General features: G+C 35.0%; 4 protein-coding genes across 4 annotated transcripts; 1 reads left to right on the top strand and 3 right to left on the bottom strand.

The window, feature by feature from the left end:
• Positions 1–6,567: 6,567 nt before the first annotated feature.
• LOC145047321 (wax ester synthase/diacylglycerol acyltransferase 11-like) lies at positions 6,568–14,353 on the bottom strand. The gene is made up of 6 exons (XM_078995574.1): positions 13,565–14,353; positions 8,089–8,161; positions 7,937–8,004; positions 7,554–7,763; positions 7,177–7,314; positions 6,568–6,948 (listed from the first exon to the last, which is right to left on the bottom strand). The coding sequence occupies exons 1-6, from the start codon at positions 14,294–14,296 to the stop codon at positions 6,751–6,753; spliced, it is 1,419 nt and encodes a 472-aa protein (XP_078851700.1). The 5' UTR covers positions 14,297–14,353; the 3' UTR covers positions 6,568–6,750.
• Positions 14,354–38,318: 23,965 nt separating this feature from the next.
• LOC145046494 (uncharacterized) lies at positions 38,319–39,284 on the bottom strand. Its single transcript, XM_078994779.1, has 3 exons — positions 39,197–39,284; positions 38,871–39,127; positions 38,319–38,825 (listed from the first exon to the last, which is right to left on the bottom strand). The coding sequence occupies exons 1-3, from the start codon at positions 39,282–39,284 to the stop codon at positions 38,319–38,321; spliced, it is 852 nt and encodes a 283-aa protein (XP_078850905.1).
• Positions 39,285–61,891: 22,607 nt separating this feature from the next.
• On the top strand, positions 61,892–63,339 carry LOC145046493 (uncharacterized). Its single transcript, XM_078994778.1, has 6 exons — positions 61,892–61,895; positions 61,977–62,281; positions 62,327–62,331; positions 62,409–62,808; positions 62,891–63,200; positions 63,284–63,339. The coding sequence occupies exons 1-6, from the start codon at positions 61,892–61,894 to the stop codon at positions 63,337–63,339; spliced, it is 1,080 nt and encodes a 359-aa protein (XP_078850904.1).
• A 6,076-nt stretch (positions 63,340–69,415) lies between these two features.
• On the bottom strand, positions 69,416–70,095 carry LOC145047319 (small ribosomal subunit protein uS9). The gene has a single exon (XM_078995573.1). It carries the CDS (start codon positions 69,998–70,000, stop codon positions 69,563–69,565), a length of 438 nt encoding a protein of 145 aa, XP_078851699.1. The 5' UTR covers positions 70,001–70,095; the 3' UTR covers positions 69,416–69,562.
• Between the last annotated feature and the right edge of the window lie 1,994 nt (positions 70,096–72,089).

Genomic DNA, 72,089 nt, shown 5'->3' with positions numbered 1-72,089 from the left:
GAGTTATAACAAAAAAGTTATGATCCGGCGAAGTTTTGCGATGGAACCGGCACGGTACCAGGAAGCGTAAAAAGTGAATTTACGATAGAAGACTTTTTAGCCTTAGTAATCTAAAATAAAGTCATAGAGTATATTAAACCAGGAAAATCCATAACAAGAATGCCCAAATCTGACTTCGTATGAGGAAGTTGTGATTTTTCAAAGTTTCGGCTTAACAGTGTACAACCCGAAACTCAAATTTTAGTTTGAGCGGGTTTTGGCTTACGCAACCTAAATGAGAGTTGAAGATCTCATTAATAGGAACTCAACGGTAAAAAGACAGACGAAAACAGAGTCCGTATGAAGGAGTTACGAATTCTTCGCGGTCATTTAGCAGTCTAATCTCATCCTACTGTTAAATTTAATATCCGTCGAGAATTAGCTGACAGAGTCTAAATGAAAGTTTAGATCTTGTTCTTACCTACGTGTGGAAAAAAGAACGTCGAAAACAGATCTTGTATGCAAAAGTTACGGGGTTTAGAAGTTAGCAGGGTGCTGCTGCAAAAGGGGTGACGTGGCACAATGTAGGCCACACACGTTACGCCACTAGAAAGCTGACACCTGGCTTGGAACTCGAGGAGTTGGAGGCTAACTCGATGAGGTTTTGGGATTTCCAGCCTATAAATAGCGATGCTGGGTTCCTTCATTCTTCACACCTTCCCAACTTCACTTTCTCTCTCTAGTTTCTCTCTCTATAGCCCCAACCCCCCCCCCCCCCTAAAGTCTAGTTGTCTAGGTAAACCCCCTAGAACCCGAAGGAAGCCCCGAGGCTCCCGAAGCCCTGAGAAAAGAACCTTTCAGTTCGGAAACGTTGCTCCAGCGAAGCCCGATTTTGAGAAAAACCCGTTGTAAATGAGCTACGCTTAACCTATCTTTAGTTTAGATTATGTTTAATATAGTAATGTTATTAGGACCTTATAATAAGTACTTGGGCTATTATTATGGGCTATATAAGTATATTTTAACGCTTATATAATAGTAATAATATCTAGACTATCAATTACTCTCGATGAATATTAGACTAAACCCTAGTGGTAATGATACTAGGTTTTAACAAAGGAAAATTGTGTTAAGAGTAACGAAGTGTTGTCCAAGCGTCGAGTCACCACCTTCTCAGGTGGGTGCATAGTTACTTTCATCTTACACATAGATATGAAGTATTATATATAAATTACATGCTAAGTGTGCATATTATCTAAATACTTGTTGTCTATGCTGGATGAACGATTTTATACATTTTTTAAATGATTTAAACTATATAAGTATTTTATATCTACAAAAATGTTGGGGTAAAACATGGGTAGATGTACTAAGACGGTGTATGATAAAATGACGAGAGTCCTCGATGTTGTTGTTGTTGATTCTGTTATCTAGCAGAGTATGGATGACGACCACGGACTCTTCTAGACGGTCCAGTGGAACGCTAGCAGTATCGCAACCTGTAGGTGTTTGTGAACGATGTGTTCACGGGTGTACTCCATCCCCCACATGGTTTCCTTTTGGACATTTATTGCTAAGGAACCCCCTTAGCAGTAGTGTCCATCCCGATGATGATCCTTATGATAGGTCCTTTACGATAGGTGTTTAGGGCCATAATGTGAGGATAACGGGAACGGGTAATCGGGTTATTGTTGGTTGATGAAATTAATAAACTTATTTATTGTGGGTTGAAAACCATATGTGCTCACCAGGCTCCCAAGCCTAACCCACTCAGTTTCATGTATTATAGGTAGTGGCGCTCGAGCATAGATGTGATGTTTTGGATGAGGGATTACGGATATAGGCATGTAGATATGAAATAATGTAGTAAGGCTTATATTGTAATGTTTATACTTTTGATCTGCATCGAACATGATATCCCGAGTCTTTTAATGAAATACATTTCTACAGAAATGCTTTGATAAATCTTTATCATATTTTGTCTTGGGGATGAATTTTGCAACTCTTTTATTTAAAATATTACTCTGATTTTTAAACAAAGTATAAACAAAAACCGGTCTTTTCTGGCCGTGATTTTGGGGATGTCACAAGATAGAATGTAGGCCCTATCAAGGCGGTTCAGTCATGCCGAAGGCCCGACGAGAGGTCCAGATAGGTTGTAGGCCCTATGAGGTGTTCCAGTCATGCTGAAGGCTCATTATACATGCTATTATTATTATTTTATTGGATGTTATATGTTTGTATTTTGGGGGTAACTCACTAAGCCTTCGAGCTTACATTTATCGATTTTTGGTTTCAGGTACTTCCGGTGACCATGGCAAGGCGAAGGCGTGACATACACATCCTCATATTTTATGACTTTCAAATGAATTTCAAAAGAAATAAAGGGGGTGTGATGTGTATCGTCAGCTGGAGCCAGTAAGTAGACCCCAAAATACCATTCAGTTATTTGATTATGTGATATGTTAGAACAACATGCTAGTACTAGACTAGAGAGCTTAAGGAAATTGCATGATATAATTTCCTGACCATGTGATACCTACTAGCCTAGGGTCCTTTATATGAGATTGACATCATTACTATAGTTGATTAGTGTATGCATCACGGTTATACGTAATTAAGATCTTATAGCCTGAGAATGTTTGATTTGGCCTTATGTTCCGTTCTTGTCTAATTGGGGACTTAGGGTAGGATCGGATATTCAAAAGTCTATAGGGTACAGCGTTATGTATGGCTAGCATACACTAGTGTTGCAAGGGTTGGTGGAAGTTTCATGGGTAGGTTTTATGAGGTCGGTAGGCTGGTTATGGGGTAGTTAGCCATTCCCAATAGAAAGGGTTGAGTGATCACCAAGCATGTGTATAATAGCGCGTTATGATGTTACTTGAGACAAATATGGGTAGGTGTGGAAGGTAGTATGGGCCCGTACTACTGAAAGCACAGGGCCTATACGCGTGTCAAGGAAGTCATAATCCCACAGGTTAGTTGGGAGTTGATTTCCAATTCTTATGTGGATTATCTAATATTTTCTTGGTATATTTTCAGTATGGTGGTTACGAGATGCTTTGGGGCTGGATCCGAATCCGGATCAAGGTCAGGAGCTAGCGATCAGGATGGATAGGTACTGCCCGAGGTCATCGGTCAGATGGGGACAGATGAGTTGGATGCCAGGATTCGTGAGATCCTGCATGATAAAGTTGCTACTTTGTTATGGGCGCAGTTACCGGAGATGTGTGGGTCTATTAAGACTGCCATGGTTGAGTACTTTGACGAGCGTTATGCAGCTCTAGCTGAGACGACTGCCGCTGCAGCTACATCGGCTGTAATAGCGACAGGGGGAGGAGTTGTTCGGGCATTTCAGTATCAGGACTTCGACAACATGAAGCCCCCAACTTTTGATGGGGTTTAGGATCCGATCATCGCTATGAGATGGTTGTCTGATGTGGAGGGATGTTTCTTCACGTGTTCATGCCCTGCTGATCAAAGGGTAGGTGTGCTCTGAACCTGTTGTGGTCCGAGGCAAAGGATTGGTGGAGATTGGTTACCGGATCATACACTAAGGAGCGACGAGTTGTGATTTCTTGGGATTAGTTCAGATACATGTTTAATGCCAGTTATGTTCCATCGGTGGAGAAGGAGATATTAGCACAGGAGTTCTTAGACCTACATCAGGGCACGGAGTCAGTGACGGAGATCACCAGGTTGTTTATGAGAGGGTGATGTTCTGCTTGGAGTTTGCTTTTGAGCAGGCACAGATGACTCGTTATCTGGGTAAGCTCAAGACTGGTATCAGGAAGTTTGTTGCAACACAGAGATGTGATACCTTGTTGGAGCTTCAGGAGGCCGCGAGGCGGCGTGAGCTGGAGATTGAGTTACAGTTGAGAGAGTTGAGACAGGCCCCAGGGCAGGCACAGCCGGTGCCGAAACGGTTCAAGACTGCTGATTCTAGGACGGGAGGGCAACGTGCCCGCATTTGTGGGAAGTACGGGAAGGTTCATATCGGAACATGTCGACTGAGTACTGGATGCCACAATTATGGCAAGGAGGGACACTACGCGTGAGAGTGCCACCAGCCCTTACCTCAGATATGAGGATTTGCTTTCACTATCATCAGGTTGGTTAGGTGAAGACCAACTGTCTGCAGCTAGCTGTCAGGCCGACGCAGGCTCCAACGCCGGCTACATTGAGGATCACTAATGGGAGGCAGGATGGAGAAGAGCCCCCGAAGGCTCAGGGACACGCTTTCCAGCTCACAGTCGAGGAGGCCAGAGCAACACCAGATGTGGTGGCTAGTATGTTTCTATCCTTTTCTCGTTGATTATATCTGTTTTATTCTTATTTATGTGTGTACCTGTATTAGGTACGTTTTTAGTGAATTCCTTACATGCTTTGGTATTATTTGACTCGGGTGCTAGTCGGCCATTCGTCTCTCAGACTTTTAGTAGAGAGTTCGGTCTGTCGGTCGAGGAGCTTGAGTGTTCATTTCTAGTTTCCATCGCCAGCGAACTTGGGGTTTCTGCTTCTTCAGTCTATTGAGGTTTCACATTAAAGATATTTGGGGTACCTTTCCCGATTGACCTGATTCCTATCCCCATGAGGGATGTCGGCGTGATAGTGGGTATAGATTGGCTGAGTCGGTGCAGTGCCATGATCGACCGCGAGAGTCAACGAGTTGTAGTTAGAACCCCAAGTGGGGGAGAACTGGTGATTTATGGTGAGGGAACCATATCAGGTTCCGGGTTTTGTTCAGCCGCCAGGGCTAGACAGTACATTCAGCACGGGTGTGCGGGATATCTAGCATATGTGGTGGATATGCGGGTCAGCGATCACCCTTTAGTTTTAGAGATCCTATTAGTCAGGGAGTTCGCTGATGTGTTTCTGGAGGAATTGCCCAGAGTACCTCCGGAGAGACAGGTTGAGTTTAGGATCGACCTAGTGCCTGGTGCGGTCCCTATCGCCAAGGCGTCGTACCAGCTGGTACCACCAGAAATCCAGGACTTATCATCACAACTATAGGAACTGCTGGGCAAGCAGTTCATCCGTCCAAGCAGGTCTCCGTGGGGAGCACCGATACTCTTCGTAAAGAAGAATGATGGATCGTATCGGATGTGCATAGACTACAGGGAGTTGAACAAGTTAACAGTGAAGAACCGTTACCCACTCCCAAGGATATACAACCTATTTGATCAGTTGCAGGGGGCATCATGGTTCTCCAAAATTGATTTGAGTTTCGGGTACCATCAGGTCAGGGTGAGGGAGGAGTACGTGGAGAAGACCACGTTCAGGACTCGGTATGGACATTACGAGTTTGTGGTGATGCCATTATGGCTCACCAATGCGCCAACAATATTTATGGACCTGATGAATCGGGTTTGCAGACTGATGCTCGATCGCTCGGTCATAATGTTCATTGACGATATCTTGGTGTATTCCAAGACCTGGGAGCAGCACGAGGAGCATCTTCGGGAGTTATTGGGGGTTTTGAGGCGAGAACGACTTTATGCCAAGTTCTCGAAGTGCGAGTTTTGGTTACGAGAGGTCCAGTTCCTAGGGCATATCGTTAACCAGGATGAGATTTTGGTCGATCCGACCAAAATCGAGGCAGTTATGCGGTGGGAGATTCCGAGATCTCCCTCAGACATCAAGAGCTTTTTGGGTTTGACAGGGTACTACCAGAGGTTCATACATGATTTCTACAAGATTACAGTACCCTTCACTCGTTTGACGGAATTTTAAGGTTGATATTTGTAGAATGTGAATATATTATTAGTGTATTATATTTTATTGTATTTGTTTAGCTTTCTTAGCCCATGAATTACAATAGGTACGGCCCATTTATACTTGTATGTATTCCTAATGTATTCTTCTTTGTAAGGCAATGGGGATGTGTTGATTTCATTCCATAAGCTATATAAACACTTCCTTTTTGGAGTGTTTACCCCTAAATGATCACCCCTAGCGAACCTTGGTGTTGCTTAAATGATGTTGGTGATTTGTTGATTTACCTCCCATACTAGATCTAAGGCATACTAGATTTAGGAGGTGTTTGGGGTTCCTTTTTAAATAAATTTTGGACTTCTAGTTTTTTTAAAAAGTCAAAAAATCTCAAAAATTGTTTGGTAAATGGAAAAGTTCTTCTGCAAACAACTTTTACATAAAAAGAAAAAGAAGATCGGACAAAAGACACGTTTTTGTAATTTTTCATGACTTTTGGACCTGAAAATAAATAAATTATATTAATGTCCTTACAACTAACCTAATCTATTTACACCCACCTCTCCTATCTTCCTTTTTAAGTCATTTTACTGGTAAAAATTAAACCAAATACATTTCAAAAATAACTTTTTACTTTTGCGCTTCAAAAACTAATACAATCACATTTTAAAACATATTACAAAAAGTTTTTCTACAAAAAGTTCTTTTATGAAAAAGACTTTTGAAATCAAAAAGTAATCCCAAACATCCTTTTAACATTTGCAATAAATAATAATTAGTTGTTTTTGTATGTATTATGGAATTCATCCGATTTTTATGATCACCAAACAGCTTCCTTATCATACCGTGTAACCCATATAAATAAACTAAAGACAACAATAAATCACCAATTTATATGGAAAAATAGAGGAAAACTTCGAATTAGTTCTTATAAGACTTCATATATATGTTGAAGACTATCCCTCCCAAAATAACTTCACACAAAACCAAACCAAAGAAAAAGAAGTTTAAAATGACAAATGAATAATTCCAAACTCAAAATGGCTTTTGTGATTATTATCTTTTATATTTTATCAATTTGTTCCTCTTTACTTGGTTCTTATTTTTAATCGTGGCCACCGCAGCTTCTTTCATTTCAAGCAATGCATCTTCCAAGCATTTGGCTAATACTTCAGGGTCAGGTACAAGATCTTTTGCCACTAGAAGCTGCATGTAAGCCATTCCTGCGTAGCTCACCATGTGCATTGTAATACCCTATCAACATAATATTAATGAAGAAAATGGGTCAAACTTTCAGGCCTATGAATAAATGTAGTGTAGTTAAGTGGGGTCTATCGTGTAGGACAAAGCATACATTTTTTATAAAAGAATTTCTTTTTTACTAGAATATCGCGTGGGGTCCATACATGGTACACCCCACTTTTTAAATAGTAAATCCGCCATGGAAGCACATATGGATAAAGTAAAGTTGAAGAAGTATACATGTGGTAAACTTGTTGAAGTCGTTTTCATGTAGTCCACTGGATGGTCGGCAAACATAACTTTCTCTTTTGGACCAACCATGTTCGAAATTGTGAACGTCGTGTTACATAGAATTTTGTAATTTAGTAGACTTGCATACTGAAAAAATAAAGTACAAACACATAAATGTTATAAGAAAAATGTTAAGCAAAATAGTTTGGCATAGGTACATGTCTTAGAGCAAATATATTACTACATATTCTATATAAAAGAATATTTGGATTTATATCTATCATATTACCTGATCCAAAAGTGAAAAAGTGTCTATCTTTTATATATAAGTTAAATTGAAGATAAAAATTTATGTAATATTAATACAAAATCTGAAAAGAAATCACCTTTGCACCCATGATGGACATGATCAAGTAGCCAAATTTGTACGAAAAGAAACTCTCTAAAGAAGACTTTTTCTGGTCAATCATGGTTTTTGCCCTCCTCAAATACTCCAATGGATCCGATCTGCTACTATAGTAGTATGCGGGTAACAACAACATTCCGAATTTGTTCCCCCATCCCATCGATTTATCTTGCATCATTTTAATCAGATCCTATAGAAAAATACTTTTCAATATAAAATTAAAATGTTATACTCATGTTAATTTTAAGTAATGTATATATATCCATATTATATTTCATTCGTGATGGATCTAACAAGTAAATTAAAGTTTAAAAATATTAGCTGAAATGAAATAATCCAATAAACAAAGTTAAGATGATTAACCTGATGTCCTGCTTGAGGTCGTAAATTGACCATGGCTAATCCGGTCATTCGCAAACCTTCATGTAAAGCTATAATATATATGGTTTAAATTATGATCATCTTTACATCTTCTTTAAAGCATGATTAAAGATATGCAAGCCAAAGATACTTACGTTTTGGGGATCGCGTGTCTAGGTATTTTGATAGCCCAAATGATATTACCCCGAACAAAACGTCGTTTATTGTCTGCGTGATTGAATTATGTGTATAAAAACATTATAAAAATTGTTAACATGTTTAGAATTGATATACTAAAGATATGTTTTAGACTATGTTTATGTTAAAAAAATTACATGATATGTTCTAATGGTTGGAAAAAATACCACAAATAGTCCTTATCACTTATGAATGTTTTTTTTACACAAATACTCACTGTGGTTTAAAAAATATGCACAGTTGGTCCTTTTGAGTTTTGATTAACACCAATATAATGAGGGGTTAAGTTTTTGTGAATTGGCCTAACTACCTTTCTTTTAGTTTATTTTATTTATTGGTTTTGTTTAACCAACAAATTTAATCTAATTCTAACTCGACATATGTTACAGACGAGATCTGAACCTTAGTTATAAATAGGAAGGGCAACAACTTCTTTTTTTAATACATATTTTCTAGGTCGAGTTAAATATATGATCCTCCTATACTTTATATACATTATTTATATAGTCTTTTAAGTCTAATAATAATTAGGACAACCGTATTAACAATCATATAATCACACTCACTTACACACACACACACACTCTCTCTCTCTCTCTCTCTCTTTATATATATATATATATATATATATATATATATATATATATATATATATATATATATATATATATATATATATATATATATATATATATATATATAGGGATGAGATTTTGGTCCGAAAACCCGAACCGAACCGAATTAGGCCGAATAAATAATTCGATTTGGGTTTTGGGTATCTATATTATGTTTATTCGGTTCTCGGGTTATTCGGTTTGGGTTACCAAAATAAGAACTTGCTCGGTTCTAAATACACGACCCGAATAAGCATTCATCCTCCCCTTTCTCTGACTGACAAAAATCAAAATTACGATTCACACTTCTATCTTCGTCGTTCATAACCAAAAAAAAAAATTATCCTCGTTCTTGTCGTTTCAAAATCGACCAATCTTCTCATCTATTCCAAACTCAAAATCACTTCTGTCGATCATTTCTTTTGTTTCAAACTTTAAAAAATCAATTATTCTTATTGTCTCTAAGTATTCATTAATTCCTATTTTGTCTAGACATGAAAAATTGGGTTCTAACTGAAGAAACTCAAGTAAAGAATTAATTCTCCTTATATTAATCTACTATGTAAATGTTATTTTTTCAATATGTTATTGTGTTATGTTAGTTTTTGAATGTTTTATATTGATGTATAAAAGTACATTCTTATTATGTTATTCGGGTAATAGAATCCTAATACGGTTTATTTAATTTTTTCAGTTATAATAAGTCTTTAATTATCTTGTACATGTTATTCGGGTAACAACTGAATCGAACTGCTTAATACCTAAACCGAATCGAACCTGTATTGGTTAATCGGTTCGGTTTTTGGTTCATGTAATTACCCTTATTTGGTTTTCGAACTATTCGGGTTCGGGTCGGTTCGGCTCGATTCTTACCAGAAAAATATCCGTGTGTGTGTCTATATATATATATATATATATATATATATATATATATATATATATATATATATATATATATATATATATAGAGAGAGAGAGAGAGAGGAGGGGGGTGGTAGGGGTATAGAAATACATATGAAGGGTATGAAATGAATCACCCTAATTTTAGGGCTAAATTTTATTACTAACTTACTCACCCATACAACACATTGATGAACCTTAAAACATCCACTGCTACCCTTAGAACTCCATGTATTGTAACCCTTCATCTCTGACCCACTTTACTCATCGGAAAACCTAACTAACTCCTTTAGAACTATCAATGACTTGTAATACCAAATAAACATAAAGAAATTAAGATATAGTTCCTTGGGTGTCTTTTACATTGTTTACTAGATGGATTTGATGGATGTGGTCCGACCCAAAATAACTTAATCTCCTTTGCAGATCACGGACCATTCATAACTTAGGTGCGTATCAACCCATTGTCACAATGATGAAGACTTATACACCCTCATCGTAAATTATATCCAGAGCCTCACAAAACATCACACCTCCGATTTTCTTTTGGTTCTCAATAATGGAAGCATCAAACTCTTCTCTGAAGTGTAGCATTAGAGCCCTATAAAGACCATCTAGTAGTCACCAAACTAAGGGTGTGGTGATGACATGGCACGCACAAAAGATTTTAACACCGGGTGTAGAAGGTTATTGGCATAGTGTGGCCTAGGTAGAGCTACGACTAACCACAACTCTCTCTTTTTCTCTTGCTCATCGCCTCCTTCCCTCTATTGCTCATTTTCTCTCCACTCCCCTTCCAAGGGAACCACCCCTCCAAGGTCATGGTGGAGTTGAGATAACGATCATAAATATCTACTTTATGTCAAATGTTGGAAAAATGAAGACTAATATATGCTTTCAAAAATTAGAGATCGGTTTCAAACTCTTTAAACTACATTCTAACTAGATCATCATTCAAGATCATTTTCAAAATATTTTATATGCTTTGCCTCCCCTACCATCTTTTTATTTACTTATCCCATACCTCACCATCTCGTTTATCGTGATCTCGCCTTTAAAATTGGGTGTAAGTTCGAGACATAGAGTTCAACTATTGACATCACCAAACATAGAGTTTAACTGTTGACCTCACCAAAACCTTCCATGGGAACCTATTAAAAGATTTTATAATTGGTAGAATATTTTAATTGGTTTTTGAAGAGTATCATCTTCGTTGGGTAGAGTAACCGAAAAAAGGAAGTTGCAGAGTAGAGTTTCATCTTCGTTGGGTAGAGTAACCGAAATAGGGAAGCTGTGGGGTAGGATTGTTTATTTTTTTGGATAAAATCAAATTGAACAATATTTGGTCCAAATATTAGGATTAGTTTTTTTTTTTTTTAAATGAACTATTATTTTGGATTAAGTATTGGTATTGGATTATAAATTAAGAATCGAATAGTTCAAAAAAACCTAATAATAATTAATTATGTGTTTGTTTATATTATTTATTTTTAATATACATCTTAAATCAATTAAATAATCACTCACATATTATTTTTTAATATATTATTAAGTTCCGATAAATTCAATACATCCATATATACTTCTTATAAAAGTTTTTTATCTATGAAATATTGAACTATACTAATTTTTAGTAGTTATCTAAAAAATTTAATTCACAACTAAACAATTTTTTAAGGTTTTTTTATAGATTTAACTAATATAATAATAATAATCAAGTTACGAAAAAAACTTTTGGCCTAACGGTATCAAGAGTTGACGGATATATGTCTATCATCTAAATGTAAATGATTTTAGTCCCGTCTTTGACAAAAGTTGTAGAATTAGGAGTGGCGTAGTGTGTAAGATTTTTAAAAAATAATAATTATATATATATATATATATATATATATATATATATATATATATATATATATATATATATATATATATATATATATATATATATATCAAATGTCTTACCTTTTGAAAATTGAGTTGTAAAAACCAATACAACTGATTTGTAATGTAGTTGGATCATATCTGAATTTAATTTAGACTATTTCGATTTATGTATTAAAAAACCAAAATCAATATACATTTAATAATTTGATTGAAAAATATCTTGCTTTTTGAAACCGATCAGTTTGATCGAATCTGAATTTAAAAAAAATCAAAATCAATTTAAATTTAATTCCTTGGATCGGATCGAACCGATCCGTCTAAACTTTTTGAGTTATCGGAGTAGAGATTTGTGTGGATGCCTATTTGGGGATGGGCTAGCTACCTTTTGATCAAATGAATAACAACTAAAAAATTACAAGAAATATATAAAATAAAAGCATCAAAAAAGATTAAACAAAAATCTTTTTGTTTATTTTTCTAATAAAGTTAGTCCTAACAAGAATTGAAACTATAGAGGTTGTTTGTATCAAAAATATTATAATGAGGAGTTGAGGACCTTTCGTTGTACTTTTGAAAATGACAATTTATCTAATTTTGTCTTTGTTATATTTATCGTTTTGTATTTCTAAAATTACACAAGCACATGAATAGCAAATTTTTGGAATATTAATAGGAAAACCATAACTTTGAAAAGTGCCAAACTTTTGTCAACCTTAAACTATTGCCTTGCCTTCTTATGTAGAAAAAGAAGTTCTACTGATATATAATTTATCAACATTTTTATTATATATTAATAGTTAAGTATTTTACATACTATTTAATGAGATAGAATATGAACTTTTCAGACTTCGACTATGTACCTTATAGTTTGTAATGCTCAGTATCTCATAAATATATAAAGTTGTAACAATTATTTCCTTATAAATAATTAACTTTCTAAAAGATAAGATATGTAATGTACTTTTATGAGATTATTTTAACATTTTTTGGTAACGTATCAAATATATATATATATATATATATATATATATATATATATATATATATATATATATATATATATATATATATATATATATATATATATATATAAAAATCAGTCTCTTGTTATGTATTATAGTTAGAACATTTTTTATATCAATATAATTATAAATTATAAGCTATATTTTTATCAAATATTACTATATATACAATTTTAGAAATCTTAACAATATTCTATTTAAAATACAACACAAAATAATATAATTACAAGTAATACCTTTTTTTAAGAATATTACTATATTCATATATTCAAAATGTCAATAATATTTTTAATCAAGATTTCAATTTAAACATTTTTCTTAATTGGATCCTAAAATTCACAAAAACAATTCCGTTTATTTTTCCTTTTTTCAAAAAAAAAAAAAATCAAATTGATTTTTTATATGCTTATAATGTATGTTTTAGGGGTGTTTGGAATTGCTTCTTTAAAATAACTTATATTTATTTGTAAAAATGTTTATTAGTTATCGGGGGCGGATTTAGGGGGTTCCGGGGTGGCACCGGCAACTTTTAAATTTTCCGGTCGCAGTGGAAAAATTTTCGAAATTTTTTAAAATTTTTATTTTTTCTACTATCGTGCAACCCCCAATCTTCCCGTGCAACGCCTAATATGAAATCTTGCGTCCGCCCCTGTTAGTTATTTAGTGTTAAATTGAAAGTTTTAAAAAATGTTAGAAATAATTTATCGGGCTTCAAAATGAAATAAATGTTTATAAAAGCTTCTTATCCAAACACTAAAAACGTGTTTTCGTATCAGTGATATTGTGAAATAAATCAATAAACACTTAAAATAAGCAATATCAAACACTTTTAAATGGTTTCAACCTTCATGAATAAAAGTGTTTATATATATATATATATATATATATATATATATATATATATATATATATATATATATATATATATATATATATATATATATATATATATATATATATATATATATATAAAAAGAAAAAATACACTAAAAACTTCTATGTAGCCAACTTACTGTTTTAGGTATGGATTTCTTGACGACTTTCATATCGTCAATCAAAAATCTTGCAGTCACCAATTTTCTTGGCCATAGCTCCACCCCAGCTCCACCACTGATCACCGTTGTCTCATCTCGAACCCACAAAACTCTTGCTATGAAATCAAAAACAAACACCACCGTGAACCATACCACCTTCATCAACCTCCACAATATCCATCCAATGCCTTCTTCCCCGTTACGGTTGTTTCTTGGGTCAACCACATAATTCATATTAGGCATTGTCTCTGGATCATCTGCTTTCCGACACATTGCCATAAAAAACGATAACATGGAGATCCCATCTCCGAGCGCGTGATGCGCACGAACCACAGCGCATTTATGAGAAGTCAATAGATGGAGTTCCCATAAAGGCTTGTCAGTGGCAAGTGGGGTTGACACAGCAAGATCAGCCATGTACAGATTTGCTGCATCCTCGTCGTCAGTGGCTTCTTCAACGGGGTCATGACGGACTACGACGTGACGATCCAAGTCGATCTCTGTTTTTCTCCAGTACTCTCGGCCATTTTTGTCGACGATCAACACACTAGATAACCTTGGGTGTTTTACTAACATTGAATCTGCTATAACGGATTTTATGGCCTCTATTCGAAGTGGTTGTTTAGTTCCTAAGCAGCATAGGACGACTATGTTCGTTTCCGGCTGGATAAACAACCGGCCGGCCGGCGTCAATGGCTCCTCTGTCTCCATGGTTTTTTTTTAGCTTGGCTTTCTTTACTGCTTCAGCTTTGTATCCTTTATAAATTTAGGTTTTAAATGTGAATGAGCATATTAGTTACAACCACCCACCTTCTTGTTTGAATTAATTGCAGTCAATACCTTCAAGTTCAGAACATTTCATCTTTTTGATACCTGTTCATCGTTTATAGTTATTCACTTAACTATTAATATTTCAAAGAAAAAAAGAACATACGTACGATCAATCATCAATGCACACACCAACTTTGTATCTTTTAAAGTATAGATTAAATTATATTTTTAGTATAGTTGATTGTGTAATTTATTTTTGAAAACTTAACTTTGTCATTTAGGTTAGCAAATAACAACCCAAGTGCTTTGTAAAATAACCTTTATACATTGACCGAAACTATAAAGCTTTTTTGTATAATAAATAATATAATAAGGACCTTTCATTGTACTTTTTGAAAATGACAATTTATCTAATTTTGTCTTTATTATATTTATCGTTTTGTATTTCTAAAGTTACATAAGCATATTAAGAGCAAATATTTCGAATATTAATGTGAAAACCCAAAATCGATTCATGTTATACATTTGAAAGGTGACAAACCTGACAACCTTAAACAAATGCCTTGCCTTCTTATGTATAAAAAAAAAAGTTTTAGGTGTTGTTTGTTTTTTCGAAGCGAAAATTCATGAAGTCTGCAGACCACCTCTGCAATCCTCTGTAGCAGAAGAGGTGGAACAAACGGCTGCAGCCTATAATAAGAAGCATGTTTGTTTTTTAACATCTGCAGACTGCTACGGTAAATTAAAATTTAAATAATCTAATTTTATAAGCTGAAATAATTCTCAACATTGAAATTTAATAATTCTAATCTTAAAACATTGAAATAATAATAACAATAACATGTAAAAAAAAATATATAAAACTTTTTTTTTAATAAAACGGTAAAAAAAAATTTAAAAAAAAAACAAATTAAAAAAATCGTGTAAATTATAAAAATAAATTGTATCACATCCATAAATAAAAATTTAAGAAAATCAAAGTTAAAAAAAAAAAGAAATTAAAAAAAAAAAGTTATACAAAAATTCTTAAAAAAACACTTAGAAAAAATGAAAGTTGAAGAGGTTAGAAGAGGCAAGTCAAGTGCTGCGTCACGCAGCACACGTGCAGAGATTTTGTAGTCTGAAGTCTTCCAAAAAACAAACTGCTGCGAGAGGGAAAGTGTTGCGCGTGTGCTGCGCCGTGCAGCAATAAGTGGTTTGAAGAAGTTTTTATAGAAAAACAAACAGCACCTTACTGATATAATTTAAAAGTATTTTTATTAAGTGTTAATTGTGAAGTATTTCAATCCTTTTTTATGTCACATGTCAATTTTTAATAAGTTTTGATACTTATTATTTTGTGATATTTTTTAAATAAATAATATCGATATTTCAATTTATAGTTTTTTTCAATTTTTAAAATTAAAATTCATATATATATATATATATATATATATATATATATATATATATATATATATATATATATATATAAGTATCAAATTTAATAAATATTATAATAAATTGCAATTAATATGTTTCTTCATTTCTTATTTCGTAATTTATTTTAAAAAAATATTTATTATTTATATTTTAATATTTTATTTTTTTAATCAATCCGTATAATACACGCATTTTATACTTAGTTACTATTTAATATTTTCGTACACTTAAACTCTTTGCTTTATAGTTTGTAATGCTCACTATATCATAAATATATAAATTAGTAACTATTATTTTCTTATAAATATTTAGCTATCTAAAAGATAAGATATATAATACTTTTATGAGATTATTTTAACATTTTTGGTAAAGTATCATATATATATATATATATATATATATATATATATATATATATATATATATATATATATATATATATATATATATATATATATATATATATATACAGAGAGAGAGAGAGAACAAACTACTAAAATGGTTGTGAGGTGTCGTTGGTTTTAAAAACTTTGTCCGGAAAAAAAATCTCAATTTCTGAGCTATATATACACACACATACTAATCGTTTACATGCGTTAAGTGATGGATACGAATAGTATTTTTCATAATTAATTTGTAGAGGCGATTAATTGATTACAAGCCCAATTAAATGTACATTATTGATTACAACCCCGATCAAATATTCGTTTTTTTCATTATAATTATGATTTATATTGGTTATTCACTTTATTATTATGTTGTCATTTATTTTTTATTTTGCTGCTATGTTTTTATTTTATGACAAAATTTTAGGTGATATTTTGAATTGTATAATTTATTGATTTGATTACGATTTATTTCAAAGATATTATACATCCCCATAAGTCATCAAATTATATAATTTCTAAAAAAAACTCGATGTATTTCCAAGATATTATACATCCCCATAAGTAATCAAATTATGTCATTTCTAAAAAAATTGCTTACACGAAATAAACATTAAAATCCAAACAATAAATTTATGTCCGAAAAAATATGTCAAAGTTAAATTAGGTTCATCATACAAATTGACATGTATTAAATCACGTCAACCAAGCTCAATGTTATATATATCATTCTGATGCCAACCTTTGTCGTTGTTCCTATTAGTCATTTACAAAAATTAATGTCAAAATACGTCAAAACTAATGCAATCATATCATTGTGATCCAGAACATATGGTTTTTTTAGGGATGTTAACGGGACCAAACGGTAGCGGGAATAGCTGCCCACGCTCTCACCCCCGAAATGAATTGTTGCCCCCGCTCCTGTTCCCGCCCCTGGCTCCCCTGTTTACATAGCCCCAGGTCCCGCCCCCGGTTACCTCCATCACACCCAGTGCTGCCCCCGGTTCCCCCGTTTAAAATTCGTTTTTTTGCTAAACAAATACTTTGTTTTAGGCTAAAAAGCTTCTTTTTAATAACTTTAAAAGTTTAAAACATAATCTTTTGGAAACTAAAAAATTAAAAATCCAATATTACGAATTCAACATTACAAAACGACAATTCCATCAATCTTAAAAATATAAAATATGACAAATCCAATATTACAAATATAAAATACTTACATATCCAAAAATATATGATCAATTCACTATCTCTTCAATATCTATTAATTGTAAACGGGAAAGTGAAACATAACCTACACTTAAAATTAGAAAATCTATTTTGTATATGTATTTTATATTAAATATATATTTTTTTACATAAATGTACAACCGGGGCCCCGCAGCAGTACGGGACGGAAATACCAACTCCTGACCTCGATCCCGAAAATAAGCGGGGTTTAATTTTGCCCCCGCTCCCGATTTTTTTATAAATTTAATCTCGTACGGGATCGGGGTCCCACGGGAGCGGAGTCCCACAGGGGTTTTTGACATCCCTATATGTCAGATTCTAACATTTTATGCAATGATCCTTTGGTGAAGTCACGACACAAAAGTCACAAAGACTCGGCCAATGAAATCACAAGGTACTCTATCAGAAATTGTTACAAAATAATTCTATAGATGTGATGTTTTTCACTCAAAGTACATTTATTTGAATATCCTTTTTGAGTAAAATTTTCTAATCTAGACATAAATTCTTAAATTCCAACTCCCAATTATGGAAACATTTCCATATTTTCCATATGACAACTCATTCTAAACAGAATCTTATCTATTCATGATAATGTCAATATGGTCCATCCAATATTATACCTCCAACTACTCACAAGCGACCAATCCTCAGTGAACTTTGGATTTCCTTTGATAGGTGTTTATTTATTTTAATCAAAACTGGTTCTAGTCCTTTTTCCCTCTTAATGCCCTAGACATTTGGAAAATTTTAGAACGGTCAAATATTACAACATATGCAAGTGATCCTATACCTGAAGCGTATGGGACACACTACATAATGTCTCACATAATGATATGATACTTTATCAGTCTTCTGCCATAATATTTTGTTAGTCATGTTCTCACAATTCGAACTATGAAGAGTGATGCCGTAATCATAATCGAATTTGACTAAATTTTATTAACATTTCTCGATCTAAGCTTTTAGATTATGAAACAAAGTATAATATTCTCTCCCTTAATTATAGCAAAACAACTTTTCAACCCATGCAACTTTGCAAAGTGAATATTTGTTTTCTATAATTAATATTGCTAACTTGCAATACTTAAAATAATAATCATGCTCCCACTAACACAATGATTATTTCCATACAAGCATAACACTTATGCTCCCACTAGTTGTGGCATGTATTCAGAAAACACTCGAACTTCTAGAAAAAAAAATACTTATTGAATTCCAAAATCCATATTTCTAATACTAGATGCTTCGATAAGCCTTTATCTTAGCTTCTCAGCCTCATACACCTCACCTTACATAGCTCACATGTGTGTCTAAACTAATTCAAAACTTATATTACTAAGTCCCCAACGTTCAGACTAATCGCCAAATCCCACAATTCGATCTATGAAGAGGGATGTCGTAATCATAACCAAATTTGAGAATACAATTTTCACAACTGTTATCTCCTTAAAATCTCTCTTAGTGAAAATATTTCCTCACAATCATTTTCATGAAGGAGAGAAACCTTATGACACATAGATTTTAAAGTGTATGTGTTCCTATCCGTGTGAATCTGCCATAACCATTATGGTAAGACAAGGTTTGTGATAAATCCAAACTTATATGGACTGAACTTGTTTAATTTTGATTTCTTGCCTCATGGTAGCACGAATGCCCACCATGTCTTCCAAGTTGTTCAAAAACTCACCCCTACATATCAATGTTCTTTCCATTGATCAAGGTTCTTTGCCTTTATGCATTCAAATGAGAACTCATAGAACTCACATGCACAATTGACCAAACCGAAATGGCACAGAAATAAGATTATGTCAACACGATAGGTTGTAAACCTCAAGTCGTGTACTAGTGATGATCGATAAGGTTTATTCTTAATTAATTCTTGAAACTTTTTCAAGATCATTAAAACTCCCACTGACCTCTTGACATTTATGATTCTCTAGTCAGGAAACTTTTCTAAACAACACAAATATTCAAGAGTTAGTGTATTTCTTATCAAGACAAAAACACTTCACATAATTGGTTCTGGTTGGTCTTTGTCTTATCCAAGACAGCACAACTTACCAATTTCAAATGTGCAAGAATAAGAAAACTTTTCCAAATCCCACATTTGTTGAGTGTTATAAACCTACTAAAGACGTGTCACTCAATGTCACAATCTTGGAGTATGACTCTAAGACTTGATATTGGAATGAAGTATGATTGGCTTCTTGATTTAACCATTTCCACAATTCTCGATTCCTCTTCTTAGCCATACAAATGCACTAAGACTCACTTAAAGGATCAATTGAGATATGGTTCTTAATCAGTAAGACTTATCATAAAACACAATTAAAGGTACTCTCCCTTCTTCTTAGAATGGAGAAACTTTTATTTTCTACTTATTTGATTCTTCTTATTCGTTCTGCCATTTATTGAAACCTTTTCAACCAACTCAGACACTTAATCTTATAAGCATAATCATATTTACTAAACTTTAGAAAATCATGACGAATACTTTATCTCTCTTTGTGGTGGACTTGTCTAGCACACAACCAAGTGTACCTGATCCCTAGCCCTTCAATAGACTCTTTGTCAAGGAATTAGTCTAATTTCCAAATATGAAAGATTTTCATTCATCACACAATGAAGGTTGCATGATTCCAAGTTTCCGCCCAATTGAAACTTGGGCGATGAGAAACTCTCCTTATTTGGTAAATTCTCGACATTTCAACAAATAACATAATTAAGAATCAAATCCATTAATGCTAATAGTAGAAACATTAAAACATCAATTTTTCACACATGCCATTGCAAGGATAAATAAATAAGACAAAATCAAATTTTATTTTATGGCGGAAAAACTTTGTCCTTACAATGCAATTCAACTGAAAAACTATGTTATTACATATTTCTTAGCAATCTACCCTAACTCTAAGGTAGCAGCTCAAAAATTTGATACTCAAATCCATGCGATTGAAATCCATTTCTTCATGATCAGGTTCAACACGCTTCTTCCTTAAGCTTCCTTTCTTTTCTTTGATTCTTCAAAACATCAAAATGTAATCTTATCACATTATGTATCAATAATCAAAATAGGAACTTATAGAGTTAGTTAATGGATTTTACCTGAAGTAGAGACATACGTCTTGACTCTCCCATCTCTTAGATCTCTCAGGTAAATAGGGAAGCTTCGTCTCCAAGGTCCCTTCTCTTGGCAATAAAAGCAAATTGATTCTTTTGGAACAGCACATGATACTACTTCTAACCTTGCCTTTCTCTTATGGTCAAACCTTTCGACCATGGCATTCCTTTCGTTGCCATTGCCTATTTCCATGGAGGTTTGGAAGGTAGATCTACCAATCGGCTTTGCTTTTCCAATGCGCCAAATCATTTGTTGATTCAGCAACAACAAGCAAATAGGTCAGATCGATGAGTGACACGTCATGCTTCCATCATATAGTACTCTCTTACGAACTTACTATATGATTCAGGAAGCGACTTAAGAACCCGGTCTGTCAATGTGTGACTTCATTTCTAAGACGTGTCAATGTGTGACTTCATTTCTAAGACGTGTCAATGTGTGACTTCATTTCTAAGACGTGTCAATGTGTGACTTCAGTTCCTTGGAGATGACAACACCTAACATACCCGACCTGTCAATGTGTGACTTCATTTCTAAGACGTGTGCACACACAGACTTTCCATCTTTGTGCTTACTTGCCAATAGGGCTTGAGTGAGCTTGAACTTTTCAAGCCCTCAATCACGTGGGTTAGGGAGAACAATAGGAGTAGGTGGAGGAAGTGAAGCATGACCTTGGGTACCTCGATCGTATCATGGAATGTCATCTTCATTTAGAAAGCTTGTTCCACAGAATTTGGGAAGACCATTGTAAGATTCAGACATCTACAAAACGGGAGAAAATTCAAGATAGTTGATAAGAATCCTTGATGTAACACCGAAATGAAACATCAAGGCTAGGATCTAACACAATACTTTACAACCTAGAAGAGGGATGCCATAATCTAGTTGCAGAGTATTTGAAGGTAGGTAAATGACGATTTACCAGTTTGCAACATGAAAAAATGAAAATGAAGTTTAAGTTTTAAATGAATTAAAACTGCTAGATCTTTTTGAGATTCATTGAACTTTTCAATGGCGTGTTTAATCTCGATTATGCCCTTCAAGTTTGCGATTGGGATGTTAAGGATCGCAAACAAGGTGTGAAAAACCATGCGAATCAACATGGTGCACTCAATGTTATTATCACCTAATCAATGTGTCGGTTAGCCACGCACGCTCCATTGATCTATGATAAACATCGAGTCACCCTTCACTACCAATGTCAACCCCAAATTAGTGTGCCGGTTAACCACGCACGCTCCTCTAATGTTTGACAAGGGTACGAAGTGTAATTCCATAGATTAGCTTACAATTTCACATTTCGCCTAAAGTAACTATGATTTCGGAATTTGTAAAATCATTTAGTTACATTGTACTTCATTATACTTATAATGGAAGTTTTCGTCCTATCCTACCCGTTCGGCTAACGACCCTCCACCAGTCAAGAGTGCGGTGGGTAAGAGTGAATACCCATTCAATCGCCATTTTATAGGCAATTTCCTTAAACACCTCTTATAGACAAGTTTCGTGAATGAGGCCTACTAATGGTAAGACTGACTCTTTACTCATACATATATATAATATTAGACTTTTAATGTTACATATAGTATAAGGGTGTATTTTATACTTTTAAAATACTAGGGTTTTAATTATATTTAACTTTTTCGAAAATTAAAACTTTTAAATTTTAAACTCTTAAATTTTAAAATATTGATTTAATAATTATCCAAAATTAAACAATTAATTTAAAATTATTAAATCTTGTGGGATTATCTATTAAATTAAACAATTAATTTAATCTAATCCCATAACCCCTAAGATTTGAAAATTTATGGAATGGGATAATTCATAAGATCTTTAATTATCTATTTAAGGAATCAATGATAATTACAAGATATGGCATTATCCAAATCACTGAAATTTGGGAATCCTATCTAGGGGACAAAGCAGATTTCGAAATTCTAGGGTTAGGCAACCCTAAAATCGAAATCTTGGGGCCAAAGGAAAGGGTTTAGGAAACCCTACCAAAATTTTGAAATCTAGGGTCTAGAAACCCTAATTTCGAAAATCAAGCCTTCAGGGTTTATTAGCCATATACCTTAATTGTCATATTGATACATTTGTATCAAATCTAATTTAAAACAAAAACCTAAGGCTCTGATACCACTGATATGTTTTATACAAACAATCCTATGTGTGTATGCAACCCTAATTGAATCTATGTTCTCACTATTAGACATACAACATTATGAACACAAAAGGAAACCTTGGATACTCCTATGATTTTCGAAATACACAAAGGAGAATAGAATACATACCATTTTTGTTGTTATATAGCAATAATAACTAGTTCCTTGAATTTCCTTAGCTCTTGAAAGCAAGTACGACAAGTGTAGTACCTCTAATGGCTCACAAACACACTTTGGGTGAGAGGATGAGTATAAGAGAGAGGAAGGGAGGAAAGAGGCTCCAAAATTCTACCTTAGTGGGGTTTCTCCAAGGGTTAGCCAAATTTTAGTGCCTTAGGGTGCTATTTATACTTAAGGTTAACTAGGGTTTCAAGGTGGAAACCTTAATCCCTTAGCTTAGGGCCTAAGCAAATCCATGGACTCCTTTCGTTAAGCCCTTGGATGAAAAATCCTAGATCCTTCTAGGATTTTCGGCCAAGCCTTAATAAAGGTGATCCAATGGCCCAAAGCCTCAACTATTGAATAATTACAAAATAGCCCCTATACTTTTAATCAGTTCCTTTAATCCCAAAAATTAATTCTAACTTAATTGCTGATTAAACACTAATTAATAATATTATTCCAAATTATTATATTAACCATATAATATAATAATTTAATCATATTTATGCCCTAATCAACCTCTCTCCTCAACTGTCATCATGTCTAGTCACCCATGTGAAGGCAAACCAAAAGGACCATGCACAACTGGGACAAGTACTTACCAAATATAGTTATGGGATTAGACACTAATCCAACAGGAGGTTCCTGTGGTGAGGAGACGAGCAGTACAGTCCCATGCAGAGGGGATCCGAGTTCCATTAGTTGACATCGCAGGTGTGTGTTGCAATCTCTTCCCTCACGTTCTTATGAGATGTGTTGATGATTATATGTTTGTGTATGAGATGCTATGTTTGATCTATCTAATTGTCCACTTAGAAATTGATTTTTCTTCATGATGATCTTGAGAATCTTCATATGCCATTTTGCATACCGTGGGTCGAGTTTAGAAGAGGCTTAAGTATTCCGCTTAGGACATCAGCAGCTGGTCAGATAGTATCACCAATAATTCATGGAATCCACAAGGTAGGCATGTCAGGTTGAATGCAGGATGTGTAGGGTGTTTGTGGTTTTGAGGTAGTAAGTAATTGGTTCAGACATGAGTGTAATATCAGTAGTTTCAATTTCACACCTTCAAAGAAAGGTCAGTTTCAAACTGCATGGGAATTGCACTAAGTGTAAGTAAGTCGTTGAGCGGGTTGGGTACTTGTTCGATATTGATATGTTGTTCCTCATCAACCAATCAGTCACCAAGGACATGTAGTGGATTCAGTAGAAAGTCTTTAAGGATTTTGAGATTCGTTGAGGCATTGGGAATGATCACCCGATCTTGGAATGTATAATCGATAGGCTTGGCTAGTCAAGGAAGGCTAACTGTAGTAAAGCTCGGGTTGTCGAATGCTACTCTCAGTAGAGCATGAGTAGTGGTAACGTATCACTCGTAAGTAATGGGAAAGTGTTGTTTGCATAGTTTATTTCAGCCATTAGGATTGTCATTAGAAATCAAATGGTATCTATTAGTGAACTTTGAGTGCATCGATCCTTATGCAGGTGGGTTGTTGAATTGATGATCCGCCCATTCTGGTTGAGGGTTATAGTTCTATACCACGAGCTAAAGTGGGTTAAGGAATTGGAGTTGTATTATGGAAAGTGTTTGGGATTATTGATCTTGTTAAGAATTCATCTAGTTTTAGAGTGTGTGTGTGTGTGTGTGATCGCTAAGGTTGGCTAGTAATAAAATAGTAGTTCTTACGATCTCAGTTTGTTGACAAGTTTGAATTGTAAGTTTGAGAGATGGATTGGGAATCCATCAATTTTTGGTGGATTGGAAGAGTGTAGTCAAACCCAAGTAGGGGATAATCGTTGGTTAAAAGGCCGCATAAGGTTTAATATCCAGGTTTCATTGCATATCAGTAAGGACACATGGTGGGTATGTGGATGGATCTAGGTTGAGGGTTTTGTTTGAGCCTCTCTGCCCGTTCTTGTCTGATGAAGGCTTGAGGGTTCGAAGCATAGCCCAAACACCTGATTAGGTTATATTCAGATGTAGGTTCGACTCATGATGGTTATGATTGGTATATTAAATAGATAATAAGACCATGGGTGGGCCCATGTCAGTATGGAAGTGTTGTAAGACTATGAGGTGGCTATAGCATTCACCAGATTGATAGGCAGTTATGGAAGTGTTGTAAGTCTGCAACGGGATAGTAACATGCACTATCATGAGACAAGCCATGGTTCGAGTGGTTAGATGGACTAAGGAAATATCAGCACATGCTTGGGTCGAGGTGAACAATATTGATGGAGGACCACTCCTTAACTATTATAAGGATTGATGGATCTGAGGCAATGAGGGGTCCACTCGAGTGTGTAGTGTATGTGAGATATGATAGTATCGACTTGAGCAAGGTATCAGGTTGCGATTAGATTGAGATGAATCTGGAGCCATTCTTTGGCATCCATGTGGTAGTTAGGCTTGAGTATCCATTATTAGTTGGACTCTTAGTTGGAGTCTTGTGGAGGGACCAAGTGTGAGTCTGTCACCCTCTGCGGTGGGTGGAGGATTCTATATTTTAGTTCAGTGAAAGGTCGCCCTAGAATCGGAGGATTTCGGATAGAATGCAAGTGTAAATATTTAGATTTCGGGATGGTATTTATGTCCCCGGTTGATGCAAGGGGGGTGAGACTTGCGTTAGGAGTCACAATTGATCTCAATTAAAGAATTCAACAATAATGAATGGTTGGTGATGTTATCTTTGGTTGGATTAGGAGGGCTATTGAAGCCATTATGGTACGCGAGCTAGGGCATTTTTTGCCAGATAAACAATCGTTCAAGAGTTTTATGGTGCGACTGTGTGAATCTATCATCCTCAGAAACCAGTAAGAATTTTGGTATATCGATTAATTGGTAGGTAAGTACAATACTCGGGAGGTCTCGGTTGCATCAAAATTATAAATGTGGGACAACAAAGTGAGCCCATGATGGTACTAACGTTAGAGACTCATGCAGGGAGTTGCCTAGTTATCGAGCGATGGATTTTCGGTGGAAATGAGTGGTCAAGAATTCCATTTCCTAGTGGAAACAACCAGCTAATCGAAGGTTGAAAGGGTTTATGCATAGTTGGATTGTGTAGTGGAGCTGAATTGGCAGTGAGTCAGAATGGTCTGTTTTTCGGGGAGTCAAACAAGGTGTTAGGATTTCGGTTTTTGCATAGAGTAGTGATGATTATTCTTAAATAATTAATGTTAGTGGGGCAAGGATCTGTTCATCATTAGGATATGAGAGCCATGCTAAGGCTGGGTTCATTTATATTTGTGAAAGGTTATTGTACCTACGAGGCGACTTCTCTATCGGTAACAAGGTTGTGGAAGAATTCTCCGAGTTGTATGGTGTATCTATAGGGAGGTAAGAGGTGATTTCGAGACAAAAATATAATTTAAGTGGGGGAGATTTGTAACACACGTTTTCCTAGAAGAATCGACTTAGGTTTTCAAGGGGGTCAAAAGGTTGGATTTTGGTGAAAAGGTTGCCTTATGACATGAGGTATGAGAGGCTCATGATGTGAGGTGGGTTAAGATGAATTGTCATGCGGGACTAGTCTCACGACGTGAGACATAGAGCTCACAACGTGAGAGCTGATGTAGACAAAGCCCATGATCATTTTAGGGTTTCCTTCGTATTTAAGCGTCTCTAAACTCATTTTAGGGTTTCTTATCAACCCTAAACCCTATTTCACCTAGAAAAACCCTAATCTTCATCCTTGCTTGATCTTTGGTCATTTCGGAGCTTTTCTGGGCTTGGTAGAAGGAGAAAAGAAGAAGAAGAAGAAGGTGATCTTGTGTTGAGACTTTTTAGGAATCTTCATCATCATCATCTTACATTGTTTCTAGACCATTGTAAGTATCAAAGATTCCTCCTTTATTGCTTCACGAGGGTAGATATAGGTTTTGTCCCATTTTTCCTCTTAGTTGTGCAAGTTACTGGATGGAAACCATAAAGTTGGCAAATTTATGAGTGATTAGCATCTTAAGAGTAATACGGAGTTCAGATCTAGTGAATGGTTGAGTTTTTGGAACCTTGCATGAAAGATGGATGTCTTTTTTTCAACATTTGACCCAAATGAAATCTATACCTGTATTAGATATATATGTCTTGAAAGCATCGATTTTCCAATGTAGAATGGAGTTATAAGACCCTCTGGAAAGTTAGGGTTCAAGGCTTAATGGATTAGGACTAAAAAGTTGGACTTTTGGCTTCAGACTGTTCTTACGACGTAAGACACGGGGTCTCACAACATAAGGGTTGAATGACCTTGTTTATGGTTAGCCTCTTGGGGCTCACAACATGGGAAGAGGCTTTCACAACATGAGGTTAGCTTCAGTGACTTTTCATGTCTGAGTTGACTGAATTGAGTCGGGATGAAGTGGAAATCGGACCGAGCGGGATCTCACGACATGACCTAGGACTAGTGACAACGTGAGGATGGATAGTTGACAGTTTTGGCTTTGGTTGGGCCTTTATGTAATTGGGCTTGTATTAAGCCTTCGATGTCTTTTGGATTTGGGTTGGTTATTAGGATTTTTGTCCTATTGAGTAGGGCCTTAGTCTTTGGTCCAGTTGAGTGGAAGGGTAAAATAGTCTTTTAGACTAGGAGCCAGTATTAGTGAATTAAGTCTCTCTTATGGTTATAGACTGATTTTTGTATCAAGATTGTATTTTATTGGTTTGCGCGGGGATTATCCGGTCTAGTAGCTCGAGTATCTGTTGGATTGTAAGCGGACTAAGATGAGTTTGCTCACTATAATGTACGACACTATGATATGTTATGTGCTCGCAGTCTTTGTGACTCCGACTGTATATGTTATATGCATGTGTGAATGTTTGCTATATGTATGTGGGGTGAAATAGACCCCGGGGGGGGGGGGGGGGGGGGAGGGGGAATAGACCTAGTACAGCATCGTGGTGACATATGAGTAAAATAGACTCGAGGGTGAAATGGACCCAAGGTCAAGTAGACTTTGTGCAACCTTGTCCTGACATCTGAGTTGAAATAGATTCGAGGGTGAAATAGACCCGGGGGTTAAATAGACCCGATATGGCTTTGGATCGACAAATGCGTTGAAATAGACTCGGGGTGAAATAGACTCGGTACAACCTTGTACTGACATATGAGTTGAAATAGACTCAGGGATGAAATAGAATCGATGGTGAAACAAACTCGATACGACTTTGGGTCGACACATGAGTTGAACTAGACCTGGGGGTGAAATAGACCTGGCACAACTTTGAGCTAGCAGATATGTTGGGGAACTCACTAAGATTCCTGCTTACGGTTTATGTTTAAAATGTTTTCAGGTAATCTCGGTTTGCAAGGGAAGGGACTGGCTTGATCGTAACACATCCACCTAGATTTCCGCACTATAGGATTAGGGAATTATACTTTCATAACTATTTTACTCTGATATACTTTTGAATGACTGAAATGATTGAATGATGTTTATGGTTGAACTAAAATAGAAATTTTTACCTTATAATTTTTTGGACGTTTCACAAGTAATACAAATACAAGAATAGTGATAGATACTTTCCTATGATTTCATCAGCTTCTTGAAATTAATCGAGTGTACGAATCCAAATATTCCTGAAAGAAGGAATAAGTGAAATAAAATGAGAATACCAAAGGAATGATAATAAATTATGAATCAAAGATAGTAAAATAAAATACTACTTATAGACTTATATTATAAGAGGAGTTACGAAAGGGACTCGTTGAAAATCAAGTGAAGAGCTCGAATAATGAAAAATCCAATGGAGTTAAAAGAAAGCACGAGGCATGCAACATTGAAATGAAGAAAGAAAATTAAAGAATGTGTATATAATGAGGGTGAAAGCTTACATAAGGATGTGGAAGGAGAAAAAAGAGGAAATGGAGATTACACTCTCAAACGCAACAACGTAGGGAGGGAAGGAGTTTGGCTCACGACTCCGGTAAAAAGAAACGCCTCGCTAGAGGCAACCTGAGCTCGGTTTTCATTTTCTTTTCTTTTTTCTTTTATTTATTTTTGCATTTTAGGATAGTTGTATTAGTCATCTTCCATTTGCGAAATCAGTTGCGGGGTCCCATTTATTTGTTAAACTATTTTAAGAAGAAATTTTTTTAATTTATGATACGTAATAATCTACATTGTGGCCCAATTGTACCACGTCGTAGGACTTCTGTAAAAACCCAATGAAATTGGTCGATCGATACTCACAACGTGAGACTTAAATAAACAAGGGACCATTATTTTAAATATGACATATGCCATTTGACTAATTTTGTTCCTTACCACTTATAATGTGAGTTTCGACTTGGTCCCCACAACTTGATTTCGGAAAAGAAACCAACTTTTCTCCTTCTTTCTTACGTTAGCATCTTTCAAGGGGTGATTTCTATTTTCTTTCATTGTTAAGTTCCTTGATTTTAAGCGTTTAGGACTTAGAGTTTATATTTAAGTTTGATTTGGTCACAAATTCCCCCGATTTGGTATTAAATTGAACTTTCAAGTTAGATTTTAGGGCATTAAACTACCTTTAGAGAAAACCCTTAGTGATTTTGGACTCGGTTTTTCTTTATTAGTGGCCGATTTTGAACCCCCCATCGATCGATACTCACAGCGTGAGGATTGAACCTCACGACGTGAGCTTCGCATTACACCCAATTTGCCGCCTGTTTTTAATGATTTTTCATTGTTTTTGTGTTTTGTGTTTTGTTTGTTCCTTGATTATACAGGAAATGGGACGAAAGAGAAGTAATGAACAATTCCAAGGAAATGTATCTGAACTACACTTGTTGTATCGATTTCTAGACAACATTCCTCAAAACGTGTTGCATAATTACAAGAATAAGTTGGAGTGGTTGTACAACCAATAGTTTTCCATTTCCCCAACAATTGATTGGGCAAAGCTAGAAGAAATTGGAATCATGGAAAGGTTGAACGCATACTTGACAAAAACATTCATTGGTGATGGGGTTTCTTTCACGCTTAATTACGGTTTCATTTGAAGAAAAGACGGAGGATCCTCACTATGCAAGAGATCTATTTTGTCGTCATAGGGGAAAATACCGCAAATGCATTTTGGCCGAGTGTTCATGGAGAATGGATTTATATGAATAACTTGAAGCGATCTCTCCAGTTTTCGACACATTTTTAAGGGCGGCTACACGTAACTATCTAGGTAGGGTACATGGGTATGAGTTTTGGTTAACAATTGCAAATGGGGAATTTCATTCCGGGGTCTCACCAGATAGCCAAATCAGGTAACCCATTCATCGTCTCATCCACCCCCTCATAACATTTTCAATTAATCACAAAAACATAGGGATAAAGTGACTACTTTGAATTTGTTTTTTGTATGGTCTATTATTGCACTGTGCAACGTTCGGGTTTTAGGGTTAAGCATTTTTGACAATGTAATAGTCTACGTCAACTATTGGAACTCTTTTTTAAGTAATAATGATGAAATATTTGAGTATTATGTGAAATTATGTGTATTTATGTGCTTATTATTTAATTATAAATGTATAATTAATAAAGAATAAAAAATAAGCGTCAAAATTAAAGTATGAGATAAGCCCGATATCTTTATATAAAGTTGTAGTAGTCGAAACAAGGATTCCGGGGATATAAAGAACGCCGAAATTCGAGTTATAACGAAGAAGTTATGACCCGTTGAAGTTTTGCGACGGAACCGGCACGATACCGGGAAGCGTAAATAGTGAATCTACGATAGAGCGAGATTTAGCCTTATCGATCTAAACGAAAGTCGTAGAATACGTTAAACCAAGAGATTCCATAAAAAGAATGCCCAAATATGACTTCGTATGAGGAAGTTTTGATTTTTCGAAGTTTCGGCTTAGTAGTGTACAGTCCGAAATCCAAATAATAGAACGAGCGGTTTTTAGTCGACACGACCTAAACGAGAATCGAAGATCTCGTTAATAGTAGCGTAACTAGAAAAAGATGGGCGAAAACGGACATCGGATGAATAAGTTATGAATTTTTAACGGACCAATCTTGTCCTGGCCTGTTAATAATATAACTTTTAAAATAAACTCAAAATTAGCCAATAGAGTCTAAACAAAAGTTGTAGCGTACGTTCCCACCTTCGCGTGGATATAAAGAACGTCACAAATGGAGCTCGTATGCGAGAGTTATGATTTTTAGAAGTCGGGAGGAAAAAACTACGAAGTTGGAGCAAGATTGATGACGTGGCGGCATCAGGGCTGTCCATCGCTGAAGCAAGCCTCGCACCGGATGAGGCCACGTAGCCCCTTTGCATTACGCCCCACGTCAGAAACGAAGTACGCCCAGCGTACCTCACTCTTGTGCGGTCCGAGACTTCGCCACGTAGCACCACCCAGAGGTCACCACCTGGTAGCCTTATCCGAAGCTACGCCCCGCGTAGATCTTCTGAACGCCCAGCGTAGCGAGGCCCTCGCAGCTATAAAAGGGAGCCAAGGCAACCTCATTTCTTGCACCTTTCTCACTTCTCTCTCTAACTTCTTTCTCTCTCTAGCCCACCCTAACCCCCTAAGCCCTAGGGAACCTCCCTAGCACCCAAAGGAAGCCCCGAGGCTCCCGGAGTCCCGAGAAAAAGGGTCTTTCGGTTTCGAAATGCTGCTCCAAATAAAGCCCGGTTTTCTTTAAAATCCGTTGTAAGTAAGCTACGCTTACGCAATTTTTAATATAGCTTTCAAATAATTATAGTAATGTTATTAGGTCCTTAAAATAATTATTTAGGCTCTTATTATGAGTTATATTAAGTGTTATTTAACGCTTATATAATAACAATAATAACTAGACTATTAATAAGTCACAGTTGACGTTAGACTAAACCCTAGTGGAATTGATACTAGGTTTTATCGAAGGAAAATTGTTTTGAGAGTATCGAAGCGTTGTCCGAGTGCTGAGTCACCACCTTTCAAGTGAGTGCATAGTTACTTTCAGCTTACACATAGATATGCAATATTTTATATAAATTACATGCTATTTGTGCATATTATCTGAATACTTGCTATCTATGCTGGATGAACATTTTTATACACGTTTTCAATGATTTAAACTGTATATGTATTTTATATCTACGAAAATGTTGGGGTAAAACATGGGTAGATGTAATAGGTGATGTGTGATAAAATGATGAGAGGCCTCGATGTTGATGTTGTTGATTCTGTCATCTAGCGGAGTATGGATGACGACCACGGACTCTTCTAGATAGTCCAGTGGAACGCTGGCAGACTTGCAACCTGTAGGTGTTTGTGAACGATGTGTTCACCAGTGTACTCCATCCCCCACATGGTTGCCTTTAGGACATTTATTGCTAAGGAATCCCCTTAGCAGTAGTGTCTATCCCGATAATGATCCTTAGGCTAGGTCGCTTACGATAGGTGTCTAGGGACGTAAAGTGAGGATAACGGGAACGAGTAATCGAGTTATTGTTGATTGATGAAATTAATAAACTTCTTTATTGCGGGTTGAAAACCCTATGTGCTCACCAGGATCCCAAGCTAGACCCACTCAGTTTCTTGTATTACAGGTAGTGGCGCATGAGCATAGATGTGATGTTTTGGATGAGGGATTACGTATATAGGCCTGTAGATATGAAATAATGTAGTAAGGCTTATATTGTACTGTTTATGCTTTTGATATGTATCGAACATGACATCCCGAGTCTTTTAATGAAATACATTTCTTTGGAAATGCTTTTGATAAATCTTACTCATATTTTGTTTTGGGACAAATTCCGCAACAATTTTAATTAAAATGTTACTCTGATTTTTAAACAGAGCATAAACAAAATCGGTCTTTTCTGGCCGTGATTTTGGGGATGTCACAGTTGGTATCAAAGCATTAGTTTAAGCCAACTAGGAATTTGTAGGATTTCTAGACTTAAACTTAGAATGCTAAGCAATGATTGTTAGGTGTGAGCACTAGCTTATTTTAGGAATTATGCCTAAAATGCTTTTATGTGGTAAATGCTTTGTGCCTGATATGCTGTTAATTGTTCGGATCTATGGTCTGTTGTCGATCGGATATGGAAACCTTTAGTGTTTAGGAATCTAAATGTATGACTACGATATTAGAACTAGCATGTAAACGTTTCGGAGAGATAAGGATGATTTGAACATCAGTCCTAAATAAAGATCTAAATTCGCCTTATTCGGTGTATAGATCAAGATGGCAAGGACCCGTAGCGGAAACGTGAATGCAAATGGGAACATAAACCAACCCCCAGTGATTGAGCAAATACCAATTGTGGAAGCCGCTGCCGAGCCAATAACGATGGCCGAAGTACAAGCAATGATCCAGGCGATGTTGGATCGTCAAATGGAGGAAACCAGGCGTTTGTTCTAGCAAAATCGAGAGGAAGCGACCATACAGATTGAACAAACCGAGTTGAATGAAGGGCAGACTGAGGAGGGAAACTATAGTGGGACTGTTAGTAAAGCCAACCCACCGATAATTAGGCAAAACCACCAGGATGGAGGAAATGAAGGACGTGGATGAAAATACAAGGATTTCATGGCATCCAAACCATCGAGTCTATCCGAAAGGCCGACGCCGGTGGAAGTCATGAACTGGATCTCTGAGATGGAGATGATTTTTGAGAGTTGCGAGTGTAGCAACAGGCAGAAGACCGCTCTCGCGGTTCCTCTGTTGAAATCTGGAGTACTAAGCTGGTGGAAGCTACTAGCTGATTCAATGCCCAAAGGTGAAGCAAGCAAGATGTCATGGGAGGATTTTCTAGTACAATTGAAGATGCAATACTGCTCTGAGCAGGATCTTCTGGAGATCAACAATGAATTCCAGAATTTGAAGAAGGGAAGAATGAGCGTTACTGAATACGATGCAAGCTTTACTGAGAAAATGAAGCTTGTTCCTCACCTCTTCCCAACCGAACTCTCCAAGGTTAACAAATTTTCCATTGGATTACCAGCGGACGTTGATCCAATGGTCAAGCAAAGTACCACTCTGAAAGCCGCTATCTGGGCTGCTAAGAATGTGGAGACCCAGATACGAGAGAAGGGTCTGTTGAGAGCGAGGTGGGAGAGAAAAGGAAGTTTGACGAATCATCGAGGTCCGAAAAGAAGAGTAAATTCTCAAAATCTAGTTCGAGAGGAGGAGGATCAGAAGTGAAGTGGTGTGACAAGTGTAAGAAGAAGCACTTTGGGAAGTGTGACAGAAGGGTCACTTGTTTCAAGTGCGAAAAGCCTGGGCACTATGCAACGAATGCACGTTGACTAAGAAGGTATGTTATGTGTGCAACGAGGAGGGGCACATTTCAAAGGATTTCCCGAATAAGAAGGAGGTAGGAAGACCCAACATTCCATCGAAACCGAAGGCAAGAGCCTTCCAGATGATGCTTGAGGCTGCGAAGGAGGCAGCAGACGTCGCTTCAGGTACCTTTCTTGTAAATGGTTTGCATGCAAATATACTATTTGATTCCAGAGCCAACTACTCCTTTGTGTTGCATAAATTTGGTGGGAAATTAGCATTGCCTATAGAAAAACTTGATGATGCCCTAATTGTGGAAGTTGCCAGTGGCAAATTCATATCAGTTAGTGACCGTATTAGGAACATCGTCATCGACCTAAACGGAAATGAATTCCACGAAGAGCTATTACTCATAGAGTTAAATGGTTTCGACATCGTGTTGGGTATGGATTGGATTAGTTCCAACGATGCCAATATATTATGTTGAAAGAAGATAATAAGGGTAAACCCACCCGAAAAGGAATCATTTATGGTGTACAGGGACAAACACAGAGTGAATTCTGGAATCATCTCCCTGATGAAAGCCAGGAAATGTTTATCCAAAGGATGTGCATCATACTTGGCATTCGTAATCGATGCTAAGAAAGAAAAGAAACAGGTGCAGAATATACCGGTTGTATGTGATTATCCGGAAGTCTTTCCCGAAGATCCTCCCGGATTACCACTAGATAGACAAGTACAGTTTCAAATAGACTTGTTACCAGGTACGACCCCAATAGCAAAAGCACCTTACCGATTAGCACCGATGGAGATAAAGGAGCTTATGACGCAACTTCAAGAGTTGTTGGACAACGGTTTCATTCGACCTAGTTCATCACCCTGGGGAGCCCCGGTGTTATTCGTGAAGAAAAAGGACGGAAGTATGACAATGTGTATAGACTATCGAGAGCTGAATAAGGCAACGGTGAAGAACAAGTATCCCTTACCGAGGATTAATGACTTATTCGATCAGTTGCAAGGTTCAAGCTACTTCTCGAAGATAGATCTTAGGTCAGGATATCATCAGCTGAGAGTGCGAGATCAGGATATTGAGAAGATTGCATTTAGAACGAGATATGGACACTACGAGTTCTTGGTTATGTCGTTTGGACTAACCAATGATCCAGCAGCATTCATGGATTTGATGAATAGGGTTTGTAAACCATTCCTCGATAAATCCGTGATAGTGTTCATCGACAACATTCTGATCTACTCAAAAAGCCAAGAGGATCATGGCAAGCACCTACGGGAAGTGTTGGAAGTGTTAAAGAAGGAGAAGCTTTACGCCAAGTTCTCCAAATGCGACTTTTGGATACGAGAAGTCCAGTTCTTGGGTCACGTGGTTAACCAAGAAGGGATAATGGTTGACCCCGCAAAGATCGAGGTTGTGATGAAGTGGGAACGTCCGAAAAGTCCCACGGAAATCCGAAGCTTTCTAGGATTAGCCAGATATTACCGACGATTTATCCAAGGCTTTTCTTCGATAGCCTCTCCATTAACAGCTTTGACCCACAAAGGAGCTACATATATGTGGAATGAGAAGCATGAAGAAGCATTCGAGAAGCTGAAAAATAAGTTATGTGAAGCACCAATACTTTCTCTACCCGATAGAGTTGAAGACTTCGCGGTATACAGTGACGCATATGGAGTTGGGTTGGGTTGTGTTCTGACCCAAAGAGAAATGGTGATAGCATACGCATCTCGACAATTGAAAGAGCACGAAAAGAAATATCCCACTCATGATCTGGAGTTGGCAGCGGTAGTATTTTTCTTAAAGATATGGATGCATTACCTCTACGGCACGAAGTGCAAGCTTTTCACTGATCATAAGAGTCTTCAGTATCTCTTTAATCAGAAAGAATTAAACATGAGGCAACGATGATGGTTAGAACTACTCAAGGACTATGATTATAAGATACTTTACCACCCCGGTAAAGCAAATGTTGTTACTGATGCTCTCAGTCGGAAAGTCAACCTTGAAACGAAAAGGCCAAGAGTGTTGAGAATTGAAGTCATCTCGATGATTCTGAAAAGTATCAGGAAAGCCCAAGAAGAAGCTTTAGAGAAGAATGACCGAAAGGAAGAACGTTTGGGCAAAACGTTAGTGTTCGGTACAAACAGTCGAGGACTGAAGGTATTCCAAGATCGGATTTGGGTACCTAAGACGGGAGAAATAAGAGATCTTCTGATGGAAGAAGCACACAACACCATGTACTCAATTCATCCTGGTAGCACTAAAATGTATAGGGACCTAAAACCCTACTACTGGTAGCCGACGATGAAGCTCGATGTTGCGAAGTATGTGGCCGAGTGTGTAACATGTGCGAGAGTCAAGGCACAACATCAAAAACCGTATGGGAGTTTGGAACCTTTGCCTGTACCCATGGGTAAATGGGAGGACATCACCATGGATTTTGTGACCAAACTGCCCAAGACAAAGAGCGGTCACGACATGATTTGGGTGGTCGTGGATCGTTTCACCAAGAGTGCACACTTTAAAGCAACCAACGAGAAATGGTCTATGGATAAGCTCGCAAATGCTTACGTGAAGGAAATTGTATGACTTCACGGTGTTCCTCTTATGATTGTATCAGATCATGATAGCCGTTTCACATCGAGGTTTTGGAGGAGTCTACAAGAGGAGTTGGGTACAAAGTTGTGTTTGAGTACTGCTTACCATCCGCAAACTGATGGTCAGAGCGAAAGAATGATTCAAACATTGGAAGATATGCTTAGAGCATGTACTCTTGAGTTCCAAGGGAATTGGGACGAGCACTTACCTCTGGTAGAATTTTCCTACAACAACAGTTTCCACTCGAGCATCAAGATGGCACCTTATCAAGCCTTTTATGGGCCTCGAGATAGTCCATGAGACTGCGGAGAAGTTGAAAGTGATCAGAGAAAGAATGTTAGCAACTCAAGATCGTCAAAAGAGCTATGCTGACAAGAAAAGACGACCGATGACCTTCGAAGTTGGGGATTCGGTTCTTCTTAAAGTCTCATCGTGGAAGGTACTTATACGATTCGGGAAACGAGTAAAGTTGAGTCCAAGGTTTATTGGACCGTTCAAAGTTCTTCATAAGATTGGGAACCATGCTTGCAAGCTGGAATTGCTCGAAGAACTCGATGGTATACATAACACCTTCCATGTGTGTTATCTGAGGAAATTCACGGGAGAAGTTCCCGACATAATTCCAATCTCAGAGTTAAGGATGGATGAGAATACAAGGTTAATCGAAGAGCCTAAGGCAATTGTTGACCGTAAGACTAAGAAGTTACGACGCAAGATGGTCGACTTAGTTCTAGTCCGATGGAAACATTCAAATGAGCCAAATCTCACTTGGGAAACAGAGAGTGACATGATGAGTCACTATTCATATTTGTTTGGTGATACATGATTCCGGGACGAAATCATCCTAAGGGGGAGAGAATTGTAATGTCCGAGTTTTAGGGCTAAGAATTTTTGACAATGTAATAGTCTAGTTCAACTATTGTAACTCTTTTTGAAGTAATAAAGATGAAATATTTGAGTATTATGTGAAATTATGTGTATTTATGTGCTTATTATTTAATTATAAATGTATAATTAATAAAGAATAAAAATAAGCGTCAGAATTAAAGTATGAGATAAGTCTGATATCTTTATATAAAGTTGTAGTAGTCGAAACAAGGATTCCAGAGATATAAAGAACGCCGAAATCCGAGTTATAACGAAAAAGTTATGACCCGTTGAGGTTTCGCGATGGAACCGACACGATACTGGGAAGCGTAAATAGTGAATTTACGATAGAGTGAGATTTAGCCTTAGCGATCTAAACGAAAGTCGTAGAATACGTTAAACCAAGAGATTCCATAAAACGAACGCCCAAATTAGGGTTAGGAAACCCTAATCTCGAAATCTATAGCCTCTTAGGGTTTATTGGCTATAAACCCTAGTTTATCAAGTTCATACATTTGAATATACTAATTGAAAACAAGTAAACCAATGGCTCTGATACCACTGATGGGTTTTATATAAACAATCCTATGTGTACATGCAACCCTAGCTTTGGATCGATGTTTTCACTATTAGATATACAACATTATGAACACAAGAATAAAACCCTAATGTACAATGCTATTTTCAAAATTCACATATAAGGTTAGATCACATACCTCTTGTTGTTATATTGTAATAACAACTCAAATCTCCAAAAGATGATGTAACAACTTAACATTACACTTGACCATACGAACTACTCTTGACCATGACCCTCATTAGCCCCTCCACCCTCCTGTTGACCTACACCTTGACCTTTACATGTCCTTTTGTTGTGACCTTTTTGTTTGCATTTACCACAAGTGACACTCCCAAATTTCCTACTAAGCTTCTCCACTTCTTTGGATCCTTGAGTTTGACTTTGACTTGCTATCACACTTTCAATTTGACTGGACTTTTCCTTTTGGCTCATTCTCTCCTCCATGGACTCTCTTCTTTTCTTCTTTGGCCTACCATGCATTTTGTGGTATGGAGGTGGGATAATTCTAGTAGGATAATCACTTTTAGGCCACATTGCCCTACCTTTTAAAGGTTCAACTTTAAATTCATATACAGCCTTCCAAGTATCCAGTAAATAAACTTTGTGTACCCAAGTGTACAGCTCCCCTACAATTTCCCCATTGTCTGTTAACTCACTCCAAGTGGCTATGGCATGCTTGCAAGGGATTCCTGTCAACTCCCACTTCCTACACGTGCATGTCATCTGGTTAATTTCCACAACATGTTAATCATTCCATGGTCCAACTACCTGATAATTTCCACCACCATTCCACCTTGTAATATACTTAGCTGCTTGTTGCTCATTCTTCTTTAACAATTTGGTTGTAGTAGGTGTGAGAGGACCTTGACATTTCCTTTTCTCTTTAACCACATTGCAGATCCTCTTCATTAGATATTCCCTTATAAATTCCAAGCATGTAATGATTGGCTTGTCCCTTCCTTTCTCCAACTTACCATTCAGAACTTCACACATGTTATTTAGAAGCACATCTGAGATGGCCCTACCTACACAATTAAAATCATTAGCCAATAAAAAATAGTTGCATATGAAGTAATAAGATAAATTTTATTTACCTGTAAAATGGCTTCTTTCCCAATGCATTGGTGGTATTTGATTCAACCAATCATGTGCAGCCCTGTCATACTCAGCTAACTCCTTCATTGTAGATTGAACTCTTGAACTGTGGTTGTTGTTGCACACCTCCAAATAAACTCCTTGTACTCCCTAGCTTTCCACTATTTCCTCATGTTTTCATGGATGTGTCTTAAACAATACCTCTGCTCTGCATTTGGAAATAATTGTGCTATGGCAGGTATCACACCCTAAAAGTAAATATAAGATTGAATCAATACATGTTAATTATAATATTGTAAAGGCGTTATGCATAAATAAAGAATTACCTTTTGCATGTCACTGATAAATGTGAAGTTAGAATTAGACCCCATCTCCAAATCATCCCCTAGACAATCCAAGAACCATTTCCAACTTGTAGTATTTTCATATTCTACTATGGCATATGCAAGTCTAAGCTTACAGGAATTAATATTTGCCCATGATAATAGCCTTTCATAAAGGCACCATCTAGACCAAGAAGGTCCCTCATACCAACTTTAAACCCCAACTTCAGTGGGCCTAAACATATGTAAATTCTCTTAAACTGTCTAGTGGCCAAGGTCGAGTTAGGCTCACTTACAACATCTATCTTCACTGTGGTGTTTGCATTGGTGTACTGTAATTCGAGTACATAATCTCTAAGCAAGTCATACTGCTTTGAGTAGTCCCCAACAACATTCTTTGTAGCCCTTACCTTAGCCCTAAACATCTTATGCATTGAAATCCCCACTAAGTATGGCTGCTAAAAGTCTTCTTGTAAGGCTCGAATTGGAACTTTGGGGTTTGATTGAACTTGTCTACTAATATGTTTTGCAAGAAAAGTGTTGTGCAAGCTCAGATTTTCCTTAATTGAAGGCAAGTGTGCTTCAGACTGTACCTTTTCACATACCAATTCCCAACTTTCGAAGACCTAGATGCATATAAGTGCCAAGTACAAGTAGTAGCTTGTGAATTTACTACTTTGCCCTTGCCTTTATTTACTTTATCTGCCCCACGTAACACATAGGACCCACTTGCACCACTTGTCCCACCATCCACATGTGGCCCACTAACATTGGTACCAGGCACAACTCCTTTGCAGTATGCCCTTAGTCTTTTTGCATCATTCTTTTTAAAAGCAAGATTCCTCCTTGTTTCAAGTGCATGCTCATCCACTTTATTCTTAAGATTGTTCTTTGACTTCCACATCTGTCCCACATAAAAACTAGATTTATGCACCTCACCATGTGAACATCCTTTTTCCTTACCCCAATTGTTTTAATAAAACCCTCCTGTTCTTTTCAGTATCAGAGTCTTCTCCTAATGACTCCCATTCATCACAATCAATTACTTCAAGGTCTTCTTCTTCGTCTGTTTCTTGTTCGTCTTCTACATCATTGTTAAACCCAAACCCATAATACTTCACACCTTCATCAATGTTCATTCTAAAGTCACTCATGTCAACATCAATGTCATCAACCTCATTGTCTATGTCTACTATAACATCACTATCATCATCACTGTAATCATCTTCACCCTTTTCTGAATTGAACTCGTCTGATTGACCATCAAATAAACCCCTATTATCTTGATCAAATTCTTGATATTCAATACCAAGGTAGATTGTTGTAAGGTCTGTTATGTTGTTGTTTTCACTATCATGCAACCCTTCAAATGGATCAAAGTCTACATTCAACATTTCAATTAAACCCATTGGTACATGCACAGTTGTTGCATCAAGCTCATGTTCTTGTTGTACTTCCTTGTCTTGATTATCTCTTGTCACGCTTGATGGTGCTTCCTTGTCTTGATCAACCCTGATTTCACTTATTGGTGCTTCCTTGTCTTGATTATCCTTGATTTCACTTGATGGTGCTTCATTGTCTTGATTATCCCCTGTTTCAGTTTCCATGTATAACCTCTTAGAACATGACCTAGTACCCTCTTTTGGCTTCCAATTTCTTGTTCTCCTCATTTCTGGCGAAACTGATTTTGATTCACCTCCATAAATCACAAATGGTAATGATGAACTACAACTTTCATGTTGGGATCATGAACTATTTTTTGTTTTCTTTGTTTTGGTTCAATTGCCACTTCATCTTCTTGATTTAGTTGTTCAATGACAACACCTTACTCTTATTTGGTGACATGAAGTATGTAACCAAGTTGGTTGTGTCATGCTCAATATACACCTGGATCACCTTGTTAGCTCCAGTATATTTAGCTAGGTTACACACATCTTGATCATTACCTAGAGCTCTAAGGCCAAAAATCAAGTCTTCATTGGGAATCCTGAAGTGATAATATATTACTGGGGGAACCACGTATCCTAGTTCTAGCATCATAGCGTCGAGTTCATGCACTGAAAACTCGTCTATATCAACTAAGTCAATATACGTAACTTTCCCCTTAACATATCTTACATTTGGAAAAGGTGTGAACTTCCCACCATGACGAAGTTCAATCGTGAACAAATGGGGATGATCGACTATCCCAAACAACAAAAAATACAAAATGTAGTTAGCATATTGTGTGAAATTTCAAAAAAAAATTAAGTTTAAAAAGCTATAATAACATTCACCATACAACTCAAGTGCATCAAACCCCATCGTCAAAGGACGTATAGTCCACAGTGAGTGCACCATTTTTTCCTTCTACCTACTGGAGTGCAGTTCAGCTAAAGAAAAGATTCGGGGTGGAAATTGTTGACTTAGAGTTCGAACATCAATGGAAATTGAACGAGGAAGAAGCTTGAGTGTCTGATCTTTTTAAGCATCGTTAAATGCGCGGTAATAGATGAACATTCCCCCCATAAATGAAAGGACAAAAATACCCTCGCGTGCATGGCACGTGGAGAAGAAAACGGAATGCCTCTAACGGCAGTTCGATGCGGGGACCAAATCTACAGCTCAAACATAAAAAAATGACGTTTTTTGCTAGCAAACTTTTTTTGGATCTTATGCACAGAAATTGGCAAACCACATGGACCATTTTTGCAATTTTGTCTTTTGAATCTATGGGTTATGAGTTGGCTAAGGAATGTAGTTCTCTCATTTGGTTTATGAGAGATAGGGAAGGAGACTAAGGGTATGTTTGGGTTATTTTTTTATTTTAAAAATGATTTTTAAGAAAAGTGTTTATTAGCCTATGATTTTTAAAAAAAAAAAACTGATTTTAAAAATTGTTTAGATAAGAAAACCTGTTTTTCCAAGAATAAAATGATCAAAAATCTAAAAAACTAGGATTTTCCAGTTTTGTGAAAGCTTTAATTTTTTCTATCAAAAAAAACTTTTTTTAAAAACACTTTTTAAATACACAAATATATTTTTAACTTATTAGCTTTTTAAAAAGCTAAAAAACTAATAATTTTTTTAAAAAGCTATCTCAAACTGTTACTAAAAATGGATCATAAAGAATGATTAATTTTATATGTATCCATAATCGTGTATCCGCCTATGAATAGATGAGTGAATGTCATATGATTTGACAATTTCTAGATACATATAATAACACTTTAAAAATTGGTTGAGAAATTTCTTTGATTTTCAATTAAAAATACTGAAATAAATATTAAAAAAAATAAAAGAAACACATTAAAAGAGCAAAATAGTTTTTAAGAATTTGAGAACTAAATCTACATATAAAAAAATCATATTTTGAACCAAATTTACGGTTTACTTTTTAAAAAACATTAACAGTTACCTTAACTTATATAACACAATTTCAAAAATAAATATCAAATAGAAAACTTTTTTTTCCCAAAAATACAAACATTAACTATAATTAGGGATCTACATGCAATTTATTCAAAACAAAATAATTGTAGAAAATATCTTTATTATTATTTTTTTTACCTTTTATGGTTCAAAATATTTTTTTTCAATGGCTTATAGTAGACTTCTAAGCATATTACCTCTGTCTCCAATGAATTTGTTGGTAACAAGCTACCAACATAATACGATTCATTTGCATAGTACTTATTGTTCACTGTATAAAATCAATGCTAAACGATAAAAGTGGAAAATAAAAAAAAGATACAAATAAGTTTGAATGGTGAAGAAGAAAATAATAATCAAAATTAATTTAAAAAATGTACAAAACACTTATTTATGCAATGGAAACTATGTTTGAATGGTGAAGAGGAATATAATATTCTTTTATCAGTTATGTTTTGTTTTTATTTTGTTTCTTTAACAATTGGAAATACAGAAAAAATAGTAAGATTTTAAAAAATAAACAATTATATAAGACTGAAAGCTAATTTTGGATTTTTAATCAAACAACTCCATTAATTTTATGTTTAAAATTTAGACAAAATTGCAAAAATGATATTTATGGTATGTATTTTTTTGGGGTTTTAATCTAAACTTCGACCTTTTTAGATTTGTGGTCTTTTTGACCATGTTTGCTTGTGATATTGGTCACTAAAAAAAAAAAAAAAAAAAAAGAAGATAAAATTGCAAAAATGGTCCCTATGGTATGAATTTTTTGGGAGGTTTAGTCCAAACCCCGACTTTTTTGGATTAGTGGTCATTTTGAGCAAATTTCTTTGCGAATTTAGTCCCTAGGGAAACTGAAATTACTGCAATGCCCTTCTGATTTATTTTTTTATGTTTTTTTCTATTCAATTTAAATGAAAAAATAATTAATTAATTAATTTTGGGCCCACACACACTCTCTCTTTCTCTCTCACACACACAAAAAAAACCACGTATCTTCTTCTCCCCACCTCACCTATAACTCAAAGCCATTAAAAATCAAATTAGTAAAAAGGATGATACGAGAGTAACAAAAATGGTGGTGTGTTGCGGTTTATCAAAAAAGAGAAAAGTTTTGGGGCTTGATTCGTTTTTTTTATTGATAGAGCTAAAGGGGGAGATGGAGGATCTATGTCTCCAGGTGACGAATGAAAGTACAGAGGATCTATGTCTCCAGGTGACGAATGTAAGTATAGAGGGTTCTTGATGAGTGATTTCAGAAGGAGGCGGTGAGAGGGGATGTAAGTTGAAGATGAAGAGCAAGATTACGACATCGGAGAGGTTCGTTGATTTGGACCTGGAAGAAGAGAAAGATACGAGAAGTGAGAGAGAAGAAAATATAAAAACATCACTCCTCCATTACTAGCAGCTGCTTGACAACCTCTCCGATAAGATCTTAAAAGGTTTTCTGGTGATCTACTATGGTTGATTCATGGGTAAAAGGATAAATCAAGATGTAACTGTTATGTGTTCAAGAACTTATCATAACCTAAATCACAAATCGAAGTTGCAGGTGGTGGTTCCAGTGTCGTAGATGCTGGTGGTTGTTGCAGTGGAGGCCGATGACAACTATGATCGGAGGTGTTGATTGTGGTACAAAGGTGAAATCGATTCCTCCATTTTTTTGCTTAAATTCATTTGATCTAAATTGTAGGTGGGTAATTATGGGAATATGCTTATATAAGTTTTAAAACCTGCAAAAAATGTACAACTGAGTGAATATGCAACAGATGTATTCGGAAGGAATGGGAGTGGATTTGGTTCATGAAGCACACCAAGCGATGAGAAAACCATCCAATAGAGCGATTCCAAATTCAAATGGGTTTACATACTATTTTCATGTTATTCACTGTGTGTGTATGTGTTTCAAGTTTTCAGTGTGTGTATTGGACCCAATCAAGTGTGTGTATCGAATCGATCAAGTTTGTTCGTGAATGGAGATACCAATATCTGATCAATTTTGTTGATACATACTTGCAGATATAATTTTGATTTGGGTGTTTTTCAATCGCAAACACTACCTATCACCCTCATAGATCCACCGCTCCACCCCAACTGCCTTTTCATTTACATTATGATTTTATTTTGAAAATCTAGTTTTCTCTAGGTTATTGAAGATTGATTGAGCATTGAAGAAAAGATAAATGGGAATCCATGGTTGCAGGTGGGTATACGAGAGAGAGAGAGGGAGGTGGGTCCTCTATTATTTTTTAATTGTTAAAATAAATATTAAATTTTAAAAAAATGAAAGGAAAATGAAAAATAAATACCCCAAGGGTATTCTAGTCATTTCAATTTTCGGAGGGACTATTTTCACATACAAACTAGTTCAAAAGAACCACAAAGCCAAAAAATTCGTAGTTTGGACTAACACCCCAAAAAAATGCATACCACAGGAACCATTTTTGCAGTTTTGTCAAAACTAAAATACCCTTTCTGATATATTTTTTGTATTTTTTCTATTTAATTTAAAGGAAAAAGAAAATAAATAACTAATTTGCTCTCTCTCTCTCTCTCTCTCTCTCTCTCTCTCTCTCTCTCTCGGGATAAGAACATACTTCTTTCTTCTTTGATCGTAACAAAGAAAAAAAACACTATTTTGAAGAAAAACCCTAAACCACTCTAGACCACCATCGCCACACACTGCTTCTGGAGCCCTTGAACCAAATCGCCGCCACAATTTCAGCCTCCACCGCCAGAGCACGTTCCGAATCCTACCCCCACGGATCGATTCCTCAAAAGTTCATCATCAACAGATTCATCACCATTGTCATGGTTACGATGTGGATTCGTTATCCTCCCCTAAAAAAGAAGTTCGATTAGAAGAGAATAAGGGGATGGCAAGCCCTTTGCATTTTGATTCCTTATAGTTGTGATTCTTTGCGTTTTCGATTGAAGAAGGATATGGGTACTTACAGATCTGGACAACTAAGAAGTGAGTGAAACAAGGTTGAAGATGAAAGGAAACAAGAGATGGGTCAATGAAGATGATTATGGATTTTGGATTTTGGAAAACAGGTGTGAAGATGAAAGCTCAAACTCGATTTCTTATTTACCAATCGGAGGTTGCATTTACGAGATCAAAACAAAACAAAACAAAACAAAACAAAACAAGAAATAAAAAAAATAAAAAAAAAAAAAAGACTTGAAAACCAAAATCCCAAGTGCTTCAATGGGTTTGTACCTTTGTTTCTTAACTTTCCTCTGAATAATCGAACCCAAAAGAATGATGAAAAGAAGGTGGAGGAGAAAAGAGATTAATTTCAATAGAGATGACGATCTTAATTCCCCACAGAGAAGAGATATATGTACTGGCAGGGGCGGAATACAAGCAAGAAAACTAGAGGGGCCGGAATCAAAATTTTGAAACAAAAGTATATAACCAAGTTTTATTCATACGAAATTATGGCATATCAAAGATTTAAAACAGAAAAAACAATATAAAAGATTGTTAAATCGTTTATCATGGTGGAACTTGGCAATCTTGTTCATTTTTAAAGTATTGTAGAATTATGTCTAGACTAATGGATGTATACAGAATTTAATTATTTTCATATCATAATAATAAAATGTATATACAAATTCTAAATAATATTTTAGCATTTCCATTTACATTGTTCTAATAAATCAACAAATAATAATTCATAAACATATGAATTTTATATGTAAATGGATTCTACGGTGAATAATAAAGTTTAACTAATAATTAAAACTAAAGAGAATAAAAGATATATCTTATTTCATTAAGTATTACCTATCTGCTTTATAGGATCTAATCATAAGAATTAGGTGGTGTTTTCTTCTTTTCTTTTATCTTATTTAGTTATTTATGTTGAGTGTTGTATGAATAGTGAGAGAAAAGAAATAAATATAGATAAAAAAGAGAGACAAAGAGACACTTGGAAGGAGAACGATGGAGAATACCCTTGAGATGGAAATCGGTAGACGGCTGAGCACACAAGCGCATGACGGAGGTCAAGTCTCAATAGTCCAGGTTCTGGTGACCAGCGAAGAGGAAAAATAGCATATGGTATGAAGGCGGTGAACAATCCGGTGGTCGGAAAATAGTACAATACGGCGTTGTCCTTCTAGTGAGTTGTGAGATGACTTTTTCCGGTGGCCGTTATATATTTATATTTGTGGTTTTAATTTACACTTTTTAGTTTCCCTAAAAGCTTGAGTTAATATATTGTTTCCTTATTTACAGATTGCTAAAGAAATTTGCTTTTGATTTGTTAGTAATCTTCCAAAAAAATTTTACCGGTTATTTATTTTTTTAGTTAATATCTAACTTGCATAAATTTCATACAAAATATGTAAACAATAATTTGAACACCGTGGGGGCAAACCTGTGATTCTTGTATATTTTTTTTAACTTATCATATATATATATATATATATATATATATATATATATATATATATATATATATATATATATATATATATATATATATATATATATATATATATATATATATATACAGTTTATTAAGAGAGCAACAAGCGGGGAGGCCTTGGCCCCCTGACCCCTAAAGAGGATCCGCCACTGCGTATTGGTTCTTGAATTAAAAAAATGTGATATAGATATAGGAGGTGGAGTAAAGAGGTAAGAAGAAAGATTGAGTTATGAGATTGAAGAAAATGATGGTGGTGGTATACGTTTTAGGATGTGATGACATATAGAGAGAGAGAGAGATGTGGAGCCGGTTTTATATTTAATAATAATAATAATTTTAAAAAGTGAAAGAAAAATGAAAATTAATTTCATTAAAGGTATAATAGTCTTTTTAGTTTAGATATGGACCAAAATTGCATGTAAACATGGTCAAAAGGACCACGAATCCAAAACAGTCGAAGTTTTGTCTAAAACCCTAACAAAATATATACCACAGGCATCATTTTTGCAATTTTGTCTAAAATTTATAAGCACTAACCAACAATAAGAATGAAACATAATGCTTTTAAACAAAATATATTTTCCTTGCTTCTCATCACTAAAAACCTCTTCATTTCTGAAATTTTGTATCACCCAAATAGCAATCAAAACTATAATTTCCAATCAAGATTTTTGAACTAAGGACAACTTCACCGTATCAATTCAACTATTCAAATAAGTCATTATCTCACTTGTAGAAATAATATAGCCGAAAGCCCCACTAAAGACTGAATCGAAATCAAAATTTCAAAGAAAAATGTAACATTAATACATAGAACTTTCAAACGAAAAGTGAATTGGACTTTTTGTGTACAAAACCCAATCATGCATATGATAAAAATATTGCAAAAAAAAATGTGACTTTAAAAATTGATAAAAAAATGATTTTGTTGCATCCATTTTAGAAGGAAAAAAAAAATGTAACTTTAGTGCATTACCGAATGATTAGCCGAAAAAGAAATAGCCATTATATATAAGCAATTGAACATATTAGTGCATTAAGATTAAGATTTCAATGCTTTAGTTTTTTTTTAAACGGTAAATACAAATATATATCAAAAGGCTTCTAATTCAGTGGTATCCGATATTGCATTTTATCCTTGAGATCGATGATCAAGTCTCACTTCCTTATTTCGGTCCTTACACTTTAAAATGCTATCTGTAACACCTAATTGCTCAAACACCTACTAATCCTATTTCTAAATCTATATTGTTTTTATCATTAGACTTGAACTTTAGATCATTGGAGGGAAATACACATTTTCAATACACCTGATACAATTTAGCAACAAGCCTTTTTGTGCGCTGGTTAACTATCCCTAATCCTTAATTGCTTATCTCCTATTAGATTTTTCTACTTTAGTCTCAAATTGTTTCTCGTAACCAAAATTTCAAAAAACAACTACATGGCAAACCATGTCCTCAATGATTCGTAATTTATACATTCACCCCCTAAATAATGAACACTATAAAGGTTTCCTTTTAAACCTGTCGATCGGGCTTTATTTTTATTTGCGTTTTAGTCCAACAGTAACCAAACAAAAATAAATTGTAATTTTCTAATTGATTTTTTTTTTTTTTGTGAGAGTGAGACATAATGTTGTTGCTGCTTCGTACCATTGATTGAAAATCCTTACCGACAACAATGAAGGAGAAGATTAGAAAGATGATGCAAAGACAGGACGATGGAACACCATTAATAAGAGGGAGACGGAGTGAAAGAGATAGAATGAGACTATGAGAGCTCCATTAATGTCGAAGCGCAAAAACTTATCCAGGATTATACACCTTAAATTATCAAGAAAATTTATTATGATTACTTTGTATCGTTAACGTTTAGTCATAAAATTGAGAAATTGTTTTAAAAGATTTTTGTTACATTTCAATTTTTTAGTGTCAAGAGAAAAACATGAGAAAAAAGAGAAAAAAGCAAAAAGATTATGGAAATTTGTTCACAAATTCTTCGGTTTCACGATAGGAGAAGAAAATGACAAGTTTGCTAGCGTATATTATTTATATTGTGTATTGTATATTTCGGCTAATATTTTTTCCGTTTTGTATAGCTCTTTTATACAAATATAATATTGAATAAATTACACGAACGCGATAGGTTGGTGGTGGTAATTTATGTATTTGGTCCCTAGCTTTATTTTTTTTATTACTTGGATCGTCCATTTGGTTTGGTTTTATTGTGTTGGTCTCTGAACGACTTAGGGCTTGTTTGATATTAGGTTGTCTGACCAATCATCAATTTTAGCTCACTCGCTCCGGTCAACTCATTTTCTAAACCCACTAATCGTCTCAATCCATCTATATATTTGATTCGACCAGTGAAATATTATTGATTCGGTCCTTGAAGAAAATAAAGTTGGTTAAGACAAATACCTCCATTGCCCTTTCTCTCTTTCTCACGTCAATAACTCTTCCTCTCCTTCCTCCTTCCTGCTTCCACATAACGACTTCAAGATATTCATCTTGCCAGAAAAGTTTGCCGCCTTCGCATCAAGCGCAACCGACCTCCTCCTAGCCGGCACCGGTAAGTTCTGTAATTATTTTTCTAAAATTGGTGAAGATTAGATGATGCTTTTGGTGAAGATTAGATGATTGATGTTTTTGATCGATTCATGAAATTTTCCTCTTTAATTGATTCATGAAATAGTTTCAGTTGTACCTTACATTGAGAAGAATACACTTTAGAATTACATTTGCTTTTACATCTCCTTTAATCACTAATGTTTTGTTCCGCTCAAAGCTCATTGGTGGTTCATTGCACTGTTTCTGTTACAATTTCTATTCACCCATGCCCCATTTAATATATCTGATCTGACTTCTCAAGTTAGTGTTTCGTAACTTTGAAATTGTTCCCGTAGTTTGTTTAATGGTGTAGCCGGCGGTTTGTTCCTTCCAAATGTCTCCGATGTGTTTTCTTTCTTCTCCCGATACCTTCAAAGCTCATGAATTTTATTGGTCTTCTGAGGGGTTATACATATCTTTCGTATCCTGGGTTGTTGCATCCTTGTTAGTGTTATCTTTATTTTCAATTATTGTGTAGTTGTGTTTGTAGCTATTTTTTCCTTATTTCCATGTTTTTTAATCTACATTCTATCCAGCACAACTGATTTTCTTTTAATAAAAGTTCTTGTTGTTCAAAAAAAATTATATACAAGTTGTACCACACTTTTGTTCTAGATATACAAGTTGTACCTCATGTTGAAAAGTAATCAAAGAAACAATAGGTATGTAAGAATTTAAACAGTTGAAAGCCCTCAATTTTGTAAGCCCTCAAGTTTCTATCGTGATGATTCTTCGTTTGTAGATCTAGTTTCTTCGCATATTTTGGTCCATAAGAAATGTTTGGTTGGTGATAAAGGTTGCAACTTTATTACTCTCCTAAGTCCCATGAACAATATATCTTGTAGATCTAGACTTTTGTTGGGGTTCTTAACCTTGCATGATCATTGGTCACTTTTAGCTCATTTTGACCAAAAATTGATTCTAGACATGGATTGGACATTCATATCTATAAAGCACCAACCTTTTTTCTAGATCCGGTATTGGAAACTCTTATAGAGTTGTTGGGTTAAGGACTTTTCAAAATAAGGGATCAATGGGTAAGTCCTTGTGGTATTTTGCTTTATTTGGACCTAGGGTTTGAGATATTGTTCTCTTTGAGTATCCTAATGGATAAAGTTGAAAACTTTATCCATATAGGCCATAGAATGGACCCGAATTGAGCTTTGGATCTCTTAGGATCAAAGAAAACGGCTTAACTCATTAAGTTGTTAGAAACTCAGTGCCCACAGCGTAGCCATAGGTCGCCACATCGTGGTGACTGGGAAATGTCAAACTGTATTGTTGTACTAGGGCCACAACACAGTAATGGATGGCCACGACGTTGCGGTTGGCTAAGGTCAACATTGACGGTTAAATTTTTTACTGGAGTTGGTTTGGGTAAAACTCCTAGTTTTTTTAAGAGTAGTTAAGGGTTTACCTTGTGTAATGGTATAGGTGGTGCATAGCATCGATATTTCTGGTAGTAAGAGCAATAGAAAACTAAGTATCAACTAAGAGGTGAGTCTCTTCACTGTACTCGTGGGTCGAAGGCAATAATGCTGGAACACCCGATTATGTTTGTAGGATGATAGTGGTGTTTGTGGCACTTGCTGATATGCTTTCATGTGCTCGTTGTGTTTTGCACTCTTGGACGTGTATGTATGTTTTATATATTTTTTGGGGGGTGGGGCCCGTTATGCCGTGGGTGGGGCACGTATGCAATTTGGGTTGCGTTATGTTATGGGCGGGGCCTGTATGTAACTGGGGAGGGTACCGTTATGCCGCCTGTATGCAACTTAGGTGAGGCCCGTTATGCTATAGGCGGGGCCCATATGCAACTTGGGTGGGGTCCATTAGGATGTGGGTGGGGCTCGTATGCACTTTGGGCGGAGCTCGTTAAGCTGTAGGCAGGGCCCATATGCAATTCGGGTGGGGCTCGTTTATATGTATGTGGTATTATGGCGAACTCGGTAAGCTTTGTGCTTACGGTTTTGTGATTTGATGTTTTTCGCTACCTTTGGTTCGAAACGGAAGGGTCCTGACATGATCGCACAACATCCACCATTGTTCTGTATCTTATCATTTCGTTTGGTACTCTAATGAATTTTGATATATTTTCCTTACCCGTGATTTGAGTATTTGCAATGAACGAATGGTTGTTTTTGGTTGATTTAAGAAAATTTTTGCTTAGTATTTTGGGACGTTACAAGTTGGTAACATAGCCTTGGTTTAAGGGATTCGAGCACACTCTCAAGTGTGTCTAAACTCAAACTGAGGAATTGGTAAAAAAAAAATAACTTTTTATAAAAATAATTCTACAAAGAAAAGGGTGTGATGCATGCAATTGGTCGAGCTCAACTAAGCATTTCCCAAAATACCCATACATGTGTTATGCTATAGATTGATATAAGTATATGAGGATTGCATGTTAGATTATGGATAAGGATCTGTGTACGATTGCATGATAGAATGCTAGGAGAGTTGCCTTTATATTCTTGTTGAGTTAGCTTGTAGAACTTCATGTTAGTATGGATTTTGGATGTTGGATAAAATGACCTGATTAGGTGATGCACTGGATTGGACTACTCAATGCTTGAATGTTTCTTTCTTTGTGCTTTTAGAGACCCCGATGATGTCAACTAACTATTAAACAAATACTTTAAATTACATGTTGTGTGGATTATATAATTTTAGACTGTTGGATTCAAACCTATTGCATAGCTCTTGTTTGAGTCCAACCGTTGTTGAGTGGACCTAGTAGTCGAAGAATTATCTAGTGCTGGTGACATGTAGTTGTATTCGTAAGGTAGTTGGAAAGTATTAGAGGGAGTATCTTCTGCAGCTTATGGTTGAGAGTGGTGAGGAGGGAACCCTCAGAAAGCCTAGGAGATGTTTTAGCACATATGGAGCTCTATAGTGCAAGTGAAGTAATTGATGGTAGGGAAGCGATTTGGAGGATTTGTGGTGATCCTTGAGAAAAGTATAGATAGGTGTGGAAGGTAGTATTGGGCACGTTCTACTGAAAGCACAAGATTTATACATCAGGTAAGGAAAGTTACGATGATTTTGAAGAACTTTGGGAATGTGAACCTCTTCGTGTGTATACTAATATTTTATTTGTTGTGCTTCAGCAAAGTGATGACATGTGGTGAGCTGGAGGTTCGGGATTTGGTTCCGATTCGAGCACTGGCATCGAACCAATTGATGAGGGGTTATACGAGTTCATCGCATCTGAGATTATGCGAGGTATCCTTGAGGTGATCACGGTGATGATTGAGATGATCAAAGAGGGGATCATTGAGATGGTGGAGGAGTACTTTCAGGCCTTTAAAGCTGAGATGTCTGTCGGGCAGTACGGAACCCATACCTTCACATTCAAGGATTTCTAAGAATGTGGGACACTAGAGTTCTTTGCAGTGAAGGACCCCATTTCCGCCAAGTGGTAGATAGAAGACATGGAGTACGCTCAGATGATGAGCTTTTGCCCTGAGGGGTTGAAGGTGAGGTTTATTGTAGGATGTTTGAGGGAGTGAGCTTGGGATTGGTGGGAAGAGGTTGGATATGCATCAGGAGAAGCAGCCACTGATGCCATGACGTGGCCTGACTTTATGACCCGATTTTGATCAGATTTTGAACTGGTTGTTGAGGTGCAACAGTTGGCTAGGGAACTCCAGGACCTATGCCAGATGACCAAGACTGTAGTGAAGATCTTCACCAAGCTTCGGGAGAGAGCCTTATTGGCACCCTAATATGATGTGAATGAGGAGATGAAGAACACCCGGTACCATGACATGCTAAGAGCGTACATTAGGGAGTTTGTTAGTTTTTCCTCTTGTCAGACATTAGAGGACATGATAGATATAGCCCGACAGTGGGAAATTGATATGGAGCACCTAGGGAAGAGGAAGGAAGAGTAAGTGCACACATCTAGGGGTTTAGCGAAGAAGCCCAAGACCTTTGATTCGAGACTGAGGGACCAGCAGGGCTAAGGCCATTACGATAGGATGCACGGTGGGTTTTACATGGTGGGTGGTTCGGGCTGCTATTAGTGCGACAAGACTGGTCACTATAGCAGAGATTCCACTACCATCACTACCCCAGTTACGAATTTGATTTGCTTTCATTGCAATCAGAGGGGCCACAAGAAGGCTGATTGTTCAAGTTTGGCTGCATGAGCGGTTACGGTACCCACTTCAGTGAATTGAGGATCACAGATTGCCAGAAGGAAAAAGTGACAGCCCTTGTGGTGAAGAGCAAGGCTTTTCAACTAACGGCTAAGGAGGCGCGTGCGAATCCTAACGTGGTTACGGGTATGTTTTTCATTTATTATACATTTTCATTATTTTTTATGCTTATGTTTCATGTTGTAACGTTTAAGGACATTCTTAGTGAGTAGATTACTTGCTCTGGTTTTTTCGATTTGGGTGCTACTCGATCTTTTCTGTCTCTTTCACTTAGCAAGAGGTTTGATGATGGTCCCAGTGAGACAGAGTGCCCTTTGGAGGTTGGTATTACCAATGATCATCTAGTGAGAGTATCGAGGTTTCATTGGGGTTGTACTCTTGAGTTGTTTCGAGTGTGGAATCCAATCGATTTGGTTCCTATTCCTTTGTGCAAGAGAAAAGTCATCATGGGGATGGATTGTTTGATCACTAATGGGGAAATGATTCACTATGAAGACTAGTCAGTGCAAGTTCGAACCCTAAGTGGGGGAGAACTTGTTATACAGGTAAGCGTACTTAACGTGGACCAACTGTCTGTTCAGCTACGATAGTTAGGAGGTATCTTGAGCAGGGTTGTTCTGGTTTTATGGATTATGTGTTGGATACACGAGAGGAGGGAAAAAAGATAGTTGATGATGTACCAGTTGTCCAGGAGTATCCTAATGTATTCCTTGGGGAATTTCCTGGATTGCCTCCGGTGAGGCAAGTCGAGTTTTTAGATTGATTTGGTACCAAGTGCAACTTTAATAGCCAAGGCGCCCTATTGGTTAGCACAACCTGAGATATAGGAGTTGGCTACATAGTTGCAAGATCTGTTAGAAGGGGTTTATCCAGCCGATTAGTTCACCTTAGGGAGCACCGATTTTGTTTGTGATGAAGAAAGATTGTTCTCACATGATGTGTATCGACTATTGGGGGTTGAACAAGTTAATGGTGAAGAAGCGTTATCCACTTCCGAGGATCAATGACTTGTTCGACCAGCCTCAGGGTGCATCTTGGTTTCCAAGACCGATTTTATAACATGAAAAGTGACCTCATGCAATCTGAAGTATGGTCCGAAGCAGAAGATATCCAAGATGCATCATAGAGATAGAATGTTTCTAAGTCTGTAACGTGCATTTATTGTTCAAGGTACTATTTTGTTGTGTTCTTAATTTTTTGATAGTAAAATACATGGGACAAGATCAACAGAAGAGGTTGTGTCAATCTCTTGATCTTTAGATGTCTTTTAGTCTATGCAGTTTATCGGAATTTTTTTATTATCAATCCTTGTCTATTTAAGGAGTTGTAACCTTAATGTTAAGCACGCATGAGTGCAACATTCACCTTTCTCATCAATATCAAGAATCATTTAGTCAACCATTCTCTCTAAACATTCTTATTGTCCTTGAATCTCTTTACGTTGTTCATACATATTATTTATTCACTTTGAGCACTTTGTTGAACTTCTTAATTCCGAGACAAGACTGGTTTACAAGAATTGATTGGACCTTTATTATTTGCCTGCATTGATATTAAGTTAATTCAAGGTTTGAGTTTTCAAGGCTTGTCCATGCAGATCTTTGCTTTCATAATTGGTATCAGAGCCTAAGTGGTTGTCCTTTGAATCCATTAGAACATATTATAGTTGATTGTAGATTACCTTGATATCTCAATCATTTCTATGTTCAGGATAAAATCTCTTCTATAAACCACTTTAGTTCTAATATCTTATCTTCAATGGCTGCTTCTAATCAATCTTAACAAATGCATTTGATGGAAATAGCAAATAGTATAGGTTGCTCAACGTGTGCCCTATTGCTAATTGTTGAAGAGTATGATCACTGGAAAGTTAGAATGGAGATATTTTTGCTTGGTGAGGAAAAAGGTGAATAAATATGGAGGTCAGTAAAAAAAGGTCCTCATGTTACCGTAAGAAAAATGGTTAGAGATAATGTTTCCACCCTTATTGGTCAAGATAAGTCACGACCTGCACCACTAACTGCATTTGACATTGAGAAGTTTCATTCATATCAAATCGATTTCTCAGAAATGGTGTTTGGTGTTCCTGCTTCTCTCTTTGAGTGCATAAAGTTGTAAAAATCTACAAATAGATTTAGGATACACTTCAAGATTTGTTTGAAGGTTCAGATACCATGAAGAATAAGCATTTAACATCTGTTGTAAATGACTTTGACACCTTCACTACCACTCATGGTGAATATGTAGCCTCTGCATCAAATCAGTATAGGATCATGGTGAACAACATGATCACATATGGAGTAGTCTGAACTCCTCTCGAGTATAATCTCAAGTTCATCAACACACTTGGAAAAGTATGTGGAAATGTCAAGTCAAGTATTCAGAATAATAGGTCTCTAAGAAAACTGAAGCTATGTTAGTCATTTGACGAACTATAAGGTCATCAATACAACATTGCTCAAACGTTGAAAGAACTCTTAGGAGGTCCAATTGCCTTAGTAAGCTCGGTAAATCCATTGAATAAAACCTTGATCCAGATTATGTTGATTCCGAACTTCATTTCCAACATGAGTTTGCACTTCTATCCATGAAGTACAGATGCCTATGGAATCCTAGTCAAAAACATCTTCAAGACTGATTTCAAGTTCCTCATCAAAGAAATCCTCGACCCTACTCTATGCCCACTGAAAATCCACCTCATACCAACCCAAATTTTCGAATAATTATTCGGAACCTCGGGAAGTTCCAAATTTAGTCAAACCCAAGGTTATATGTCACAAATGTGGTCTCAAAAAACACTATGCTAAGGGATGCTTGGCTAAAACTCCTCAATAACCAAAAGTGAAAGATTCTGCCTACTATGCTCGTCGAGCACAAGAACTTGCAGAAAGTCAAAAAGCATTTGTCACTACAATTTCAAGAAACGTTGATGGGTATTCGTCATCAGGGGACAAATGTGATGAAAAGTATACATGAAACTTGTATCTTATGGATAGACAATCAATCGATTGTGAAGAAGGTAATTATTCTTCTGGTTCGGAAGCTGATGATGATGATGATGTTGAGCCAAACATTTTCTACACGGCTATAAATGATCCACTTAGTCGAAGCATCATCTAGCAGATTAAATCTATGATTACTGATAATAATTTTGATTTTGTCTGTCTGTGAACCTTATCTCACTCAAATTCAATCAGATATGATAGTTATCTCTAAAACTTTTGAATCTGCCATAGAAGTTAATGAGAAGTTGGATAGTGAATTGACAGACTTAGACTACATTTTGAAGACCGCAAGCTTAAGATTGATTCATTAGAGAGAGAACTTGTAATGGATAAGGATGAATATATCATTTTGAATGACAAATGTGAAATTACTCTTAGTGAAAGAAACATTTTGGTTACTATTAATAAATGTCTTAATGTGAAAATATGTGCTTTGGATAATTCAATTGATGTTCTTGAAGCTAACGAAAGAATGACACATAATTTTCATCACCCTTGGTCCAAAGCATCAAGTCTCAGAATCGAGTTTCCTGAAAGGTGATCAAGGTGATAATACTCAAGGGGGTCTAATTGATGATTCCATGCGTATAGATTCAACTGATGATGAAAATGAAGATAAAAAGAAATCTGGAAATTCCACCTCGGACATCGGATCCTCCAATGAAAATATCATGGATCCGTTTGCCTTGTTGGAACTCCGAGATAATATTGCCTCAACAAAATCCAAAGTTGATAACTGCAATTTTAAATAAAAAAATGCAATGTTAAATAAAAAACTGCAATTTTTTTAAAAGAAAACTGCATTTTTTTCAGAAAAAGCTGAAGTTTAAAAAAAAAAAAAAAAAAACTACATTTAAAAAAAAACTGTAATTATTTAAAAAAAAATGCATTTTTTTTAAAAGTAAATTTTTAAAAATCAATAAAAATACTATAACATTCGTAAATAAATCATAAAAAATCTCATTTTTATTAATTAATTTATAAACATAATAGTACAAGTATTTTATTCGATAGAAAATAAAATATAAAAAATAAAAAATGCTACAAATTTCATAGCACTTTCATGTCTTTGTGTCAATATTTCCTTATTTTCTTCAATTTATCATTTTTCACATCTTCAATATCCACCACAATTTCTTCCAAATCTACAAGAAATTTGAAAAAATAATTAATTAATGCAAAAACACTCACAAAAATACATATGTGATTTTCATGTTATTAACATATGAATCACATGCGATTCACATATGAATCACATGCGATTTATAAATGAATCACATTTACACATGTAAATCACATGTGATTCACATGTAAATCACATGTGATTCACATATGAATCACATATAAATTATATGTGATTCACATGTGATTTACATGTGAATTACATATGATTTACATGTGATTTACATGTGAATTACATGTGATTTACGTGTGAATTACATATGATTTACATGTGATTTACATGTGAATCAAATGTGATTTATATGTGAATCAAATGTGATTAATATGTGAATTACATGTGATTTTCATGTGATTAACATATGAATGTGTCCATATATACATAATTCATATGTAATTCACTTCTGATTTACATGTGAATCACATATTATTCATATATGATTTACATGTGATTAATATTTGAACCACGTGAGATTTGCATGTGAATCATATATGATTTACATGTAAATCATATATGATTTACATGTGAATCACATGTGATTTACATATGAATCACATGTAAATATATCAATCACATCCAAATTAATACAATGGATATTATATACGGAAAAAAATATAATAATTGAGACTACACACCTGGAATCCAAATTAATGTGAGGGGATCCAAATAAAATTCATAAAGCAGCTGTAGGTGAATGACATTCAACTTGTAGGTGAATGACCTACTGTGAATGACATGCATCTGCATATGCATCCAATACATCTTCAGATGAACTATCCTTATCAGAATCTACATAATATCAACATCATTAAATAAATATTACAAAACTACTAAAAATGTTGATTATGACTTAAGAAATAAGAGTGAAATTAATATAAAAAGATGGTTAATGGATCCACAAAAATCAAAGTTACAACTTCACAAAAAACTTCTTCTCCTGAATCAAGGGCATCGTGGTATAGGGGCAAAGTAGGAATTTCTAGTGTAGTAGTTAGTAGTGTTTGCAATTTTTCAGTAAAGCATCGTGGTGTTGTCATAATAACGTAAAGCATTGTGGTATAGCTTTCTCTAGAATTAAAATAATTCAAGTATGAAACCTTAGAGGACTTGATGTATGAAGTTGTTATTGACTACTACTAACTCAAGCATTAACAAAGATATCTACAGTATAAGTCATTCAATCTCCACCATCCACCTCATGTTTACCTTCTAAAGTTCATATTACTTTATCATTGCCTTTTTCTAATGACAGCATTAGTTATGTAAGAAGAAAAAAAAGACTGGAGATGAAAGCTTGAATCTTTCTTAATCTGTAGAAACTTATAAGGTAAGAAGGTCCACAAGACTTTTCCAATAATGCAAAATGATCCTTATTACACATAACTGCACAAATAACTTCTAATAGGAAGCATCAACCAAAAGTACGGACCAAGGTTGTCAAAATCGCGATCTTGATCGTAAGATCGCACGATCTTACGATCTTACCTCCAAAAAACGAGTTGGATTGTAGTAGGATCAGAGATTGCGTAGGATCGCACACGAGATCGTAGGATCGCACCACAAATCGTAAGATCGCAATACGATTCGATCCTACATTTGGGTTTAATGTTAATTTTTTTTAAATAGTTTACCACTTTACCCTAAGCCCAAGGTCCATTTACTTCAAGTCCATATCCATTTATGATTTACTATTGTTTTAGTGGGTCTTGATTCTTGACTCATGAATTTCTATGCTAATTAACCCAAGGTAGAAAGTAAAAGAAAGTAAGAAACTAAAAGTCAGGTTGTCGTCTTCTAGATTTCTACATTCTCTCTTGCTTCACCGATGTCATCCTTATGAAGAAACAAGAAATCACAGATCATCTTTGAAGTTTAGTCATTGATGTTTAGAACTAAAGAAAAATAGGTACGTTTGACAATTTATTTCATGATTTCATCTTCTTCTTTATTCTTGTTAGAAAATCTAGCCTCATTCTTTTTAAGAAATATTTGTTGGTTGCTTGATCATTCAGAAACGAATTAGGCACCCTGTAGCTCGTATAATATCATCTTTGACCCTGTTCTTGTTTTAAATTTCTCAGCATATAGCAACTTATATTTTATAGTTGTTTAATAAAACCCTCATAATTGATATGAAAGAAAATTTTGACCCCTTACAGTCGTTTTCCACTTTGCCGTCTATATACTTTTGTGCTAAAAAGATGAGTAATAATGTAATATGTTTCTATTTTGTATTATTGTTAGTTTATTACCCCTAATTATTATTAACTAGTTATTCAGTTATTATGGTTTTGTATCATAAATGCATGCTGTATATTTGCAATTTCCTACTAAATTACATATAACGTCACTTTGTATCATGAATTTAATATCTTCATTATTAACTTCCAGGGGGTTTTAAATTCTTAATGCCATAAGTAGATATTGGTTTGTTTAATATTTTGGTTCCTGTCCCTTTAGCAATATTCCTACTATATGTAACTATATGTAATTCTAATTTTTTAATATTTTCTAACTTATACAACTATGACAGAAAATAATTTCGGATAAACACTTGCAACTACCTTCACACAGCCAACAACAAGTAGAATAAGAAAAAATGCTTTTGGGGCTAGAACAGATCCTGGTTGGCAGCATGGTAAAGATTTGGGTGATCGAAAGGTACAGTGTACATTTTGTGATTCTATAAGCACCGGTGGGATATTTAGATTCAAGCATCACTTAGTTCGCACACATAATAATGTCTTATCTTGTGAAAAGGTTCCGAGAAAAATTAGGGTACAATCCACTCGTTTGTTGGAAGACGGTGATACGACAACAAAGAAAAAAAGAGACGTATTTTCAATCGATGAAGATGACAAGGCCTGTGAGAGGAGTGTTAGAGGAAATAACTTGAAGAATTTTGTTTCAAAAAAAGGAAAAGTTCAAAAAAATATTGAATAAGATTTAAAAGAAGGATGAATGAGAAAGAGTTTGCCAACAAATTGCAAGGTTTTTCTACACGAGTGTCATCCCCTTTAATTGTGTAAAAATCCCGAGTTTCATAAAATGATTGAGATGGTTGGTGAGTTTGGAAGAGGCCTTAATCCTCCATCTTACCATGAAATACGAGTTACATTGTTGAAAAAGGAAGTTGATTACACCAAGTCATTAGTGGAAGATTACAAAATGGAGTGGAAAAAGACTGGTTGCACATTAATGAGTGATGGATGGAGTGATCGGAAAAACCGATCAATATGTAATTTTCTTGTAAAGAGTCCTAGAGGGACCATCTTTTTAGCATCAATCGACACATCTAATGTTATCAAGATAAAAGAACAATTATTTGCAATGTTAGATGACTTTGTTGAAAAAATAGGAGAGGAAAATGTTGTTCAAGTAGTGACAGATAACGTTGTAAATTATAAGGCAGCTGGAGAAATGTTAATGAAAAAGAGGAAGAAACTTTTTTGGACACCATGTGTAGCTCACTGCATTGATCTAATGTTGGAGGATTTTGAAGAAAAGATTGAAGAACATAAGGAAACCATCACAGAAAAATAACAAGCTTCATCTATAATGGGTGATGATTGATTATTTATTTATTTTATATAGGGTTTCTTATATTTCTTATAACAACTTCGATTGATTTCTGTGCTAAAAGAATTTACAAAAAGGAAAGAGCTCCTTAGACCTGGAGTAACTAGATTTGCCGCTTCTTATCTTACACTTGGTCGTTTGTTTGAACCGAAAGGCGCTTTGATCTCGATGTTTGCTTCCGAAAAATGGTTGTCTACTAACTCTACAAGAATTGATGCTGGAAAGAATGTTGAGGATATAATTATGGATCATCAAGGATTTTGGCCATCAGTTGTGACGTGTCTAAAGGCTGCGAGTCCTCTAATGAAGGTTCTTCGTTTGGTTGATTCAGATTCTAAACCAGCCATGGGTTTCATTTACCAAGTCATGGTAAATGCAAAAAACGAAATTAAATCAAACTTTAAAAATGTCTAGACAAGGTATTTGATTTTTTTGTCGATATTTTTATTGTTTAATTTAGAACTATCTCATATTTCTTGTTTGTATATATTTTTAGGTATGAACCCATCCATGAGATCATTAAAGAAAGATGGTATAATCAACTTAATAGGGCGCTCCATGTGGCGGGTTATTTCTTGAATCCAATGATGCAATATAGCTCTAACTTTGAGAATACAGGATGGATTAAAGGTGGATTATACATGTGCCTGGAAAGAATGTGTGGTGATGATGAGAACCTAGCAAAGATGATTGATTGTCAATTTGATCAATTCACTAATGCAAGAGGGCTATTTGGTTTTAATGTAGTGAAATTAACAAGAAAAGAAAAAACTCCAGTTGATTGGTGGGATTCATACGAAGCTGACACACCCGAGTTGAGGAATTTTGCCATGAGAATTTTGAGTTTGACATGTTCCTCATCAGGTTGTGAGAGAAATTGGAGTGCTTTTGAGATGGTAATTTATACGTAACATGACTATTATTTATTTTATTATATTGCATGTAAATTTCCAGTTACATTTTTATTTTGTTGTTTAGGTACATTCCAAGAGAAGAAATCGACTACATCAACAAAAGATGAACAACCTTGTGTATGTGATGTATAACTTGAAGCTAAATGGAAAAGAAGAAAAGAAAGGAAAAGATCATGATCAAATGGGACTTAAAACATTAAATCTTGATGATGTTAGTTCTGATGATGAGTGGATTACTAAAGAGGAGTCTTCTAATCAATATGCAGATGAAGAGTGGATTAATCCTCTTGGTGGTTCAAGTTCAAGTAGGTCGCAAGCGTCTGATGGTGGTGAAGATGCTGAATTTCTTGAAAGAGCTATAAGAGATCAATTACGTGAGTTATTTATATATCGCATGATTTTATAAATGCACAATGATAGCTTTTAGGTCGATATATCATATATTTTTCCATTACAGGTGCAGGGGGGTGGAAGAGAGTTAGGAGAAGATGTTTTGGATTTATGAGACATTGATATGGATGCACCATTTGTTATGCTAGACTAAAACTGATAGTATTTTGATAGTATTTTTTTGGTTATGAGTAATGATTTAAACGTTTTGTAACTTTTGAATGGTAAACTAGTTGATGGGTGATGTATTATTTATGTTTTAAACTTATTATTATGTCATTTTTTGGTAGGATCTTAAGATCTCAGTCTCGATCTTATGATCCTGATCTTGCAAAGCCAAAAACAATCCTAAGTAGGATCCCGATCTTGACAACCGTGGTACAAAGTACCTGCTGCAATGGTCGACAAAAGACGTGTCTAAACTCTGTGAAGTGTTTTTTGAGATATTCCTCAAGTTTAGGAGAGTCTTCCCTCTGAAATATGTCCCACAGAGCACCTCCATCTCCCAAATCAAATCCATCCACACATCTACCTGATATAACATCCTGGTTATCCACCTGTTGAGATTTAGTTGTAATCAAATTTAATTTTAGCTGTAAAATAGATATATTAAAATTGAATTTTTTGTATAATTTTCCGATGATAGATTGAGCGAAGAGGAACACAAAGGTTTGTAAGTTGAAGTCGAATTTGGATTTCCAATTGATTAACGATAGGAGGAACTCACCTGTGATTAACTAGATAAAGTCGCTCATCATCGAGGTCGTACAGACTCTGGATTAAACGGACGGTGTTGTTGCTTCCAAACATCGAGTCGTCCTCTGGCTCGGAGACTGGAAGCTTAGAGGCGAAGGAAAATCTGGAGGTTCGGAGCGATCGGACCTTTGGCTAATTTTTTAGGGCACGAAACATCGAGAGGGACGAATGACGTAACCACCGCTTTGTTCAATCTATCAATCGCGGATCTTCAATGAAGGCGGTGGTTGTTGACGGGCGTAGGGTGGTTGTTGGAGGGAGGAGGGATCGATCAACGAAGAAGGAGGATTTTGGTGAAGAACACAATACAGAGAGTAATTGATATTTCAATTAATAATTAATTTGATCTTTTATAATTTTTTTATACCAGATTTACCCCTGTAGTCTATTGCTAAAAACCTAATATACTATTAAATTTAGTCATATTTACAAAATGTCATTAATAATCTAATTCGTCCAAAAAATTGATCCAACGCTCCACTTTTAGTTCTCGGGTTCTCTGGAAACTTTGAGATCTCAAATCATCCTTCCTCTCTCCTTCTCTCTCTCTCTCTCTCTCTCTCTCTCTATTTATCTATCTATCTATCTATCTATCTATCTATCTATCTATCTATCTACCTATCTCTGTGTGTGTGTCTATATATATATATATATATATATATATATATATATATATATATATATATATATATATATGACATTTTTACTGGTACCACATGCATTTAAACCTCTATTACTTTCAATTTCTTTTTAATAATTATTATAAATTGTTTAATAATGTTAAATTAATGTTAATACTAAATTTTAATTATAAATTAACTAAATTACAATATTAAAATATCATATTTTACTTTTAACTTTCTAACATATTATAATTAACTTATTAGCTTAGATAGGGATGAGCAAAGGAACCGGCCCGGGAACCGAACTCGGTGGAAAATACGGATCGAACCGGACTGTTGGCTGCACCGGTTCCGGTTCTACCGATTCTTGTTCCTACCGGTTCTTGTCGTGTCTGCAAATGTTAGAACCGGTCTTCGAAAAATAGCAACATACGGTTCCGATTTTAACCCGTTCTACCAGTTTTTGCACGTACAACCGGTTCCGATCCTAACAGTCCCGATTCCTACCGGTTCCCAATTTCAAAAATCCACAAGAATATCGTCTCGGTCCTAGCCAGACCGGTTACATCCGGTTCCGATTCCGGTTCTGGTACCGGTTCCGATACCGGTTCCAGCCGGTTCCCCAGTCCATATGCTCATCCCTAGGCTTAGATATGGTATGTGACTAAGTGTTATTTTAAAATCACAACTTTTACAAAATAATAAGAATTTTTAATTTCTATATAATATTAAACGGTTAACTTAATTTAAAATTTTAGTTAAACTTAAAAAAAATCAAAATAATATTTTATAACTAGTTAAAAGTTATAAAATATAATATTAATCCTAAATTGTAATCCAAAATTAACAAAAAAAATCTTTACAACTATTTAAAAATTTATAAAACTATTTTTTATAATCATTAAGAATTTTCAAAGTACATTAAAAATAACTTATAATAAAGATAATTAAAAATAATATTATAAAAACATTATAATGTTATCTTTAAAAACAAAAACATTTTTTGTTGTTTTTAAATAATTACAATTAAAGAAACTAACAATATTTATTAAATAAATTTTAATAATATTAAATTTCTGATATAAAATTGTAATAATTAAAATTTTCCAAATACGTTATTTTAAATAACTTACAACAAAAATAGCTAAAAGTCGCGTTAAATACAAAAATTATATTGTTACATTTAATAACAAAAACAATACTTGATAATAAGGGTGATGCTAATAAGACACCCTTTAGACACCCTATAATCATTTTTAGAAAAAGTCAACCTATAATGAACTTCTTGTAATCATCTTTTTCGGAAATCAATGTAATTTCAACCAATAAAAACATTTCAAACATTAATTAGGGTTGTCTAAATGGTAAAATAGGGTGTCTTATTAGCCAACCCCTTTAAATAATTACAATGATAGAATTTAAATCTTATGCAAATAAACTTTTTAAAATTAATTAATCATAACAACAATAATAAATATAATTAATATATTATATATTTTTATTAAGACAAAACTTCAAAAATGGTCCCTTTGGTTTTCGAAAATATCAAGTTTAGTCCTTGAGTTCAAAAAACCTCACATATCGTCCCTGTGGTTTCAAAACTTTTAACATTTGGTCCTTCCGGCTCACTCTATTACCATTTAGCCGTTAAGTTAAGGGCATTTTTGTCATTCATTACTCAAAGACCATTTATGAGGTTTTCTATTACTTTTTTTTTTAAATAAATAAATAAATTTAATATACAAGGATCCCACCTCTCTCTCTTTCTCTCTAACTAATGGAACAAAAAAACCCAACACCCTCATGTGCCTTCACCCTTTTACTTGTTGACCAGCCAAAGGCCAAACCTTATCTTCTTCATCTCGGTGGTACCAACTCGAGCATAAATAGCACCACCACCACTCTCCCTCCCTCAAACTTCTTCACCCCCCCCCCCCCCCCCCGAGGACAACCCAAACCTCCAACACCACTGAGAAACCTTCATCACCACCTGCCATCTTCCTTGCCCCACTCTCTCTGAGTTCACGCCGATAGAACGCAATGGAGAGGCAGCAGAGCTGCCACAACATGCCACCCATCACCACCACTCGCAACTTTGCCATTCGCTGACATGATATTTGCTGCAGATGTGCATTTCCGACCACCACCTTATACCCCTTCCTCTCGACTGAAAATCACCACCAAACACCACTCACATTCGTTTTCTCTATTGATTTCGACTAGAACCCAACCAAAAATGAGGTTGAAGGCTGCCGGAGTAACCTTCAACCACCACATCAGGTCGCAACTTTCAACCAAAATGCCTCAAGAACAAAGCAAAAAAGCATCCCTTTTTGTCTTTACCCTTTTTCCAGAAATCTTGATTACAATATGTAAAGCTTTTTCGTTATTGGGTTCTCCGTGATGATTAAATCCCATCTTAGCCAAAAGCAAAAAAAAGTAGCCCCCTTTTATCTGTTGATTTGGATTAGGTATGTGATCTGTTGGAATTTGATTGGTGGTAATGTAAATGGGTTCTCTTGAAAATGGGTGCTTCCATTAAAGAGGGATCCGTTACTCAAATCTTCATCTAGAAACGAGAGAAACAATTCATTTGCGCAGAGACCCATATCGAAATTTGCAAGATTTATGGTTTTAAAGAAGTTGGATTACTTGCAATGGATTTGTGTTGTGGATGTGTTTATCTTCTTTATGTTCATGTTTCAAATGTTCTTGCCTCTTTCTAGTGTCGAAAAAGACAGTAGAGAACAGCGTACAAAGGTCCAAGCTTATGGTCCATTTGGGGAACAATATACAAATGGTCAAGATCCAAAGAGTAGTTGTTTGATTAAGAGAGAGAGAGAGAGAGAGAGAGAGAGAGAGAGAGAGAGAGAGAGAGAGAGAGAGAGAGAGAGAGAGAGAGAGAGAGAGAGAGACCCTTTTACATTAAATATTTATATATTATTATTATTATTTTTTTAAATAGAGAAAACCTCATAAATGGTCATTGGGTGTTAAAATAACGAAAATACCCTTCATTTAATAGTAGAAAGTTGACGGATTTAAGCGGAAGGACTAAACATTAAAATTTTTGAAACCACAGGTACCATATGTGAGGTTTTTTGAACTTAGGGATTAAACTAGATATTTTCGAAAACCACATGGACCATTTTTGAAGTTTTGTCTTTTATTAATGATTGACCTGCAATAGAATAGAAGCTATTGAGGGGATTATATGTTTACATCTTTCCAAGGAAAAATCCTAATATTTTAAACAAATTTTTAATAAAATCCTAAATTTCATTTTTTAAATAAAAAATTCATGAATTTTTCACTTTTGAATAAAAAAGTCCAAAAAACCGATTAATATATTCATTTTAATCGTTTTTGACTTGTTCAGTAAGGCATTGACTTGTTCAGTAAGGCATGACACCAAATTGTTATCCATTTTTAAATATTTTACATATTTTTTTATGTATTTTTTAAAGCTTTTTATATAGATTTTTATGTATTTTAGATGTTTATGTATTTTTATGTATATTAAATGTTTAATTGTACTATTTTGGCGTGTTTATATATTTTTTACGTAAAAATAATACAATTAAGCATTTAATATAAATAAAAATACATAAACATCTTTATAAGAAAACTAAAAAAATAAATAAATACACAATATATATATAAATACATAATACATAAAAACATACAATAAATATGTAAAATACTTAAAAAATACATATAAATACATAAAAAAAAAATACGTTTATACATTTAAATGACATAAGTATTCAAAAACATCTATATAAAAAACTTTAAAATAATACATAAATATGTAATAAATAAAAAATATGTAAAAAAACTATGTAAAATACTTAAAAATAGATATAAATAGATAATAAATAGTTTATGCAATTAAAATACATAAACATCTATATAAAAAGCTATAAAAAATACATAAATATGTTAAATTATATAAAAATACATATAAATACATAATACATAAAAAATAACACATAAAAATACAAAAAATAGTATATATATATATATATATATATATATATATATATATATATATATATATATATTAAAACATAAAAAATACAAAAATACATAAAAAAGATATAAACATATAAAAAATATGTTTACACATTACATAAAATTTTTGACGAAATCTGCAAAAAAATCACATTTTTTTCGAAAAATTAACAAATTAATCCCATAAAATGGCTAAAGTGAATAAAATAACCGGTTTCTTGAGCTTTTCTATTAAAAAAATGAAAAAATAAGGACTTTTTTATTCAAAAAAAAAATAATTTTAGCATTTTATTAAAAATTTGTTTGAGACTTTTCGGAGATATATTATCCAATATTATCTTAGATAAATCAATAAATGAAATCATGTGATTGAAAGCCTTGTGACGTTTCTAGGGATATATTATTGTATGCAACTTAATAATGACTTTAAGAACAATGTGAAAATCCTTATAAAATGTGAACCTAATGCTGAAGTCTTGTCAAGAAAATTGTGTTAATGAAATTCAAAATGCAGTAATGAACAAAAAAATTAACAAGCTTGAAACAAGCAAATGATCACGAAAGCAAATGAACAAGCTTCTAAAATGTAAAAGCTTTCAATGTATCATCAAAACTGTTGATATCAAAATTGTTCATGACAACTGACAGCTATCAGTTAAACATATGTGATTAAATAACATATAGAGAAAGGAGAAGAGATAATCGATCACGACTCTAAATATCAACAAATCGTTAGCACAATAGAATGGATGCAAGTAAATTCAATAGAAATAACAGATATGAAAACATCATTAGGCATGAATGTCTAGAACGGAAAAATCAAACCAATTCAATCAAAACTTCCAGCGGAAGAACATTAATTTCGTGTCTCACGTCTCAACATACTATCAAAAGGCAACATAACAAAAATGAAATATGCTAGGATAAAAATAACATGAATTACTCTGTTTCGATCAACGGTATGACTTCTGAAACCTCGCACGAGCACCACGACCACCAAACTTCTTCGGCTCGCACCTCCTAGGATCAGCAACAAGTAGCGTTCGGTCATATCTCACGAGAATATCCTTTATTTCCTTCTTCTGTTCTTCATCGACAAACTTCTGGTAATAAGCGACGAGCGCTTTAGAGATACTCTGACGAATAGCGTAGATCTGAGAAGTGTGACCTCCACCTTTGACTCGGATCCTCATGTCTACGCCAGCAAATTTGTGACGTCCGAGAAGGAGAATCGGCTCAAACGCCTTGTAACGGAGGATCTCAGGCTGTACGAGCTCGATTGGAACACCATTGATCTTGATTAGACCACGACCAGCCTTGCAGTGTGTTACCGCAACCGCCGTCTTCTTCCGGCCGAAACATTGAACGGAGTTGGGTGGAGCTGCCGCCATTTTTTCTGCGAAACCCTAATTCTAGAGAAGCGCGGAGTGATCAAATAGACGAAGAAAGCGATCGGTTGGAAAAATACAGAGTTTATATGGTGCGCGATTAGGGTTTTATAAATCAGATACATTTATTTATTTATGCAACTGCGATTTAATGGTTTAAGTTGTTGGGCCGGCCCATTTTCAACTTGTTGGGTCTAGGCGGCCCGGTTTTAAATGGACATAAACAAAGAAACAAACTTGTACATTTGAAAACGATGAAATTTGGGAGTTGCAGTTTTAATTTGTGGGGAACTATTAGGTAAAAATTATTAGGCAGAAATTATTGGGGTAAAAATTATTAGGCTTAAACATTTGTAAATTTTTAATAGGTGTAAAAGATTTCAAAAAGTTATTGCCGAATACGACATTAACTAATTTTTATTTGAAACTATGTATTGCTAACGGTTTTCAACCAGATCCGCACAATACTGACATTAGAAATCAAGGCGTGACATAAAATAATATAAGATTTAACATTTCGGATATAAGATACGTTTCAGACTGACAAATTCTACATTTTGGATGATCATCGACTCGGATTGATACATCGTACATGAATCATTGATTGTAATGTTTGGAAGCATGAGTGAATCAACGATTATAACACTAGATTATATAAGTTATGATGTGGATTTAAATTATAATATCAACTTATATTGGTTGACTTTGTCTTTCCAACGTCTTGTATCGGATATTTTTATGCAAATAATTAATGACAATGATGTCCAATATTTTGTTAGTGTTTTTATTAATATACCTCTAAACTTGATGTTATTATTTGTTGTGAATCATATTCCTTGGAACTTGGAATTGTGTTAATCAAATGGCGTATAAGGAGTACAAGAGATGGGATCACATAAGTTTCTCAAGTTTGTAATCTCAAGTTTGTAGGTTTGTGGATAAGCATATTTGTGCCAATAACACATATTCCCTATTATTGCCCAGACAAAAAAAAAAAAAAAAGGTGTTGGGTCATTTATAAAATGATATATTAGCTTATAGTACATACAACATGTTACATGAAAGCATATCATCTAAACTCTCAATAATTGGTTCGGTTTGATATTTCATACTAGTAATCATGACAGACAAAATCTTATATTCTACAAGTTTTGAGGGGGTCCATGAAGAAGTTTTATCGATACTTGTTATATATTGTTATAATTTATAAAGGAAAATTTCATGACCGTTACGCATGTTAAGTGATAACAACCACAACCATCGGTTTGAGTACTTATTTGTCACTAATGATTGCCTGCTAAAATTAATTTTCATATTTTATTTGTATTCTAATAAGTGATGTGATAATTTATAAAATAGTTTGCATATTCGAATGTTTAAAATATTTATGTCTGATTTCCATAATTAATGTTGCTCGGCTCAAAGTGAAATACTTAGGAACTCTATTCCACCGCTTACCTTTGGAGTCGTAAAAACAAACAGTAAGAATATTGTTTTTATTGAAGTTGAATGAATATATTCGGGATATGGATAATTTAGCTATCATATATGATCTGTTCAATTCCATTAGCATTGTCATCGAATATGTGTTCCCAGATGCATATCACCAAACTTTGTTGTTGATATTTCAGTATGAATTTTAAAAAAATAATAAAAAAAATAATAGAAATAATGTTTAGTGTGTCGTCAAACCAATAAAAAATTATAGGGTATAAATTCCTACTAATTGTACCAGAGGGTAGTATAGCAACAAAAGTGATCAAATCCACACAATACAGAATAAAACATCCCTTGGTTATTTTAAAATACTTATAAAAATTATTTAATTTCAAATCCAAAGATTTATAATTATAAAAAGTGTGGAATATCGCTCCAAAATTCTTAAAATAAAATTTAAAGTTTCAAAGATCAAGATTATAACAATACAATATAACTATACAGTTCAAATGTCATTATGACACCATACACATGTTCTCATTGTATTCTACTCTATCTCTAGTTTTCAATTTGAGGAAATAATAATGGCAAATATTACACTCTAATCAAACCGCCAAAATCAATATAAACCAACAAAGTTTTCGTAAGTTCAATA

Source organism: Lactuca saligna, chromosome 5 (assembly GCF_052625555.1).
Source record: "Lactuca saligna cultivar CGN05327 chromosome 5, ASM5262555v1, whole genome shotgun sequence".
Classification (NCBI taxonomy): Eukaryota; Viridiplantae; Streptophyta; class Magnoliopsida; order Asterales; family Asteraceae; genus Lactuca; species Lactuca saligna.
The sequence above is the reverse complement of the archived record's forward strand: the minus strand, read 5'-3'. Positions and strand labels throughout refer to the sequence as shown.

Bases quoted from the DNA above. Each gene is read 5' to 3' on its own strand.
- LOC145047321 (XM_078995574.1), bottom strand. From the start codon at position 14,296: ATGGAGACAGAGGAGCCATTGACGCCGGCCGGCCGGTTGTTTATCCAG. The intron at 8,162-13,564 runs GTAAGTTGGCTA...TCAATCACGCAG, and splicing joins AGAAATCCATACCTAAAACA to ACAATAAACGACGTTTTGTT. The intron at 8,005-8,088 runs GTAAGTATCTTT...TATATATTATAG, and splicing joins AGACACGCGATCCCCAAAAC to CTTTACATGAAGGTTTGCGA.
- LOC145046494 (XM_078994779.1), bottom strand. From the start codon at position 39,284: ATGAAGGAGTTAGCTGAGTATGACAGGGCTGCACATGATTGGTTGAAT. The intron at 39,128-39,196 runs GTAAATAAAATT...TTAATTGTGTAG, and splicing joins GGAAAGAAGCCATTTTACAG to GTAGGGCCATCTCAGATGTG. The intron at 38,826-38,870 runs GTAGTTGGACCA...GAAATTAACCAG, and splicing joins ATGGTGGTGGAAATTATCAG to ATGACATGCACGTGTAGGAA.
- LOC145046493 (XM_078994778.1), top strand. The intron at 62,809-62,890 runs GTAATTTATACG...TTTGTTGTTTAG, and splicing joins ATTGGAGTGCTTTTGAGATG to GTACATTCCAAGAGAAGAAA. The intron at 63,201-63,283 runs GTGAGTTATTTA...TTTCCATTACAG, and splicing joins AGCTATAAGAGATCAATTAC to GTGCAGGGGGGTGGAAGAGA.
- LOC145047319 (XM_078995573.1), bottom strand. From the start codon at position 70,000: ATGGCGGCAGCTCCACCCAACTCCGTTCAATGTTTCGGCCGGAAGAAG.